Raw genomic sequence first — 60200 nt, 5'->3', positions numbered from 1 at the left:
GAGCCATGATGATATTTTAAATAATTAATAGTCTTGTTGTTCATTAAGTTTTCTTCTTTTCCTTCTCCTCTATTCTTTTTCCCCCCTTTTTTATTTTTTTAAATTTCTTTAAATACATCTTTATTGTTCAGATTATTCCAGTTGTTCCTCTTTTTCCCCCCCATAACTTCCCTCCACCCAGTTCCCACCCCACCCTCTGCCCTTACCCGCCCCCACTGTCCTCATCCATAGGGGTACAATTTTTGTCGCAGTCTCTTCCCCCACCCCCACACTTTCCCCCCCGCCCCCGAGAATTGTCAGTCCACTCCCTTTCTATGCCCCTGATTCTATTATATTCACCAGTTTACTCTGTTCATCAGATTTTTTATTCACTTGATTTTTAGATTCACTTGTTGATAGATATGTAATTGTTGTTCATAATTTTTATCTTTACCTTTTTTCTTCTTCTTCCTCTTCTTAAAGAATACCTTTCAGCATTTCATATAATACTGGTTTGGTGGTGATGAACTCCTTTAGCTTTGTCTTATCAGTGAAGCTCTTTATTTGACCTTCAATTCTGAATGACAGCTTTGCTGGATAAAGTAATCTTGGTTGTAGGTTCTTGGTATTCATCACTTTGAATATTTCTTGCCACTCCCTTCTGGCCTGCAAAGTTTCTGTTGAGAAATCAGCTGACAATCATATGGGTACTCCCTTGTAGGTAACTGACTGTTTTTCTCTTGTTGCTTTTAAGATTCTCTCTTTGTCTTTTGCTCTTGGCATTTTAATTATGATGTTTCTTGGTGTGGTCCTCTTTGGATTCCTTTTGTTTGGGGTTCTCTGTGCTTCCTGGACTTGTTAGTCTATTTCTTTCACCAGGTAGGGGAAGTTTTCTGTCATGATTTCTTCAAATAGGTTTTCAATATCTTGCTCTCTCTCTTCTTCTGGCACCCCTATAATTCGGATGTTGGTAAGCTTGAAGTTGTCCCAGAGGCTCCTTACACTATCTTGATATTTTTGGATTCTTTCTTCTTTTTGCTTTTCCGGTTGGGTATTTTTTGCTTCTTCATATTTCAAATCTTTGACTTGATTCTTGGGATCCTCTTGTCTGCTGTTGGATCTCTGTATATTATTCTTTATTTCAGTCAGTGTATGCTTAATTTCTAGTTGGTCCTTTTTCATATCCTCGAGGGTCTCACTAAATTTATCAGCGGTTTCTAGAAAATTCTTGAAAAACCTTAGAAGTGTGGTTTTGAACTCTATATCCAGTTGTTTGCTTTCCTCCATTTCTGTCATTTGTAATCTGTTTCTTTGTCTCTGCATTTTGGCTGCTTCCCTGTGTTGATAGAGTGGCTTTTTCTCCTCCATTCTTATATCCCCCGAATAAAAGGAAAAAACCCTCAACAAAAAATTAGTGGTAGATATCCTAATTATTACATTGATATTAGACTTTCATAAAACTAGTGACATATGATGAGACTTCAGGCCCTACAGCCCTGAGTATTACTAGTTTTCAACACAAAAGACTCATTATTGCCGCAGCCAGCTTCCACCTGAGTTCCTCAGCCTCAGGCCAGTGTGAAAACCCCTGGTCTACTCCTAGCTCTAATTAACTTTTCTGCAGCAGATTCATCACTGCTCACAAAGCTATTCTTTTAAGAATTCCATTAAAACCCCCAAAGCCCATGAATGGAGTGCTCTTTCCTATTGTTCCTCTCAGCACCAGGGAGGGCAGTCTGCTGGCAGGGGTCTTAGTAATAGATTTCTAGAAATCACATCAAATATAGCTTGACATCTATTATTCATCCCTGGAGTTGGCAATGGCCTGGATTCCTAGGGTGGGGAACCCTGCTACCCAGAGCATCACACCCTAGATCAGGGCCAACAGAGGACAGCCTCATCATTTCCCAAACCAAATGAAACTGAGTGCAAAAGTGGAACCTTGGCACGTGCCTAAACAATTTATTTAAAACTTTATTTAAAACAGGAGGTGAATTGACCCCTTTGAGCTATGGCCTAACTCCGCTTCTGTATTGACAGTTTGTGTACTCCGCTTCTGCAACTGAAGTGTCTCCCCATTCTTGACCCCCTGACCATTTCTCTACATAATTAGTAGATATGCCCCCTCTCACTCCTGTCCTAACTGCTCCCAATGTAGAGGGTACTGCAACCCTCAACAGTGACGGTAAGCATCCCGGGACTGAACCACAGAGCAGATTCACAGGGAGAAAGACACAGCCGTCTGACACTCGGACCCCCTGGGCAATGAGCCAGCAGTCAGATTCACCCGGAAGCGAACTCTTACGTTGGACACTGACTGACTTGTAGGTAGAGTGTTGTGTCTGGGCAGCTTCAGGCCTACTCGGGCAGAAGGGTTGTTGGAGTTAGTCTCAGGATAACACATTTATTATAAAAGAAATTAAAATGTTTGTCATACTAGTACATTTTGTAAGACTCAAATAGATTACCCTAAACATATATTTTACTTTTATTGTGGTTTTCTATCCTCATATTTAAAAAAAAATAATGTCATGGGAAGTAATCTATAGCATGGTGACTAAGAGAGTAAATCTTAAAAGTTTTCATTAAAAGAAAAAAAGGAATTTTAACTATGTATGAAGACAATGTTAACTAGACTTACAGTGTGATTACTTTGCAATATATCCAAATATTGAATCATTATGCTGCACACCTGATACTAATATAATGTTATGTATCAATTATACTGCAATAAAGATAATGTCAATTATTATTAAAGTTTGGTAAGTAATTCTACAGCTTGCTGATACATGAAAGAAAAATCACTGGACAACTTAAAGCCCTCATGCAGTAACTCTTTTAGTAAACCAGGTATTGAAAAAGAAACAACAGTCTCAAAGTGCAGTCACTTGCCCCAAGGACAACAAACCAAAACTTAATTGCAGTTTTAGCCCCTCCCCGGAGTGTGACCTTATATAAATCAGTCTGAAAATTCCTGATGAACACTAGTGAGGTAATTTTTTTCCTTCAAGAAATGTGCCCTGGCCTAAAATACCACCTCGCCTTTTTTTTTTCTAATTAGTTTCTTGTCCCACCCAGTTTCTGCCAATAAAAACCTTCCACTTTGTACAATTTCTTGGAGCACCTCTCTGTTTACTAGAGGAGATGCTGCCAAATTCATGAACTGTTCAATAAAGCCAACTAGGTCTTAACATTTATTTGGTTGACTTTTTGTCATTAACAGATTTGGTGTCAGTGGTGGGACCAAAGGAGACTTCTGACAGCTTTGGGGATGAAAAACACAGGCGTGGTGCCCAAGAACCTGTTGAGTTCTCTGTCTTTCTGTTTCTGAGGTCACAGTAAGGTGTCCTTAGTTCTGAACTCCACTGTGCATTGAGCTCCCAATCTAATTGGCATTTCGGTCCAGGGCTTAGCAGGCAGGTGGTTCCATCTGGAACACAAATCCGAAGCCCTGTGGTTCAGTCTGCAGTTTCTATTGACTTGGAATTCTGCCCAGATTTCCCATGGGGAACTTCTGGTAATAGCTGCAGTTCACCATGTGTTTGCAATCAGTACACAGCGCCCATTCTTTGGGGTCTGCTGGTTTCGTTCTTTACCGACTCACCAAGTTCCATGTAGGGCATCATTTGTGGTTACTGGTCAGAGCTGGAGTGCGTCCAACTTAAACACTGGACCAGATCTGAGTTTAAACTGGGTGGTACGAGTTTGAGCTGGCCAGGGTCAGGTGGGAGGCCTCAGGTGAATACATTTTGTATTAATAAAGGTTAGTTGTTAATGGGAATCTTGGAGGGAAAAAAAAAGTATAGGCATTTGAGAAACCAAAAGGCCTAGCAAAAAGAAATGGGACCCTTTATATCTAGAGTTGAGCAAGCCACCTTCCACACACCTGTTTATTTTATGTTTAAGAACAATCTAGTCTCAGAAGCTGCAGATATCTAGGTAGATGGCTAAATTTTACTAAAATTAACCTAGAATTACAATGGCCATTATGGGGAATGTTTTAAATAAATAAGATCATTTAAGAAGTACACTAAAAGCAAGGGCTTTTAAGTGGGACAAACAGAATGGGATTTTAATTGACATGCAGAATCTTCCAAAAGTCTCAAGATTCCAGAATAGCTTCATTAAAAGACTCATTACAAAAGGCTAATGAAAAGTGGAAGGCACAAAAAGCACCTAAAGATGATAGGATGAGAGTGACTCCACACTGCACTCCCATAGGGGCCCATCATCAGAATGATGGTTACTGGTCCAAAGACTGCGACACTGGAAAAGAGACTGTCCTCAAAGGTCCTATGCAAATTCTTTTTGCATGCCTTCATATCTACCTCCAAATGGGCCCCTCCCACAGTAATTCCCTTAAACAGATATGGGAAAACCATAATTAATATCAATGGGCCCTCAGAAACAGCAAGAAAGACAGAGAACCCACAGGGTTCATGGGCACGACATCTGTGTTTTTCATCCCCAACGATGTCAGCAGTCTTCTTTGGTCCCACCACTGACACCAAATCTGTTAATGATAACAATGTTAATGCCAAATTCTAGTTGATACTGGAGTTATACTTTCTACTTTAAGCCCCACCCTCACAGGATAAATACCTTGGAGTAAAGAAAAGGTTTCTGTCGTGGGAGTAACTAATAAAGTTCAGAGAGAATTTTATCTCAACCAGTACTAATGGCTCTAGGACCTTTTACTGAAAAACATCGTGAATTGCTACGTGATACAGCTCCAGTCTATTAGACAGAGATCTCCTTTCTCAATTAAAGGGCTACACTGTTTTGCCTCTAATGGAGATCTCACCTTAGTATTTCCTGACTAGCCTGAACTTGATCTTTTATATTCCTTACTGTATATCCTTTACATAGAAGAGGAAGAATTCCAACAGAAGTAGCCTACAGGTTTTAATCCAGGTGCCTGAAAACCTGTAGGCTACTTCTAATACTGACACTGGACGAGTAAAAAGTACAGAACCTATAAAGATTCCGATATAACTAAACCTCTCCCTAAATTACCTCAATACCCATCCACGCCTGAGGCCATGTGAGGCCTCACATCCATAATAGAAGACCTATTTGCCCAGTGCTAATCTCCTGTATTAGTACCTGCAACACACAGATGTTGCCAATTTGGAAATCTAGTGGATGAGGATGGTAATATGTCTAGGATTTGAGAGCTGTTAATAAAATGGTTGTTTCAAACCCAAACACTCTTTGTCACAAGTTCAACCAGAATCAAAATGGCTCACTGTTGTTGAAAACTTGGTCAGCCTTTTTCAGCATCCTCATAGACCCCAACAGCCAATATCTACTTGCTCCATGCCCTTACCCAAGCATGCCAGTGATCAAAAGGGGGAAATGTTAATATTTATACTAGTAGTTGGCATGCCTTTGGGGGGCTGTCCATGATTTGGGGGTGCTATGAAAACAAAGGGGTTTTCTTACATCCTCTGGGACCCTAACTAAAATGGACAATAGCTAAATAGTCTTCCTACTGCTCTTACCTTCCGAAATATCTATGCCGGGCTGGAGTCTCTTCTCCGCGTCCAGCACGGAGAGAAAGAGACATCTTTTAAGTTGGAGGCACTTCGGGGATTAGAGAAAAATGAAAAGACAGACACAAAAATAGAATAAAAGCTTGGGCTGGGTGTGGCATCTGCCCTCTGACTCGAGGGACAGACGCAGAGAGAGCGCCAGCACGGGAAGGAGTTTATTAAATACTCGAATAACAGGAAGTAACATCACATCTGGGTGGGCCTTGAGTTCCTGGCGACATCATGAGATCCATCCCCTTAACACTGGGCGAGAAAGTCAAACTGAGTGATGTCTCAATCTCTTGATTAGGTCCGTCCCCAGGGCGTGGCTCTGCCTTTGCTCTGAGTTTCAGCCAACATAATTAAACTGAGTGTTTTTGCCAGGGCCCTTAACAAATATCTGTCACCAAAACTGAGGCTTCCGCTTAAAGGCCTAAACCTGAGTATCAGGAAAACGCCTGAGTTGACTTTCACGCAAACGCAGCAGCATCGGGATCCGTAAAGATGGTGGCGCATGTGGATGAAGTCCATCTGCTTCGTCAGAAAACAGCCCCTCAGTGCCAGACTTTGCCTTCCTGATGTCCTTGCAACATGGCAACAGTCTGCCTCTGAGTCAGAAAAATTAAGATGAGCTGCAAATTAAATGAATAGCTGGAGCTATGGAAAACCCAATGCTGTAACTTGGTTCTTCTAGGGTCCCTGGAAAAACCCTAATTTCTGATTTTTTATTCCTTCACCCACCATAGTCCACTCAAGATGATTCAAATTATAAATGGACATAAAATTTATAACACAGTCTACCAGCAACATCTGACCTGCCAGCTCCATATCCTGGAAAAACTATTTTTGTCCCCAGGGGCCTCAAACTTCCTCTCTCTGGGCCCTTTTAACACCTGCAGCTGGACTTCAACTGCTACTTAGCAGGGTTATCAATTAAGTTCTTGTTGTATATATGTTTTCTGAATGGGTTGAAGCCTTCCCCTGCCGCAGGCTAACGCCCTCACAATGGCAAAGTAACTGTTAGAAAACATGCTTCCCACTTGGGGTGTCCCTCCACAATCTCCAGTGATCGAGGCCCCCACCTCACTGGGCAAATCATACTCAATAAAAACCTTGCAAACTTCTTAGAATTATCACTGTGCCCATCACCCTCAACCACCAGGCAAGGTCGACTGAAGGAATATGATCCTCAATCTTAAAATCTCTGAACTTGCTGAAACCACTGGGCTCCTGGCCCAAGGTGTTGCCTTTGGTCTTGCCAGCTGTTTGCAGCACCTCCTTTGGGAAACATAAACCACTCCATTGGCAGACCAAGGGCTGAAATAATCCTTCCTTTTCTTTTGGTAATAACTTCCCTGTCCCACCTGGTTTCTGCCCATAAAAACCTTCCACTTTGCACACCTTCTCAGAGCACCTCACTGTTTACTAGATGGGAGGCTGCCCAACTCATGAATTGTTCAATAAAGCCAATGAAATCTTAAGACTTACTTGGTGAAATTTTTGTTCGTTAACACAGGTGAAGTAAGGCTTACAGGTTCTTACAAGAATCTGTGACTCTTGATAAGGAAACATGTTCTCTGGCTTTCCCTATTGCAATTTTGGGCACAGAAATTACACACCTTGGTCATAAAAATGAAGGTAATCTAGAAGATGCAGAGTACACTTCTCTTCATTTTTTATAGATTATCATCTAGAATAAGACATTTAAAAATCTTTTTGAGAACTTTTTTGGCTTTTGGCTTAGAGGAGGCCAAGGTGCAACTTTCTTTGGTTGTTCAGAATCTGGGTTCATCCAACACCAGCCACCTCTACCCGCTGCCTCCACTATGCTGCGGAAGTTGGACTCCAAAGAGATCCAAATCGTACACCTGAGGTGCACCAGTGGGGAAGCTGGTGCCACATCTGCTCTGGTGCCCAAGATTGGCCCACTGGATCTGTCTCCAAAAAAGGGCTGGTGATGACATTGCCAAAGAAACCGGTGATTGGAAGGGTCTGAGGATTACGATGGAGCTGACCATTCAGAACAGACTGGCCTTCTCACTCTGCCCTGATCATCAAAGCCCTCAAAGAACTCCCAGAAGACAGAAAGAAGCAAAAACACATTTAGCACAGTGGGAATATCATTTTTATGAGATTGTCAACATTGCTCAACAGATAGGGCACCGATCTTTAGCTAGAGAACTCTCTGGAACTATAAAAGAGGTGCTGGGACTGCCCAATCTGTGGGCTGCAATGTTGATACCATCACTCCCATGACATCATAGATGACATCAACAGTGGTGCTGTGGAATGCCCGGCTAGTTAAGAACTACAACAAAAAATATTTCTTTTATTATCGTTTTTAACCCTCACTGGAGGATATATTTTTTGTTTGTTTGTTTGTTTGTTTTTTGCCTGGGACCTGTTTTTATTGATTCCTCGAAGAATGACCTAAACAGATTCAATTTCCTGAAGGTAAGACAGGGTTGGGACCTCAGTTTGGGCCCAGATTCCCTGCCACAAGGCTATTGCTTCATTACTCAGCAATGTTATCTACTTAAGTAGATATGAAACGATAGCTGGAAAGTTGTAGGACCAAGTTTATGTTTTTATTGACTTTAAACAGAGAGCAGAAGGGAGAGAGATGCGGGCGGGGGGAGGGGGGGGCCCACAGCAATGTAAGAGAGAAACATTGATTAGTGCCTCCCAGTGCCTCCCTTGCACACCCCAACCAGGGCTCAAACCTGCCACCTAGGTATGTGTCCAGACCAGGAATCAAACCTACAATCTTTTGGTGTATGGGACAATGCTCCAACCAAATGAGCCACCTAGTCAGGGAGAAAACCTCCCCAATACATTTTTTACTAACCTGGACTCATTGAGAACATCCATGGACCCCTGGGAGTTTGAGAACCTGCCATAGTTTGTTGCTGTGGAAACAACCAAGAGCTCCATCTGTCCCTCCTAGGATTTGGAGATTCCCATAAAATGCTAGATTGGCCTGCCAATGTTGATTGGATAGTTATGCTAACAAATGACCAGTTATAAACTTTCATTTAAAGGGTTTTCTTCTTTCAGGACATGTTTAACACTTTTAAAATTATATGAAACACTGTTCCTGCTTTCTGATAGTTAGAAATCCTCCTCTCATGACTTAAAAAACATTGTAATTATAATAGAAAAACTCAAACAGATAAAAGGATCAGTGTGAAAATAAATAAAATTTAATTAAAAAGTAATACTAAATTAATTAAAATCCCAGCAGTGTTTTAAAAATGGAAATTGATTATCTGATTTTAAATTTTATATGAGATGCAAAGGGCCAAGGAAAGCCAAGACATTGTTAAAGAAGAACTAAATTAGAGGATCTACTCCATGGATACAGAATTAATATGATGCTATGGAAATTAAGGCGATAATATTAAAACAAGAATAAAAACAGCTCATCTAGTGTGGCTCAGTGGTTGAGCATCGACCTATGAACCAGGAGGTCACAGTTTGATTACTGGTCAGGGCACATGCCCAGGTTGTGGGCTCAATCCCCAGCAGGGGGGGTGCAGGAGGCAGCTGATCCATGATTCTCTCTCATCATTAATGTTTCTATCTCTCTCTCCCTCCCCCTTCCTCTCTCTGAAATCAATAAAAATATATATATTTAAAAGAATAAAAAACAAGCCAAATGGAAAAGATCAGAGCCCCCCAGATGGCCAACACATATATGGACATGTGATCTATGACAAAGGAAGTACTGTAGATTAGTGATAAAAATACATTAAAACAAATGAATGATGCTACATCATTTAGATAGTCATGTGTAAACAAGCAGATCTTGAAACCTATCTTATACCATCCACAAAAATCAATCCCGGAAAGACTGTAGCTTTAAATATGACTGTTAAAAAATAAACTTTCAAAAGTTAGAGTATGACTTTGAGGAGGGAAAGATTTCTTATACAGATCACAAAAGCAGCATCGATACTGGGAGAGACTGATAAACTGGATGGCATTCAAATTAAGATTTGGTTTATGAAAGATATTCTTCAGAGAGTGAAGAGGCAGACCCCCTGAGCTGCTGTGGACTGATGTCCTCGCACACTGCCCCCGGGCACAGGGACACAGATGTCATTTGGAGTGGGACCTGAGCTTTTCCCAGCGTCGGACTTCTTGGGGACGCCACTGATGAATTCTGGGGGGTCCCTTGATTGAAAATTTCATGGTAGGTGTTTTGGGCATGAACTTTAGGTTGAGGTGCAACCCTTTTTGGCATAGACTTTCTTCTCGACTGTGACTGCACACTGCCTAGCACATAACAGTGCTCAACAAATAGCATTTTTTTCTCTTTTCCCTGCAGGAGAGTTACAAACATAGAACTATGGGGAAATTTTAGAAGAGCTGAGATGAATCAGGAATAGTCTGTGGATGAGGTGATTTGAGCCAAGAATTGAAGGACGGGTTCCTCATTCATTCACCAGATGCGGTAGTCCACCCAGTATGGTTACGGCACTGCTACAGAGTGAGACTGGGACCAAAACCAAACAGGGTTTGCAGACACAAGGGCCAGACAGATGTTCATCAAATAATCATGTAAGTAAGTATAAATTTACATGGAAAGTGACCTAAATGTCCAATGGGAATGTGGTGAAATAATTGTGTTCTTTCTCTTTTTTTTAATCCTCACTCGAGGCGTGAGGGTATTTTTTTCCATTGATTCTAGAGAGAGTGGAAGGGAGAGGAGAGGAGAGAGAGAGGGACATCGATGTGTGACAGACACACATTGATTGGTTGCCTTCTACACGCACCCTTACCCAAAATGGGACCTGCCACCCAGGTACATGCCCTTGACAGGCAATTGAACCCAAGACCCTCTGATGCATAGGCCAATGCTCTAACTACTGAGCAACACCAGCCAGGGCAAATATATGTGCTTTTGATTTACTATATTGTCCCAAAAAATTGTAAAATAATTGTACTAACACTGGGTATTTAAAAGGGGACTATAAAATTATAGAGTATAATCTATATTTTATAAAAACATACCCAGGCAGCATGGCTCAGTGGTTGGCATCAAACTATGAACCAAGAGGTCACGATTCGATTCCCAGTCAGGGAACATAGCCAGGTTGCAAGCTTGATCCCATTATGGGGTGTGCAGGAGGCAGCCGATCAATGATTCTCCCTCATCATTGATGTTTCTATCTCTTTCTCCCTTTTCCTTCCTCTCTGAAATCAATAAAAATATATTTTAAAAAATAAAAATAAATGCATGTTTGCCTATGCATTGGAAAGTTGGTTAAACATAATCTCCTTGGTGATGAGACTGTGAAGCATAGAATATGTTCTCATTAAATAGTACTGGTTTTGCCAGGCGGCAAATTGATTTGTTTTCCATTGTTGAATTTGCAGCTAGATCAGGGGTGGGCAAACTTTTTGACTCGAGGGCCACAATGGGTTCTTAAACTGGACCGGAGGGCCGGAACAAAAGCATGGATGGAGTGTTTGTGTGAACTAATAGAAATTCAAAGTAAACATCATTACATAAAAGGGTACGGTCTTTTTTTTTTTTAGTTTTATTCATTTCAAACGGGCCGGATCCGGCCTGCAGGCCGTAGTTTGCCCACGGCTGAGCTAGATGCTTTGCATACTTTAAATAAGGGACTTAGGTTTTACTGAATTCTTATTCAGTAGTTTCATTTTGGTTTTGATGGAGCAGAGAAGTAAGCTAAATGTCACCGAGGATTCTTCTTGCTGAGTGGTACCAGGGTGGTCCTGGTGACAGCCCTCATCCCGTGGAGCTCCTGGAGACGTGATTATGGCACTGAGTTCCTCTCAGTGCCGGCCCAAGCAGGATTCATCCTCCTCTATTGCTGCTTGTTTTTTGTCTGGTATTTCTGAAGACAAAAACTTGTGTCCAAATGGAAATTTTCAGAAATGCTTCCAGAGATAATGATGGGAGTTTGGTTTTCATGTCTGTATTCCTCTTCATCTGACTAAGCCCCTTTTATTAATCAAAATCTGGATTGTTCTAGAGTAGTTCTGTCTTTCACAATGATAGCTCCTGCTACCACCCCTATCACAAATCATTTTGTTTGAAAGGTTTTCCTCGGAAGATACTGAAAACAATAATTCTATTTTTCTGAATTTGTGTTTTTTTATACAGCTGGGTATTTTCAAGCTGAAAATAAGAAGTATTTATTGCAGAACTGAGGGATATTACATAAGAATAGAATAAAGCATATAATTTGTTATAAACTATGAAAATTCTAGTTTTTATTCTGATCTATGATATTTCCCCTCTTTCAAAAAAAAGGTTTTCTTTGTTTTATAATTTATTTTAAATACCCACTGAGTTATTTAAGCTGACATAGTTTTGGCCTGGCTGGGATTTGAGCATTGACCTTTGAACCAGGAGGTCACGGTTCGATTCCTGGTCAAGGCACATGCCCAGTTTGTGGGCTCGATCCCCAGTGGGGGGCTTGCAGGAGGCATCCTATCAATGGTCCTCTCTCATCATGGATGTTTCTATCTCTCCCCTTTCTCTCTGAAATCAATATATATATATATATATATATATATATATATATATATATATATAATCTTATCTAATAATAGCCAAACATGGTAATTGACCGTACCTTCGCTACACCTCCCTTTGGCTAATCAGCGTGATATGCAAATTAACCGCCAACAAAGATGGCGGTTAATTTGCATATACCAGCTGGGAGCAAAGCAAGCCAGGCGGCCGAAAACAAGCCGGGCGGCGGAGGCAGGAGTGAAGCCCGCCTCAGCGAGTTTCGCTCCCTTCTCTGCTTCGCTCCAGCCATAGGAAGCCCTATTCTTGCAGGAATCTTACTGCAACGGGCCTCTAGTATATATATATATATATGACTTATAAGCTGACAAATTTCTAATGGATAGGATAACGTTGCATCATACCATCTTGGACTTACCCTACTTTGCACAACAGAGGCAATAAGGCTTGGCCTTATGAATACAGGGTCATTTTTAATCATGACTTAAGAGATGCTAGAAAGACCTCTTACTGGTTTCTTAACAGCCAAAATCACACTTTAGAGATTTATGCTTTTAAGTCTTAAAGACTTTTCATCATGAATTTCTGTTATGTTATGAATATCTAGGATGAAAAGCAGCTGACATACATAATCTTAACCAGGGTTTCCTGCCAGCCACCTGGGAGCACAGAGCAGAATGGCCAGGTTGGTGAAAGTCTCATTACTGCGGGGCCTTAGGGAATAACTGGCAGGAAGCTGGTCTCACCAAGGACTTTCCCGGCTGAGCCTGGTTCTGCAGTGACAGCAGCTCCTATTGTACAGGGCTGTGAAATTATTCAGAAAAGGGTGAGGATAAAACATATACATTTTTTCTGCTTGAAACTGGTTGGCATTTACTTCTGAGACTTATATGACATTCTAGAAAGGGCAAAATTATAGGGTATAAAATGACCAGTGGTATTTGCAGGGTAGTTACCAAGGATGGGGTGGGGGAGGGAATTGGTTACAAAGCAGCAGCATGAAATAATTTTTGGAGTGTGAAACAGTTCCATGTGTTACTATGGAGATGGAGACCTAACTCTATTCAGTTGTCAAAACCACAAGGAGTAATTCTACTCTATGCAAATTTTTAAAAACTAACCAGGATGTTGGGGGGACTCAGATGGAATGCAGTTAGTAGCTAGTGAATATATGACCATATGGAAGGGGGTGCCGATGAAAGCTCCTGACCTTCGTAGCTTCGGAAAACAGTGTCATGACAGGATACTGTAAGACTAAAGAACTGTACACAGACACTGTCCTCTAGTTGGTACCTTTGTTTCTCACAAGGGCATGAGTTAGCAATTCTGAAACTACTTTACATGTTAGCAAATATACTGTAGACAATTGGAGCCCTGTTTTTTACTGTTGGGAAAGAAGTTACAAGCAAAGGGAGAATACTAGAATAAACTCTGTAGTATGAACCTGTGTCTATTTTAACATAGTTATCCAGATAGATAGATAGATAGATAGATAGATAGATAGATGAGTATACCTGAGTTTGTACTCATACATATATTTCCAAACTCTGTCTACTGAGAGGGCCTACTAGCAGTGACACCCCAGTAGCAGTGAGCACACCTTGCACCCAGATCTTAGTTCCTAAATATCATTATCCAATAAAAGGAACCAGGGTTTCTTGGAGAAATGATTAACTCTAGGGCTGGGGTGGAAAATGCAAGATTATCCTAGATCAGTGGTTCTCAACCTTCCTAATGCCGCGACCCTTTAATACAGTTCCTCATGTTGTGGTGACCCCCAACCATAAAATTATTTTCGTTGCTACTTCATAACTGTAATTTTGCTACTGTAAACAATATGTAATTATATATGTGTTTTCTGATGGTCTTAGGCAACCCCTGTGAAAGGGTCGTTCGACCCCCAAAGGGGTCGCAACCCACAGGTTGAGAACCACTGTCCTAGACTATCTTGTAGTACCCGGAAGTTAAAAAGTACTAAAAAAAAAAAAAAAAAAAGATGGAACTGTAAAAGGAGTCAACCTAATGGCCCAAGCTAGAATAATGTGAGCAGCAATATAAATAATGATAGCATTGGACTATTACCCAAATAATAAAATCATCACTAGAACACCACAATATTAATTACTGTAGACAAGATTCAGTCATGAATGCAAAAATTGTGAGTAAAACATAAAGGCGAAACAGTATATTTGCATCGCTTCAATATCTCCCTCCAAATATTTATTAATAACTTTTTTCTCATAATTTTTAAAGGACTTATGAGTATTTAAGACAAAATGACAACATCGTATTATGGGATTTATAACATGTATAGATATAAAATGTATAACAACAGTAGCACAAAGGATAGAAGGCGGGAAATGAAACTTCTCTGCAGCAAGGTTTTATATTTTACACTTATTAAAACAGTACACTATTAACTCTAAATAGATTGTGATATGTTAAAGGTGCTTATTTTAATCTCTGGAGCAACCACTGAAATAATGTGGAGGTGTCACTTAAATGTTAATAAAGAAATTAAATAGAATACAAAAAAAAGTATTTGTGCTCTGGCTGGTGGCTCAGTTGGTTGGAGTATCATCCTATACACCAAAAGATTTCTCGGGCATATACCTAGGTTGTAGTTTTGATCCCCAGTCAGGGAGGTAACAGATAGATGTTTCTCTCTCACATCAATGTTTCTCTCTCTCTCTCTCTCTCTCTCTCTCTCTCTCTCTCTCTCCCTCTCTCTCTGTGTCTCTCTCTCTGACTCAATAAAAACATATCATTGGGTGAGGATTTTTCAAAAAAAGTATATGTACAAAAAAGTTCACAGATCTTTTATAGTACCCCAAATCAGAAAATAACCCAAATGTTCATCAATAAAAAAATGGATGAACAAATTGTAGTTTGTTTACTTACTACAACAGAATAGAACTCAGTAATACCAAGGAACAAAGTACACACATCATAGATGAACGTTGGACAGACTGGAGTGAGCTGACATAATACATCATTGTATGATTACAGGCAAAAAAAAGCCTATGATGAAAGAACTCAGAACAGTGGTTGCCTATAGGGGAGGAAAAAATTGCCTGGGAAGGAACATGAGAGATTTTTCTGGGGATGATGGAAATACTCTGTTCTTAAAAGGGGTGAAGTCTATGCAGGTGTTTATATTTATCAAAACTCTACAGTTAATATCTGTGCCTTTCAATGTATGTACATCTTGCCACAAGAAAAAAAATCTGAGAAAAATAAAGTGAGGAGTGGGTCATAGGCTGAGCTCTAGATGAGACAAAAAAGGCAGATAATTAGTAGTTGTTGAAGTTGGGTCTATTATACCATTTTGTTATTTTGAATATGCTTAAATATTTTCGTAATAAAATGTTTTTATAAAAGACAAAATTGATTTACAGTGCTAGCCATTAAGATAGTGGTTACCTTTGGGAAGAGGGAGCCAGAAAGTGATTGTCAGGGGCCTGAGCAAAACTGGTTCTAGCTATTGGTTACACAAGTGTATTCACTCTGTAATAATTTATCAAGCTTTACATCAATGGCTTCTGCATATATTTCATTATGCATGTTATACATAAATACATAAATTTAAGTATTACTATTTACACGAATATCCCAACTCAATATCTCAGAATAACAGCTAGTTCGCCCAAAGCTTGTTTTGCTTGGAAGTGGAACATGTCACTCATGGCATCATCATAAACTTGGATTTTAATATTCCAAAGTATTTATTAATATCCTAACCCTTGGGTGACCCTTAGGATCTTTCCATTTTTGCCTCAATTTGGTAAATAGAATGGTTTTGACTTTTTAAAAATTAATTTTGAGAGAGAGAGAGAGAGAGAGAGAGAAAGAGAGAGAGAGAGGCATCGATGTGAGAGAGAAACATGTATTGGTTGTCTCCCTACGCGCCCCATGCCCTGACCACGTATGTGCCTGACTGGAATCAAACCTCAACCTTTTGGTGTATGGGATGATGCTCCAACCAACTGAGCCAGCTGGCCAATGCTGGTTTTGATTTTTTTAAAATATATTTTATTGATTTTTTTTTTTTTTACAGAGAGTAAGGGAGAGGGATAGAGAGTTAGAAACATCAATGAGAGAGAAACATTGATCAGCTGCCTTCTGCACACCTCCTACTGGGGATGTGCCCACAACCAAGGTACATGCCCTTGACCGGAATCGAACCTGGGACGCTTCAGTCCGCAGGCCAATGCTCTATCCACTGAGCCAAACCGGTCAGGGCAGTTTTGATTTTTAATAATGCTATTTTTTCCTCCAGAAAAGTCTCCCACACTGATGCTCACCAAGACCATAACACCTACTACAGTGCCTTTAGTGTAGTGTACACACAATATTGTGGAACTTAATTGAATCAGGACCAAAACAGGTAGTAGAGATTTGTTCATGCAAAAGATTGAAATTAGGGAATGCAGGTAAGACTGAAGGGTACAACTCAGCAGCAAATGTTTTTACATTTACCTGATAAACCCTTTGCAACTAGTTTGCCCAAAGCTGTTGGTTTAAAGCAGTGGTTCTCCTCCCGGCCGCACAGTAATCACCTGGAGAGCCACAAAAATACTGATGCCCGTCCCACTCCAGGGATTTGGATTTCATTGGTCTGTTGCAACTAGGGTTTGGGGAATTTTAAAAGCCCCCACCCCAGGTGATTCTAATGTGCAGCCAAGGGTGAGAACCACAGATTCAGGGCCAAAGATTCCTTAGCTGCAAGTGATGCCCATATGTGCTATGGTGTGTGTGGAGAGGGAGGAGAAAGAAGGGATAGAAAACAGCCATGCCCTATTAAAATCAAAGGACTACTTCAGGATTAGTTAGAATTTGGCTAAATTGCAGCAGGGGGGAATGTCTTCCAGCTGATCTATCTGTATGTCATTTGCTTTCATAATAAGAGGCTGTTTCAGGCACAGTTTGGTTTAGTCGGTGTTGAAAATCATAACTAGCCTGCAAATACCACAAAGGGATGAAAAGAATTTGCAAACTTATTGAGAGAATTATACATGCTTTCAAATTTCTCTTGTGATTAGAAAGAAAAACTATATTGCTGGGGTCTTGATTCCCTAAACTCAGTCCTCAGCCATTTCCCTAAATCATTCCAAGCCTTTCTAAGACACTCAGCAGCCCTGGCCAGTGTATCTCAGTTGGTTGGGCATCATCCTGTGCACGGTGGCCAGTTCGATTCCAGGTCAGGGCACAGGCCTGGGTTGCTAGCTCAGTCCCTGGTTGGGGATGTGCCAGAGGCAGCCAACTGATACTGCGTTCTCACATCAATGTTTCTCTCTCTCTTCTCCCTCTCCCTTCCTCTCTCTCTAAAAATAAATTTTTAGAAATTGGAAAGAAAAGACACTCCAGCAAACTTCTTGAGGGTATTATTCCCAGTGATGAAAAGTACTAGGTAGACTGCAATCTCAGAGGAACCCTGCTTTTCTTTCAGAAGGGTCTCTCTCCAGAACCTCGCATGGTTCGGAAGCGGTAGGAGGAGAGCGGTCTAGGAGGGATAGTGGGCTCTAAAGTCAGGCGGAGTTGACATGGAATCCCAGCCCAGGCACTTGGGGCTTTGGACAAGTTTCTTGACTTGCAACAGTTCTATAAACCTTGTCTGCAAGAAAAGGCATAATGACGGTGATTGCAAAGACATCAGTGATTCTTCATTCCTCCCTTTGCGATGTGAGTTCACAGCCATTCCCATCGAGGGGCAGAGCCTGGCACTCCATGCCTCGCATCAGGGCTGGCCTTACCTGTTTTGGCCAAATAGAATGCAGCGGATGTAATAGTGTGCCGGATTGCATGAACGAGGCTTAAAAGGTCTGCTTCGCTTTTTTTTTTTTTTTTTTAGAACCCAGCCATCTCCATGAGAACAAGCCTGTTAGCCTACTGGAGGATGAGGTACCACAGGGAGTAAAACCATAGTGCTGGTTGACAGCTAGCTTAACCCCCAGAAGCAAAGGCCCCTAGTCAACCAGCAGCTACCACATACATTCATGAAGGAGCCCAGCTGAGAGCAGAAGAAGGATCCAGCTGAGCCCAGCCAGCACTGCTGACCATTTCAGTCATGAGCTACATGAATACTGGGGTGGTTTGTTATGCAGGGATAGCTAATACAGAGACCCATTGCAGACAGAATGCCAGGTTTCAGGGATAATAATAATGTGACTTGGCAAACAGTAGGCATCCTATAGATGCTGATTTTCTTTTCCCCTTTTTAAGTTGGATCTCTTGAGTTTTACAGAAATACATGTAGACATGTATGCGTGTGATTGGTGCTTAAACTCACACAGTATCCCACACCACAAGCAAAACAGACAACCTCTTTAAAAAAGAAAAGAAAACAGACAACCTCTAGGGCCTAAGGTCTGATTGCAAAATAAGAAGTTGCCTTTAATCCATGCCCTTCCATCTGAACTCCGGAGGTCAAGGCTGTGGATAGATCTGAAGACATGCAGTTCCCTCCTCTTGGGGCCTCATCTTCCTTTCATTGCTGTCTGATCTCTGGAAAGGGGAATGGACCACGCCAAGAAGCAGTGGTGTACCTTTGGAAATTTCCTGCTTGCATCCCTCTGTTCCCTCTCAGGCTCCATCTCTCCCTGCCTTGGGTCTGAGGAGAGATGTTAACAGGAAGGGTGATCCCTAGCCCTGGCAGAGAAGGGCTCTGACTCCCCCTGACTAAAGAGGGGGAGTCAGAGCCCTTAGACCTGCACTGGCAGCTACAAACTTGAAGTATGACTGGTCAGAATTATGATGTACTAGGAGTATAAAATAGAGTGAATTTCAAGATTCTGTATATACACAGAAAGAAATACAAAATATTTCATTAAAATTTTATATTGATTACACATTAAAATAATATTTTGGATAGATTGGGTTAAATTATATTATAATCAATTTCACTGACTTCTATCTTTTTAATGTGGTTAATAGGAAATTAGAAACTACAGACATGGCTCACATTGTATTTCTATTGAACTGCTGTCTTAGAAGGTTGCCTCCCTTTTCTTTTCTTTTTTTTATATATTTTATTTTTTACAGAGAGGAAGGGAGAGGGATAGAGAGTTAGAAACATCGATGAGAGAGAAACATCGATCAGCTGCCTCCTGCACATCCCCCACTGGGGATGTGCCCGCAACCAAGGTACATGCCCTTGGCCGGAATCGAACCTGGGACCCTTCAGTCCGCAGGCCCACGCTCTATCCACTGAGCCAAACCAGGTAGGGCGTTGCCTCCCTTTTCAAACCTCAGGCTTCCTCCAGAAGACCAGACATCAGGAAGGTTATGAAGGCAGAAATTTTAGAATAATTTGTTATTTTATTGTTTCCATTTGTGAATAAAGGATTTAAGAAAGCCTTTTACCCCAACATAACCTTACATATAAGGTTTAATGTCAAAACAAGTGCACTGCATTCACTTGGAGCAGGGCTGCCGCAGTGCGAAGACACCGTCCTCAACCTCAAGACTTTACTGGTGAGAGAGCCTCTCAAGGTTGGCTGCAGGTCCCTGTATTTGCATCTTCTTCCATCCTCCCCTCCGGTGTGATGAAGGAACATGGCCAAAATTAACGTTTGAAGCCCCCAGAAGCCAAAGGATTTGTCTTTCTCTGCTTACCAACATTTTTAGTTTCTATTTTCAAAAATACCAGTTGCAGGCCACAGCTGGGGAAAAGAACACAATGAATTGAGTCTAGAGACACATTGCACCTAATTTCCACAGGCATGTGCTTTGCTAAAATGTGCATAACATCCAACAACCCTAGTAGGTTCTCAAGACTTAGCCACACCAAGCATGAGACTGTGACAGGCCCCTGTGCCGTCAGTGGCGTTGAAAGGGACTGTGCATGCTGAATCCAGGGCCCACAGGGCTGCGACGCTGTGAAGGGAGCCAAACTTCAGAGAAACACCAAATAATACTTTTTTAAAAAAATCCTCATCTAAGGATATTTTTTCCTTTGATTTTTTAGAAGAGTGGGAGAGAGAGAGAAGGAAACATCGATGTGAGAGAGACACATTGGTTGACTCCTGCATGCGCCCTGACTGGGTCCAGGGATCAAACCTGCAATGCAGATACATACCCTTGACCAGAAATAAAACCCACGACCCTTTAGGTCTGCAGGCTGACACTCCAACCACGGGCCAGGCCCAAATAATACTCTTTAGTCAAAGTGAGCATGATGGCCAAAGTTAGCTGACTCTTGGCAATTTCATTCTTTTTCTTTTCCAGTAAACATGTCCAGGGAGTGAAGCCCTGCAGCCATGGAGAAATGCTATGATGGCTGCTCAGGACTATGACTACAATCAAGAGCAATAAAGGAGATGAAATCCGCATTTTAATTGTAAACAAGTGTCACTGAAAAAGTTTCAGATCCACACATCTATGTGTGTATTAATCATCACAGTAATATGAAATGCAAGGAAATGATAGAGCATGTGTCACATGTTTCTTTTTCTCCCTCTCCCCCACCCTTTATAACCATTTGAAGTCCCTAAGTCCATGGATACTAGTTAAGAGAAAACAAAAAAAGCAAAAACTCCCACTGGGCCCTAGCTGGTTTGGCTCAGTGGATAGAGCGTCAGCCTGCGGACTGAAGGGTCCCAGGTTTGATTCTGGTCAAGGGCATAAGCCCAGGCTGCGGGCTCAATCCCCAGTAGGGGGCGTGCAAGAGGCAGCCAGTCAATGATTCTCATCATTGATGTTTCTATCTCTCCTTCTCCCTTCCTCTCTGAAATCAATTAAAAAATATTTTGAAAAACTCCCAATGGTATCAATGTGAACATTTAATATTGGAAAATTGGAGTTTTTTATTTTCTATTTTGTCTGTATTATTAATTTTAAAGACGGCAAAAAATAAAGAGTTCTACATTTCAGATATTGCATTTTTGTAAAAACTCTGAATGTAAAAAGCTTGAATGTAAAAATTTATTCCATTATTAACATAATTGCAATTCACCCATTCTATATGGAATACACTTTCAGGAACTGTGGGGAGGTGGAAAAGAGATAACAAGTATTGTTCTGATGAGATGTAAATCCCTTGAAGGCAGAACAGGGAGATAGTCTCTGGTGCTTCGTTAGCACCGTGTCTGGCATGTAGCAGGCACTTAATTAAGAGGTTGATGGTTGAATAAATGAATACTTCCAATGGGCATGAAGGCCAGATGCGGTAAGTCCCACTCCTGGCACTGGATGTCCATGCACACAATGATGCCCCTGTTCCCCACTCCTGCCTGAGAATTAGCCTTCTACCGCATCCCCTCCACACACACACACACACACACCTGCCCCAGGGCAATGACTCCAGCTGTTGGAGAATTTGAAACTTTATCTCACCCAATGTTCTTACCTCATCACCTTCTTTCTTCCCCTCAGAGTCTGCACCCCAGCTGTCCTTCCATTGCTTATTCTGTCACACTGCTCAAAGCTCTGTTCAGTATACTTTAGGCAGCTCTCCCCTTGCCCTTCTTTCCTCCCTACCACTACTCTATCTTACTTTCATGGATTTTTCACTCTTTTTCTTGTAAAATAACTTGTTTTGCACTCTCCACTTCATTCACATTCATTTGGGAATCAAAAATTCACCCCACAGCTTAGCATTCTACAATTATGGAAAAAATAAGTAACATTCTGAAATAAGAACCAGTGCCGTCCACCTCTAGAGATCTTTTTCTTTAATTAAAATTTTATGTTTAAATTACAGTTGATATTTATTATTATTTTGTATTAGTTTTAGAAATACAGCACAGTGGTTAGACCATCATGTACTTTATAAAGTGATCCCCCTGATATTTCCAGTATCCATCTGGCATCATACATAATAATTATTATACTAGAGGCCCGGTGCATGAAATTTATGCAAGGGGCTCAGCCCTGGAAGCCGTGGCGGCTTGCCTCGGCCCTGGCTTCATCTGGAAGGAAGGTCATCTGAAGGACGTCCAGAAGGACCTTCAGAAGGTCGTTCAGCTGTCCAGTCTAATTAGCATATTGTGCTTTTATTATTATAAATTATTAACTATATTCCCTATGCTGAACATATGGATGCATCCCTGTGACTATTTTGTAACTATCCAATTTGTATTTCCTAATTCCTTTCCCCTTTTCACCCATCCTCCTAATTCCCCTACCCCAATGTGGCAGCCATCAGTCTGTTCACTGAATCTTCAAGTTTATGTTATGAATTATTCATTTGTTTTGTTTAGATTCCACATATAAATGAAATCATATGGTATTTGTCTTTCTTTGGTATTTGTCTTTCTTTGTCTGATTTATTCCACTTAGCACAATATCCTCTAGCTCCATCCATGTTGTCACAAATGGTAAGATGTACCATATCTTCTTTAACCCATTCATCTATTAATGGACACTTAGTTTACTTCCACATCTTGGCTATCTATAATAATAAAAGCGTAATATGCCAATCAGACCAGACTGCCAAACGACCTTCCAGACATCATTTCGGACAACCTTATGGATGAAGCAGCTGCGGTGGGAGCTGAGGCAGAGGTGATTAGGGGTGATCAGGCAGGCAGGTGAGTGGTTAGGGGCGATCAGTCAGGCAAGCAGAGTGGTTAGGGGCAATCAGGCATGCAGGCGAGTGGTTAGAGGGAATCAGGCAGGCAGGCAGGTGAGCGGTTAGGAGCCAGAGGTCCTGGATTGTGAGAGGGTGCAGGCCAGGTTGAGGGGACCCTCCCCTGTGCACAAATTTCATGCACTGGGCCTCTAGTCCTATATAATAAAAGCATAATATGCAAAGTGTCTGCTCCACTGGCGCTGGACCAGTGGGCCATTCAACCAATCAAAGCGTGATATGCTAATAATATGCTAAGTGGTTGGTTTGCTGCTGAAGAGGAAGTAAAGATGGCAACAATCCGTGATTAAGAAAAGGTGCAAATAAATATAGGAGTGGCGGCAGCTCTAGACTGATTCTACTAGACCAGTTCTGGAGGGCTTCAGAAAATCCTGTTAAAAAGTTGAGTTCTGCCCTCATGCAGCTGAGACCAGGATCCCAAATAACTTTGAGTCTGAGTGAGAAAAACAAGCCCCTTCACACAGGCCCTGCTCCAGGCCCCCGTGTCCTATGCCTCGCCTCAGTGTCATCACCTCCTGGAGCCACAGTGAGCAGTTGGGTGGCCACATGCCCAGGACTGTGTATCTTGCAGGCTGGGCTGTCAGCCTCTGGATGCAGCACTTCCCAGCGCGCCCGCCATCCCTGTCATCCCCCAGGTGCACCAGACTCTGCGAAGGAGGGGCCAACCTAGTTCCCGCAGCCGCCTGGTGAAAGTGCGTGCCCAAGTTGTTGGTGTCCACTCTGCGGAGACCAAGGTGGAGGTGATAGGACTGGTGTCTGTGTGAAACATGGCGGGTGCACAAATCCGTGCACTGGGCCATTAGTTGTAAATAATGTGGTAATGAACATATGGATGCATATGTCTTTTTGAATTAGTGCTTTGGGTTTCTTCAGACCCAAAGAACTGGAATCTCTGGGTCATAAGGCAGTTCCATTTTAAATATTTTGAGAAACCTTCATACTATTTTTCCATTATGGTTGCATCAAACTGCATTCTTACCAATAGCGCATGATGGTTCCCTTTCCTCCACATCCTCACCAACACTTGTTTGTTGATTTATTGATGGTAGCCATTTCAACAGGTGTGGGGGGATATCTCATTGTAGTTTTATTTTTATTTTATTAGTTATTATTTTTTAAATTATTTTTAACTAGAGGCCCGATGCACGAAGATTCGTGCAAGAATAGGCCTTTCTTCCCCTGGCTGCCAGCACCGGCTTCCCTCCAGCACCCGGGACCTGGGCTGCTTCGCCACCGGGGGCGTGCTCTGAGCCATGCTGTGGCCACTTAGAGCACGCTCCCACCCCTGGGGTGTGTCCGCTGGGGCTGGGGGCGGCACGCAGTCCCCTCCTGCCCATCTGCACATGCAGCTCCTCCTGAGCGGTCATGATGCAGCCTCCTCCTGAGCCTGTCATGATGCCTGGCTAATTTGCATATTACCTGTTTATATATACAGATTTTTTTTGTGTGTGTGTGTGTGAGAGAGAGAGAGAGAGAGAGAGAGAGAGAGAGAGAGAGAGAATCATCCAGTGTAAGAGAGAAATATCCATCAGCTGCCTCTCACACATATCCCTGGGGATCGAAGCTACAACCTGGGTATGTGCCCTGACTGGGAATTGAATCCACAACCTTTTGGTGTACCAACAATGCTCCAACCAACTGAGTCACATCAGCTAGGGCTTTTTTTTTTTTTTTTAAATCCTCATCTGAGGATATGTTTTCATTGATTTTTAGAGAAAGAAAAAGTCCGAGAGAGAGAGTCAGAGAGAGAGAGAGAGAGAGAGAGAAAGAGAGAGAAACCAATGAGAGAGAGAAACATAGATGGGTTGCCTCCCCTATGCACCCAACTGGAGACTGAACCCAAAACCTAGGTATGTGCCCTGACTGGGAATTGAACCCACAACCTTTTTGGTGTATAGGATGACACTAACAAAACGAGCTACCCAATCAGGGCTCATTGTGGTTTTAATTTGCATTTCTCTGATGATTAATGACATTGAGGATCTTTTCATATCTTTTGGCCATCTGTATATCCTCTTTGGAGAAAGGTCTTCTGCCTGTTTGTTTTTTAAAATATGTTTTTATTTATTTCAGAGACAGGAAGGGAGAGGGAGAGAGAGATAAAAAAATCAATGATGAGAGAGAATCATTGATCCACAAGCTGCCTCCTGCATACCCGATACTGGGGAGGGAGCCTGCAACTCAGGCATATGTCCTGATGGGAATAGAACAGTTGTTCCTTGGTGGACGCTCAATCAATCAGCCACGCTGGCTGGGCTTAAGTACGTGTTTTTGTATGCTGATAGAAATGGCCCATGGAGGGAGGAGGAAATGAATGATATTGGCAAGGAGTCATTACAGGCATAGAACTCTGGGAAGGTAGGCTGCCTGGCTGGTGTGGCTCAGTGGTTGAGCATCGCCTATGAACCAAGAGGTCATGGTTCAATTCCAGGTCAGGCACATGCGGGCTTGATCCCCAGTAGGGAGGCGTGCAAGAGGCAGCCAATCAATGATTTTCTCTCTCTTTCGTTCTCTCCCTTCCTCTCTGAAATCAATAAAAATATACTTTTAAAAAAAATAACTCTGGGAAGGTAGACTGAAAGCACTCCTCAGCCCCAAATTGACTTGAAGCTACAGCTTGAATCTGTAAAATAAATGGGATTTTTGCTTTCTATTTCATACTACAGGCACACCCCACAAAACAAATCCTCAAGTAATGTTTCCCTGAAAAGACAGGTCTGAGTTTTGAATACCCAAACTGCATAACAGGTATTTACCTCTCAATCCTTTTTGTGTGTGTGCAGCTGATGTTTATAAGTATAAAATTTATACCGAGTCTTCAAAATTTAATAAAATATTTTAAACTAAATGGCTTGCTAGAAAAGCATCTTGCCTCCAAATACACTTGGTAGACCATCAGAATCACACTAGTCACTTGGCAAAGCTTTGGAATATCAACAAAATGTTACAGGTGGGAGGAAGAAATAGAATAGTGGGGACTAGCTATAATTATAAGAAATACTAATCACGCACTGTTAACTGTGTTTTGTTTTGATTAAAGAAAGCACATTCTGACCTGGCTGAGAGCTGTATGCCCTGGGACCTGGCAGTCAACCTTGAAATGCTGTGGTTCATTCTCCTAATCGAAGAACTGCCCATCATCATGGAAAGATTAATAACCTTGTTGCCTAAACAATGGAGTCCTGGAGGTGCTCGCCCTTTGTAACCCTAGTCTACATTGCCTGTAATTATACCCATTTTTATTCCTTTTGCCTACTTCCCCATGTAATCTTTGTCCTTCTACCCAATATAAGCAGCTGGCTTAGGGGGCAAGGAGGTAGGGAGACAGGACAGATTTTTGTGGATGACCTGCTGCTCTCCCATGCTGTCGGCAATATTGGAAAATAAAAACGCTCATGTACCATTCAACCCTGTCTCTGCTTAATTGGCTCAAGCAGTGACAGGCAGCCCAGATCCATTAGCTGTCCAGTTTCAAAAGGAGATGAACAAATATGATATTGCCTTCAGGAAGGCCACCACTGCTTAACTGTGAAGTGACCAAAAAGCAATGTTTTAAGCATTGTATATCTGAATATAATAGTTGTAAATTAGTCTAGGTGCCCTGTTGTGATTTAGGAAATTAGTGGAGTTTTTCTTTTTCTTTTTTGATTTTGAGAGTATGTTTATTAAATCTGGGGACAGTGAGACAAGGAAGGGCTTAAAATAGAAGAAGCAACAGGGGAGAGCTTGGTAGGGCTGCTGTGGCTCTCTAGAGACGTTATAATAAGAAGTGAGCCAAGGTGGGGCTGTTGCTGCCTCCAAAGCGGGCCTTGGGGATAGGTTCAGGGATTAGCCCAGGATGAGTTGCTGCTGCCCATCGCTCCGTTGGTTGCAAGTCTCGTGTGGACCCTTAGAACGTAGGGAGCAAAAGCATGCCCGAGAGAGGGGGAAGAAGGCATGGGGTGCTCCAGAGGGAGACTGCCTAGAGTTTTTCATTGACTCCCTATGTCTTATAATTTTTCCCATTTTAAATAATGAGAAATAGGTTTTCCTTAGCATTTTCTCAGAGTCAGTCTGACATTTTGGGCACAGGTTTGTAACATTAACCGCCAGGTGACTTTCTAGCTTTGTCTTGGTTTTAAATTTTTTATACTGCGGATGAAAAGGGGCCACATGCTAACCTGACTAGCTCAGGGAAGGTCTGCATGGCAACCTTGCAAACTCAGAGATCTAAAGCAAACCACAAAGGATGGTCTGAAATTAAAACCTTTTAACTAAAGCAATTTATGGTGGATAGTCATGTCCTAGGTCAGCATCTTCCCTGACAAAGGTCAATCTTTAATAAAGCTGAGCCTGTCTATTGTCTTTTTGCATCTATAAGAATATATCTTTACAATGTGAAAGTAATTTTCCTTTTTCCAGAGCCCTCAAAGCACAGGCATTGGTCTGTGGAGACCAGAAATCCCCTCATGGTTATTGAGTTAACTAGAGGCCTGGAGCACAAAATCATGCACAGGTACGGTCCCTAGGCCTAGCCTGCGATCAGGGCCATCTTCCCAGGCTGCCAGCAGCTGGCCCCACCCCCTGCTGCCACCCACCCAGGTTCCCCATTCCCCATCGGCGATGGGAGCCTTAAGGCTGGGGGAGGGACAGAGAGGTCAGCCATTCCGCCTGCTCACCAGCCCCATCCCCACCACCAGTCGCCCTCTGTGTGTGGGGCAACCGGTGGGGCAGGGTCCTTGGCCTGGCATCGCCCACATCCCCCACCACCCACCCTGGGTCCCCATTCACCATTGGCAATCTGAGCCTGCCGGCAGGGTAAAGAAACCAAAAGGTGGTCAGTGCACCTCATAGTGACTGGTCGAGAGGTCGTTCTGGTCGTTCTGCCATTATGGTCACTGGGCTTTTATTATATAGGGCTAGAGGCCTGGCACACGAAATTTGTGCACGGGTATGGTCCATAGGCCTGGACTGCAATCAAGGCCATTTTCCCTAGCTGCCCGAAGCTGGCCCCATGCCCACCACCACTCACCCCTGGTTCCCCGTTTGCCATCGGGTGATCGGTGCCTGACAGCCAGGGGAAGGGACCAAGAGGTCGGCTGTTCCTGCCTGCTCACCGGCCCCACCCCCGCCACGGGTGGCCATCAGGTGATCGGAGCCTGCCAGCCAGGAAAAGGAACCAAGAGGTGGTCAGTGCGCCTCATAGTGACTGGTCCAGTGGTTGTTCTGGTCATTCTGCCATTCAGGTCAATTTGCATATTACCCTTTTATTATATAGGATAGAGGCCTGGTGCACGGGTGGGGGCTGGCTGGCCTGCCCTGAAGAGGGCCCCAGATCAGGATGGGGTCCTCACTAGGGGCGAGACCGGCTGGGGCGAGGGGCCGTGGGCAGTTTGCAGGCCAGCCACGCCCCGGCTTTGTCAGGAAGGATGTCTGGAATGACATCCGAAAGACGTCTGGTCTATCCGGTCTAATTAGCATATTACCCTTTTATTAGTATAGAAGATTGTTGACTGTTAAGTATCCTGCACTCACCTATGTAAAATAGTGTGCCTATCATTTTATTCTTTATCCAGTCCCAGAGGTTCCCTGCTTAACTTTCTGCTGCCTCCCTAAGCTATCACCAATGGATTTCATGTAACCCATACATGTCTCCTCTTTTGATTGTAATGTATATAAGGTACAAAACTGCCATTCTCTGGAACATTATCTCAACTCATTGAGTTTTTGCTTCCCGACAATTGTCAACAGTTTGAATCAAATAAACTCACAAAAATTCTTCACAGGTTTGAATGTTTCTTATGTTGACAATACTAACCTTGTAAATTACTTAACTTTGGTTCTTCCAAATTTTATAGTAAAATTAATGATCCAGAAAGTTGTACCACGGGTATTCTGCTGTTTTGCATTCTCTCTGCACAGAATTGGGGCTGTGCATAATGCAATCTAAGAAGCATGTAGCTATGTAATAATTGGAGTTGATCAGAAAAGTTAAAAAGAAAAATGAATTATCACTGTAACTTCCAACAGCAACAAATTATTAGGAGGTTCCGAAGGATATTTTAAAGGGATCTTAAAAGTGGTCCCAAAGGCCTCTTATTGTAGGGCTGAAAATAGAAATTGTGTATTTCCTTCCTAAAGAAGCTTCCTTAATATTTTGGGAAGAACCAAGGGGGAAGGGTTGCGCTCAGAAGGAGGATCTATGGTAAGAGACAGCAGTTGGGAGAAATGGAGGGCACAGGGAGAAAGGTGGCTTTGAAAAGGCAAGTTCTAGGTTCCCAGGTACCAGGAATTTCCATTTTAGGCAGCGGATTTGCAGTGTCAGGTATCCGTTATTAAGCTTCTGCCTGGGTTCCAAAGAAGCCTAGATTGGTCCGCACCGCTAGCCCCAACCCTACCTGGGAGCCTGACTCCACAAGCGAGGCGGACGAGGAGGAGGGGGAGGGACGAGGAGAATGGGCGGGGCGAGGAGATGGGGCGGGGCGAGGAGATGGGGCGGGGCGAGGAGAAAGGGGTGGGATGAGTTAAGGGGCGGGCGAGGAGAATGGGCGGGGCGAGGAGGTGGGGCGGGCACGCCAACTTCTGGAAGGCGTGCGAAAGGGAGAGCATGGCTACCCTGCGCAGCCTGCGACAGGTACCCCGGCACTTGCTGGTCTGCGAGAAATCCAACTTCGGTGACGACAAGTCGCGCCACAGGCATCTTGTGGAGACGCACTATCACAATTACAGGGTGAGTCCGGCCGCCTGGGCCAGGGGGCCGGGGAGGCTTGGGAGATCCCGCGCTCTGGTGTGGTGGGTCCGCTCGCGGGGTGCTCTGGGAAGTGTAGTCTCTTAACCGCTTTGAGCCATTGGTTTGCGGATCTGTAGGACTACAATTCCCAGGATGCGCCGGGCGTGAGGCAATGTGCTCTTGGCCTGATCCAAACGCCACTGGCTGGTCCCTTCCGCGGCCCAGGTGCCTTGCATTCCGGGGAGGGACTCCCAGCCCGCAACTAGGGAGATAGGAGGGCGTGACAGCTGCGAAGCGCAGCCGCAGGGAACTTACTTTTGCCCCAGATTGAAGCCAGACTCTCGCCTCCCCATCACCTAATTCCTTCCCCACAGAGCATCGTGCGGAGTCCAGCCCCAGGAAACTACTTGCTTTTCTATCCTGCGCGTGGCAACTTTCTGCTTTGCCTGCCTGCTGCCCTCTGTGTCCTGCAGGCAAACTGTGCTATTTCTGCCGCTTTGGGGACACATTCCTGTGGTGGCCCTGCTAGCAAGCGCCCTTAAAAGTTGTGTGGGGTTGGTAACATGGGCTGCTGTTTCTTGAATGTCACCCCCACCCTGGCCGCTGTGCTAAGTGGTTAGATTCCTGCTCAAGGGCACGATCCCGTCCTGGCAACCTATCGAAGTGTCTCTCACATCGTTGTCTCTCTCTCTCTCTCCTGGTTCCCTCTCTCCCTTAATTCGCTCTAAAAATCAATGGAAAAAATATCCTCGAGTGAGTATTAACCAAAAATAAAAAAATAAAAGAATGTGCGTGCTTCACAGATGTGGGAAGTTGAGGCGTCGATGAGGTTAATCATGGGTTTATCCACGATTTGCTGAGTAGGGAGAACAACCCAAATTCCCGGTCAAGTTTGAGAAGGCCGCTTTTACCAGCCTATTGAAGGGGCTAGGCCTCCAGAAAATCAGCCTATGATGATGGTTTAAGCCTTCAGCACTGTAAGTGACCGACCTGGTCTTCTCTCAGGCTGGACGGTCCTGGTCCTTGGGAACAGCCTGGCGGCCAGGCCCTGGGAGAGCGGTTTTCAAGGTGTGGAGCCCGTGGGCAGCATGTACAACCCTTAGGTTTAGCCTCTCTGCTTTGGATGGGAAGCTCACCACTGCCAGCAGTCAGGGGTGTTCGCCTTAACCCACCAGGTCTGCTCTGTAGAATGTTTCTGTCTATAAAATAGAATGGTCCGGGAACACTTCTGCTTCCAGGTGCCCTCTGAATTATTGATTCTGAAGGGACACATTCCTTATGCCCTAAGGGACAGTTCCTTTGATTCAAGCCTGCTACTAGATAAACAAATCTAGATATTCAGTTGTCCTATATTTCCCTAAAATTTTGTTAGAGTGGTAACAGGAAAAAATATATTGCTTATTTATAAAAGATACAATATTAACAAGACCTTGCTACTAAAGCAAGGGTGGGGAACCTTTTTCTGCCAAGAGTCATTTGGATATGTCTAACATAATTTGCAGGCCATACAAAGTTATCAACTAAAAAGTAGCCTGCTGTATTTGGTCAAACATTTAATTAACTCACCCTTAATGCCTTGGCAGGGCCAGAACAAATGATTTCTCGGGCCTTATAGGCCCTCAGGGCAGAGGTTCCCCACCCCTGCATTAAAGTTTTTTTGCTCATTCTCTTTCTAGAACTGTATCTTCGAATACAGAAATGAAAAACTTGAATTGTCAGATTTTTTTCCGCCTGAGATTGTCAAGTTAATTTATAAGAGTTTTGGCCCAGCCGGTGTGACTCAATGGTTGAGCATTGACCTATGAACCAGAAGGTCACACTTCGATTCCTGGTCAGGGCACATGCCCTGGGTTGCGGGTTCAATCCCTGGTAGGGGGCGTGCAGGAGGCAGCCTATCAATGATTCTCTCATCATTGATGTTTCTATCTCTCTAACCTCCCCTTTCCACTCTGAAATCAATAAAAAAAATTTTTTTTTTAAGTTTTGTATTAATAACAGTCTTCATGATGTAGAAACTTGGGTGTTGATCTACATAATAATGAGACCTGTTTATATTTACACTTTCCAATAGGTTTCATTTCTGATTCCTGAGTGTGGGATACTATCAAAAGAACTGAAAAGCCTGGTCATGGAAACTGGATCCTATTACTTTGTGAAGAATTTACCTCTTCATGAGTTAATTACCCAAGAATTCATCAATACCTTTGTAAAGAAAGGTAAGAAAAACTGTAGTGTCTATGAGCATGGCAAGACGAGGAAGGACAGTTAGATCATATCACAATACAAGGACTGGTGTTTTCAGCACGGCCTATGGAGATGGTCTGTGATCCAGTGCATGCATCACTCTCCCCATCTCTCTGTACTCTCAACTTTCTCTCTCTCATGCTTTCGTTAGGTGCTGGTTTCTTATGACACTCGTCCACAAGTGTTGCATGGGGTTGTTGTAACAAAAGGATATCCCTAGTCTTAAAACAGAAATTAATGAAGAGGAAAGTCTTTTGATCCATGTTTTCAGATACCGTGCTGCTGGGTGTGTGGCTGCAAAGAACACTGCTCCCAGTAGTTCCCACAACAGCTGTCTCACAGGGTTGGCTTTCTGAGGCAACCACAGCAGCTGTTCTCAGAGCCGGGTACTTGTGGTTTGATGTCTTCTGTCTAGATTTTATGACTCTCACCCTCCTCTGCTCACCTCATTCCCATTCATATTGATTGGTTTATTCCTGTTCTTTTCTAGGATCCACTTGTTTGAAATTGTATTTCAGAAAGTGTTTAGGGATCCCTCCCTCATTCCATAAGTTACTACACTTAGAAGTAAGCCACGTACTTATCTTGTTGTAGGACTCTTGTGTGTCCTCTCAGTGGAGCTGTGAAGGATCTTAGTTACCTGGAACTCTGCTCCTTCTGATGTTGCTGGGGCTGCTTATGAAGCTGGACGACTTGTCTTTGGTTTCATCGACATTATTCCTTTATTCTGTTTTGAATCTTAATACTGCTTTGTTAATAGTGTGGACATAGCAATAGTAGGCACTGTTACACATCTTATCCAATTTAAATCCTTGCAACAACTCTATGAAATAGGCCTATGATTCCCATTTTACAGGTGAGGAAATTGAGCTGGGAGAGATTGAATTGCTTTCTTAACTTCATACAAGTTCCTGGCACATTTGAATCTCAGCCTGGAACCCTGCGTCGCGCGCGTGTGTACACTTACCTAATAGTCCACTTTGTGCCTCTCACGCCCCACGCTCAGTCCATCTTCTCCATAGCAGTCAGCTTGCACAAACAGGTCTTGGGCAGGGGATTAAACTAACTGTGCTTGGCCTTTCATGTCCCCCAGGTCAGCGCTGGCAGGTTTTAGGTGTATTGCGTGAGCTGGAGCAGTAATTTCAAAGATTTATTATCATGTAAAAAATAATCTGCTAACTTTTTGGAGCTGTGATTTTTTTTTCTTAATTTCTCTTCTGGGCTTTCTCTTACAGGTTCATGCTATGCACTATCATACAATACAAATATTGATGAAGATAATACTGTTGCCCTGCTGCCAAATGGTAACAACACTCATCTTTTCTTTTCTTTGTTAATTAAAAAGGAAATGCAAACTGTAAAAAAAGTCAAATCATCCAGATGTACAGAAAGTGAAAGTCACCGTTTCATCCCCCTTCTTCCAAACTCACTCCCCTTCTTAGAAGGAACTGTTGTTAACAGGTTGTGTTCATTCTTCTAGACATTTCCTATGAATTTATAAACACACATAAAGGTGCTTCTTTTTAACATAAATTACATTATAGTATTTTATTTCTCAATTTGCCTTTTTCCCAAGCTCTATATCATAGACATCTTTCCATACCAGTGCATATAGTTCTAACGCACTATTTTTAATGTCTCGAAGGTATCCCAAAAAAGAGGTATACAATGACTTGTTCATTCTTTCTTCAATAGAAATTTAGATAAATTTCTAGTTTCACTATTATAAATAATATCCTTGTATATGTAACATTTAAACAGTATCCTTGTATTATAAATAAGATGTCTGTATGTATAAATAATATCCTTGTATTATAAATAAAATCCTTGTATGCAATTTATCGCTCTGATATTACCTTGCTTTCTTTTAGTCATAAGTCATGTTTTGACATCACTTTTATGGGAATTATTTGATTTATAGGGAAATTAATTTTATCACTGGATAAAGACACTTATGAAGAAACTGGACTTCAAGGTCGTCCATCTCGTTATTCTGGTAGAAAAATAATGAAATTTAGTAAGTATTATGCTTGCTCCATCAATTTCTAGCAAGATAGTAATCTTTTCGTGGCAATTTAAATTTAAATGCTTGAATCACCTCTATTCTCTGTTCAGAAAAAGTATGGATTTTTCTTGTCTTTAAAGCTTCTGATTCAAAAGGCTCTCAGTTGGACCACAGGGAGGATAAGATAATGCTACTTCTCTTCAGCTGTAGGCTGCATCTTATAAAGATCATAGAATTAGAATGGTCCTTTAAGTATTTATGTTTTGGCTCAAAAATTTAAAATAATACACTCAAGGTAAGAGTCTACGAATTGTTCTTAATGAAGAACTTTCTTTGAGCCCTAGCCCGTGTGACTCAGTTGGTTGAGGTCACTGGTTCAATTCCCAGTCAGGGCACATGCCCAGGTTTCGGATGGGGCATGCAAGATGATGGGTCACTGATTCTCATTCATCGATGTTTCCTTCTCGCCCTCTTCCTCTCTCTCTAAAATCAATAAAAACATTTCAAAAGTACAAAAAAAGAATTTTCTTTGATTTGCCCAAGTCTTTGTGGTTACTGGTAGAAATGTACTTATGAGTGAAGAGTTGTTGTTCTGCTGGCAGTGTCCAGCTTGAGCCTCAGTAGCAAAAGTTGCTACATCCACAGGTAGGTTAGAGTTGACTCTGCCCTTGGCTTTGACCTAGGAAAAGTATGAATTAAAAACATCTGTTGCCCAGCTGTTTGGCTCAGTGGTTGAGTGTCACAGTCCAACTCCTGGTCAGGGCACATGCTCCCGTTGTGGGCTTGATCCCCAATGGGAGGTGTGCAGGAGGCAGCCAATCAGATTCTCTCTCCCTCTCCTTCCCTCTCTCTGAAATCAATAAAAACATTTTAAAAAATCTGTTATTATCTCTTAATGCTAAAAATGACCATTAAAGGCAGAGTTTTGATTTGGTAAAACAAAGAGAGGGCAAGAAGAACATAATAATTTTTATTACCCATATAGTTTCCTAAAACTCTGGATTTTTAATACAATACTTTTTCCACAGTGTAAGCTATTTACATATGAATGAAATATTTATTTCTCTTTCCATTTTTTAAGTTATTTCCATTGATTTGATGGACTTATCCTTTAAGCTGGATTCTAAGAAGTATGAAAGAATATCTTGGTCCTTCAAAGAAAAGAAGCCACTGAAATTTGATTTTCTTTTGGCTTGGCATCATACAGGTATGAAGAATCAACTGTGAAATAATACAGTGATTTTGAAATCTAATTGTAACTAAAGGGGAGTGATGAAGAATGGTGATTCATCACTGTGGTCAGGGATATTATGTACACGTACGTGTGAACATTATTGAGGAAGCTGCCTTGGCCCCTCTCACATCCACAGAAACTGTAGTTCAGGATAATCTATGTGTGGAGCCAGCTGCCTCCATCTCCTTGCTTATGTGTAGACCCAGAGATCTGTTTGTTTTATTTATTTTTATTTGTTTGTTTATTTTTATTTTTAGACCCAGAGATCTTGAGAGTGAAAGCTGAGCAGCTTACCTTTACCTGTTTCTCTCCTTCCTTTCTCCAGCTTATCTCAAACAGCTTAATGTTTTAGATGTAATGTTCTAAACTAATACCACTATAGTTATATACACAAACTGCCCTTCATCATTGCACAGTCATAGTCAGGCATGCCATTAGAGGTTGGATTAAATTTGTTGCAGTTTTTAATTGATTAGAACAATAAATTTAATTCAAAATTTGATGGTCACCAAGATGTTAATCTACTTACAATTGTTGTGCCTTCCTCCTTTTAGAAGTGTATTTTTTGGCACATCCCACGAATATAATGAATCAGAGCATCCCAATTCCGATGGTGTAGTACTCTCTTTTGGAAAATAGGGAAGCACATAGGCCCATTTTGGAAATATGTCCATCTCTCTGCCCCTCGTGGGAAGTGTCTGGCTGCTGGGTGTTTGTCTTGCATGAGTCCTGGGTCTGTAATACTTCAGTGCTCCTCCTCCTCCTTATGGTAGAGATACAAGAGGGCAGAGAGATGGACTGACATTTTAGTCACACGAGTCTTCATTGAGGACCATTTATGCATTAGGTTCTGGATGGCTCTGTGTCCTAAGATGCCCAATTATTTTAAGGGATTGTCTGGAACTATCTGCGACTTTATCCTACTTATAAGCTACGAAGTTAGCCTGCACAGTCTCATAGATGCTGGCAGGAGACATGAGTCAGAGACAAATGACTTAATGACTCACAGCAACATCAGTGCTCAGAGTATCAGCATTTGTACCGTCCACCGAACTCCAGATCCTCCAGGGAGATACACAGGGGGCCTGGCGGTGCTGGCCATACATGTTGCAGGAAGGGAGACTGGAGCTTATCTAACGAACTCAAATCTTTCATACTGGGCAGTAAGCCTGCTGACCTTTGCCCTGGAAGGGGGGAAGGAGATAATATTTTCATTAGACTGAATAGCAAACAAGCCTGCCATTTGCTCCAGAGGGGGGCACCATTTCTTCTTCCAAAGATGTTGGAAAATCCTTGAAGATACACTGGATTACTGGGTTCAGAGACGACCTTGAATGTGTTTCCATCATCATTCAGTTCCTCTTTCTTTTATAGAGTATGTGCAAATATGTTTCTTTTTCTGTAGAATTCATTCATTTTATTTGTACAAAAGTTATGCTTTTGGTCTTATTTAAGTTGAAATTTTCTTATTACAGAAAATGATGAAACTAGTATGGGTTGAATCTGAAAGTATATGTTTTTCTGGGAAAAGTGTGAAAGAAGATGAATGTTTATAGAACTTGGGCACATGCAGCTGAAAGCAACTTAAATTATTTTAATTTGAATAAAGCTTTGCACAACTTCCTTCCATTTTACTTAAACCTACCTGCTTCCCGTAACTCTCAGGTGGGAGGAGTAGTTTTAGGGATTCAGGGACCTGTTTACAATATTCAAAAGGCCTTATATGGTTTGTTTTAAGGTGTGGGAGACTCAGCGATGATGTCATACTTCTCCAGTTACGGAATTCAGGAGCATCAGCCAAAAGTCGCAGTGAGCACGATGACAGAGCTGCAGTGCCCAGTGCTGCAGAGCAGCGAGCTCCGGGGAAAGCCAGGGGCGGCCTGCAGCCCTGGCGAGCTCCTCGATTGGCTGGGCGCTGTCTTCAGTAATGCCAAACTGTGCGTAAGAGCGCTCCTGCGCCTCTAAGGGCTCTGGCTTCAACGGGGTCTTAATATTTTGAAAGTGAACATATGGTGGACATAAATGTGTCTTCTTTCTTTTTTGTGACAGAAATAATGAGCCTAATAATTTCATATCAACCTATTGCTGTCCTCAGCCAAGCACAGTGGTGGCCAAAGCTTGTTTGTGTACAATCACCGGCTTCCTACTTCCAGAGAAGATATGTCTCCTGTTGGAGCAGCTGTGGTATGAACGCTTTTTGCCTTTTTCATCTTGCTTGTCTGTGCCAACCTGACATTTTAGGAGCAGTGCTACTGTCCCAAATTTCATCGTCCTGTCATACACATTTCCCTTTTTTTCCTTGTTTGGGCTCACAGTGCAGCAACGTTATCATCTTAAATGACGTAATTATCCTTGGTGATGGGAAATTCTATTGCCACATACTTGTCCGTATGGAAAGACAAATAGCAGAGCTTCAGGATACTCCTTGAAGACAAACTGCTCATTTTTCTAGTTCTGCTGCCCTGGACCACTTTGTTGAAGTTATAATGTCATTAAGAAAATACCAATACCCTATGAAAGACATAATCTGTTTTAAATAATGGAGTTCTGCAAAATGTCTAATTTTTAAAGGGAGTACAAAAAAGGAGTTGACTATCTCTGAATCCAAATCCTATCTAAGATCAGTTCCAGCCCTAACATCGTATGAATCACTGGGCATCAGTAATATGCCAAGGACTGTATTAAGTAGTAGTAGTTTTTTCATTTTGGGAGGTATTATATAAATAAGCGCTACATTGTACCTAATATCAGGAAACTCAACCCCCATATTGAAAAGTCTACAAAGTAAGCATAATGTGTCAGTCTTCACTTTGAAAATGTCTAAGGTTGAAGTCTTGATGGTTTTCCTTTTTAAACTCAGCATTCTTTTTCACGTGTTAGTTTAGTACTTAGATTTTCTTCAATAGGAAGGCTTCAATTTTAGAATCCAATAAATTATTTTGCAGGATTTCAGGTAACAGAGACTGAAAACGGCACTATTATAGGGAGAGAAACTATTCTTATTCACTTTGGGGGTTTTTTGTCCTTTGAATCTTACATGATCTTCCACAATGGAGGTAGGAAAAGCTGAAGTTTGTTTTGTGCATTGTATATCGGTTAACCTTTATTGAATTCACAATATAGCATCAAGAATTTAATTTGCATCTCCTGATTTTTATAAATAAAAATTAAGGTCAAAGCTTCATTGGAACATCAGAAGTATCACTTACTCTGAATAAGAAAAAAAAAGTGAACATTCCTAATTCTTCCTGTTTGTTAAGAATTAATCTTTCTTTTTCAGTCGCTACTTTGACGAACCCAAGTTAGCTCCGTGGGTTACGTTGTCGGTTCAAGGCTTCGCAGACAGCCCTGTTTCATGGAGAGAAAATGAACATGGTTTTCAAAAAGGAGGAGAACATTTATACAACTTTGTGATTTTTAATAATCAGGACTATTGGCTTCAGATGGCTGTTGGGGCAAATGATGACTGTCCACCATGAAAATACAAAATTTATAATCATGTTTGTCTATGTTTATTTTTTTCAGATTTCTTAGTGGTAAAATGTCTGTGTGCTCACTCGAGCATATATGATGATGACATATCTTAGATAAGCATCTGTTAGCATCCCGCTCTGGGGGTGGGGCCCATCCTGTGACTGCAGCGGGGGTCAGTCATCCAGTGATTAGCTCAGTTCATTTCTCCCTGTAGTATAAGCTCAGGGGTACGAGCTCCTACAAGGGAGAGGGAGCCAGGGACCAGGGGTTCTGGGGGCATCGGGTAAGATGTGTGCTCTTACTCAGGTACATGATTGCAACTTTTTCACATAATAGTAAAAAGATATCCTCATACCAGAGCCAGTCCCTGCTTCAAGGGTTGTTCATACATTACCTCACTTAGTCCTCACATCAGTCCTACCAGGAAATGGGCACAGAGTGTAAATAAGCTACGGAGGTCACACTGCTTGTGAATCAGTCAGACTGATCTCATGCCTGCTGCTTCCGAGTGATGTGTTTGTTCCCTCTCTCCTGCCTCTGGATCAGGATGGCTATTTGAATACTGTATATTGTTAACATATTGAAAGAATTATTTTTTTCCAGCTGTATGACTGATAAAGACCAGCTGAAAACAACGAAAACTTCTGGAATACATATCAAAAACTATTATTTAAAGTGTATCACCGAGCTGCAAATAAACAATTCCCAGAGACTAAATAAAAAATATCTAATGAAAATAGAAACCCAAGGATATAATTCAGGTATTGATGCCACTTTTCACACTTAGGATATTTGCCAAATGTTAAGTGGAACTTTGCTTTTCACAGCCTGGGGTGGGGGCAGCGGCAGTAGAATAGCAGACAAAGCTGAGGGCCCGCCCAAGGTGGCAGTGTAATGGGAGCTCTCATAGAGTTGACACTCTAAAACAGGGGTGGGCAAACTTTTTGACTCGAGGGCCACAATGGGTTCTTAAACTGGACCGGAGGGCCGGAACAAAAGCATGGATGGAGTGTTTGTGTGAACTAATATAAATTCAAAGTAAACATCATTACATAAAAGGGTATGGTCTTTTTTTTTTTTAGTTTCATTCATTTCAAACGGCCGGATCCGGCCCGAGGGCCGTAGTTTTGCTCACGGCTGCTCTAAAAGGATAGCTTAGTGAGGATGAGCCATGAATGAACCTGTCTGCCTCCCCTTCTCCCCTCCCCTAGATAGCAAGGAAGATCATCCCTGAGAGCAGATACATGACCCTAAGCAGCCCTTAGCTGGTTTATTCACACAGCCTGGGTAGTCTAAAGACATCTCAGGCTAGAAATTTGTTTGTTTGTTTCTCAACTATTGAGTTCCCACCAACTGCACAATCTGCTCCTAACATTAAGCTCCTTCCTTTGCAATTCGGTCTTTCTTAAGTGGTCCAATAAATGCTTTCTTTTCTTTAAAAAATATTTTCATTGGTATTTAAAGAGAGAGAGAGAGAGAGGGAAAGAGGAAGAGAAACATCGAGTGAGAGCAAAACATCAATTGGTGCCTATTGCACGCCCACTACTGGGAATAGAACCCGCAACCTTTTGGTGCACAGGATAACACCCAACCACCTGAGCCAACCAGCTAGGCATGATGCTTTCTTCCATCATCTGGAAGCAGCCTTGTGGTGTCAGTGAATTTAAGATTAATCTCCATTAATCCAGTGTTTGGTCTGCACCTCAAGTTGGAAATTTAAATTGATGTCAGGTTTGAGTGCCTTCCAGGTGACTGGCAGAGGAACTCAGATAGTTACAAGGGTTTAAGTTCATGATCAAAAATCACAAACAGGTAAAATAGACAAACAGAAGTGATGGACAGAAGCAGGCCTACAAAGACTTAAAATACTAGGGTTACCAAACAATATAAAGTATGTTACATATTGTATATTTAAAGAAATAAGGGGGATCAAAGAGCATGAAGAAAAATAACCAAGCAGATTGGGAAAAGTATCAAATGGAATCTGGGAATGAAAAAGTGTAATAGAAAGTTTAATGGACTGGCTTAATAGTACACTAAACACTGAAAAGAAAGGAATAGATATGGGGAATAAGGATGTTTCAAACTTGCAAAAGCAGAAAGACTATCACCAGAAGACCAGGCATTATAAGAAAAGTTAGGATGTTCTTCAGACAGAAGAAAAATGGTATCACATGAAAATCTAGATCTACACAAAAGGATGAAGATCACTGGAAATAGTAACAATATGGGCAAATGTATGATTTATTATTATCCAAACCTTTTCAAGAGATCGTTGTTTAAGTAATCATAATATATTGTGGACTTTTATAATATACTAGTAGCCTGGTGCACGAAATTCATGCAAATTAAAAGGGAATTAATTGCCCTAACCAGTTTGGCTCAGTAGATAGAGCATCGGCCTGCGGATTCAAGGGTCCCAGGTTCGATTCCAGTCAAGGGCATGTACCTTGGTTGCAGGCACATCCCCAGTGGGGAGTGTGCAGGAGGCAGCTGATCGATGTTTCTAACTATCCCTCTCCCTTCCTCTCTGTAAAAAACCAATAAAATATATTTTTTTAAAAGGGAATTAATTAGCGGAGATATTTTAATATTACTATTTGCTCTTTCTCTATAATAGAAATGTGAGAGAGGAAAGGAAATTAGTAAAATGTATATGAAAATAATATATAAATTTATTAATAAACAGTAACAAGGATATAACAACAACAGAGGCATGATATAAAAATGACAAAAACATGATATGAAATCAACAAAAACATGATACAAAAACAACAGTGATGCAAACAATGACTGATAAAGTGATTAAACTTATTCTAATATCTCCCTGTATACCACATTAAGAGTGAAAACATTTTCAGAGTGCTTGACTAATTTCCCTTATGATGAAGTATTTAGAACTTTAACTGTAACGTCACATGCTCTTCAAACTCGAGAGAAAGCAACATATAACTGACCATGTGCGAAAACAGGTTCAGATAGGAATATGCCTACTTTGTCTAGAGTTTGTCCTTGTGATTTATTAATAGTCATCACAAATGCTGGCATCACTAGAAACCGTCGTCGAATCAATTTAAATGGGAGGCCAGTGTCAGATGGGAACAAATTAACTCTTGGAATCAGAACAGCCTCTCCCTCTGTAGATCCTGTTAATACTTCAGCTTTGATAATGTTAGATCGTAATCTTTTGATAATAAATCTGGTACCATTACAAAGACCCCGTTTACTCTTGAGATTTCTCAATAGCATGATGATTGCACCCACTTTCAATTTTAATTTATGACACGGCATTCCCGAAGGAGTAATACTATTAAGAATTTCTATGGGGAAAATATTCCCCTTCAGCATCATCTGTGGAATCAATGGAATCATCACTCAAATATGTGTGAAAATCTCCATCGAGTATATCCAAATTTTCTTCATTTAATTTTTGAACATGCTCATTTTTTGGACAAAGAATTGCACGTTTAGATATATTTTTAATATTATCTATAGCAGTGGTTCTCAACCTTGGCTGCATATTAGAATCACCTGGGAATCTTTTTAAAATCCTGATTCCTGAGCCTCATCCTCCAGAAATTGTTTCTTTGTTATGGTGTGGGGCCACAACATTAGTAACAAAGAAACAGAATTAAAACTTTATTGTGGGGAGCCGCTACAGTGTTTTGGACAGGTTCAAGCCTTGGACTGATGAGAGGGCACAGTCCTCTCATTGCCACATGCAAGTCCCAGCTTGGAGGGCAGGGCCCTCCCAGCACAATTATAGCCAACAGCTGTAGTTGTAAGCTTGAACCTATGGTCAGAACACGTGGCCCCATGTACCTGAGTGATGTAGGCTTGATAAGAGTTCAGGTGCATGTAGTTGAGTAGGATTGAAACCCAGGAGAATGTTTGTAAACATCTTGGTCATGCCCTTACTTTGCCTCATAGCATCTGCTATAAAATAAAGGCATGGCTGTGGGTGTGGTCCCTGTCTCTCAGAGAAGCAGCGTCCCACCGAGACCCGGCTTTCATTCTCTTGTCTGTCTTTTCTTTCTTTTTTTAAAAAATTCTTTATTAAGGTATTACAAATGTGTCCTTATCCCCCCCCCATTAAACCCCATCCTCCCCGCCCCCCCAACTCATGCTCTCATCCCCCTGTTGTCTGTGTCCATTGGTTTGGCTTATATGCATGCATACAAGTCCTTTGGTTGATTTCTTCCCCTTACCCCCTCCCTCCCCTACTTTCCCTCTGGGGATTGATAGTCTGACTGCTGTTTCTCTGTCTTTGGATCTGTCCCTGTTCATCAGTCTATGTTGTTCTCTATAATCCACAAATGAGTGAGATCCTGTGGTATTTATCTTTCTCTGACTGGCTTATTTCACTTAGCATAATGCTCTCCAGTTCCATCAGTTGCCCCCACTCAGGTTCACGCTGCGCCAAAGATCTGCCTCCATGCTCCCAGGGCGGGTTCCTGCCTCAAACTCCGCCCTTACAGGAAACAGCTCTGGGAAACAGCTTGGGGGAGGGTGCAGCCGTTGCCAAGACAACCCCTGCAGGACTGACTTCCTTCCGCTTGGTTGGTCTGGTCGTGATGAACACCACCCAGGGTTTTTATATAAGTAGATAATAAAGCCACCAACACAAAATAATTACAATTCTTAAATTGATGACAAAAAACCTGTAGGATTTGCAGCTGGTTGGAAAAATACAGGTAACTTTATGCTTCGAGTAGGTACTTTTGCCACCTGAGTGCGATTTGTGGACGCGACTAGCACTAACCACTGCACATGAGACTGCTGACTGACTGGCTCACTCAACTCGTGCATGAATCGTGAGCGCCTCCCCCAGCGCTGTGTATCCCTCGGTCCGTCTGCGCCGCGTCTCCCATCGCCCGACCAACCGACACCCCCCACTTCCGAACCACTTCTTCAAAATAGACTCGCCCAGGCCGAAAACCGACTTCTGCGCATGGGCCACGAAGTTTCACTCGCACTATATGTGCGCGCCCGCACGTGGTATTTTTTGGAGGAGCCACACTCAAGGGACCAAAGAGCCGCATGTGGCTTGCGAGCCCCGGTTTGCCGACCACTGTCCTAGCCACACCCAGAAGTAATGTTTAACCAAATATCTGGATACCCCACGATCCAGTCATGTTGTCACATACAATTCACCCATCACACTCCTCATGAGTTACTTTAGTCTGTAATGTTTATTGAGCATCTGGCTTATACTCAATAGTTATTAGTGGGGCTGTGAGAACAGAACAAATTGATGACACAACTTCTCCTTTTGAGGAAAAGACATTTCAGAAGGACCTTGACCCCCTTAGCTTTTGGCTCAAGCTGACACAGAGACTATTACGGGCTTGAAGGTGCTGGAGGAGATGGAGCCTCAGGGCAGCGAGGATCCTTTGCCTGAGGAGGAAGGCCACTGAGGAACTTTCTAGTCTTGGAGCTGCTGCTGTCTCTCAGCCCCTCTCCCTCAACCCCGGGGCTCCAACTCACCAGTTTGGGGAGCCATTGCTCAACAGAACACCAACTCTTTTTGGCTAGAAATTGACAAAAGCCATTTTCCTTTAATGAATAATGGAAAACGTTTCTTAAGAGGCTGCATTACAGCTCACCCTTGAGCAACATGGGTTTGAACTTTATGGGTTCATTTATATGCAGATTATTTTTCAATAAATATACTGGAAAATTTTTTGGAGATTTGCAACAATTTCAGAAAATGTGCAGATGAACCATGTAGCCTAGAAATATATTAAAAAATAAGAAAAAGTTAGTTATGTCATGAATGCATAAGTACTAGTTTTATTTTGCCACTTACTACCATAAAATACATACAAATCTGTCATATAATTTTTAACTTATCAAAACTTACGCACACAAACAGAATGCTCATGGTGTGATTCACAATCAAGAAAAATGTAAACAAAAGTAAAGATGCAATATTACATCATCACTGTGTAAAATTAACCGGGGTGCATGCTGTACTGCTGCAATAATTGTATAGCCTCCTGCTGCTGCTGCTGCTGCAGTGAGCTCAAGTGCTGTGAGTATCTGCTTAGCAGGCGTGTGATGCCCATCATCTCCACGTGAGCAGTTCATCTCTCCAGGACATGCTGTATTGCAGTAAAGTGATCTCTCGCGGTTCTTGTGTCTTTTCACCATATTCGATGCAATTCTGTGAACGTTGAATGACACCACGGGACCCATACAAAGTGTCACTAGTGATGCTGGAAGTGCTCCCAAGAAGCAGAGAGCCCGGCCAGCATGGCTCAGTGGTTGAGCATCGACCTATGAACCAGGAAGTCGGGGTTCGATTCCCGGGCAGGGCACATCCTGGGTTTCAGGCCAATTCCCAGTGTGGGGCGTGCAGGAGGCAGCTGATCAATGATTCTCTCTCAACATTGAGTTTCGATCTCTTTCTCCCTCTTCCTTCCTCTCTGAAATCAATAAAAATATATTTTAAAAAAAGAAGCAGGGAAAAGTCATGACATTATAAGAAAAGGTTGAATTGCTTGATATGTGCTGTAGATCAAGGTCTGCAGCTGCAATTGCCCACCATTTCAAGATAAATACATCCAGCATAGGAGGAACCACTGTTAAAAGACAAAAGGAAATTCATGCTGCTGTCACTGCAGCTACACCAGCAGGTGTGAAAACCTTACATATATATATATATATATATATATATATACACACACACACACACACACACACACACACACACATATATATATTCTATAACATCTATATATATTTAACATATATAAAAATATATTTTTAACAACTAGTCTTTTTAAGAAAAGTTTTCATTGTTTGATTTGAGAGAGGGCAGGGGAGAGAGAAACATTGATTTGTTATTCCACTTATTTATGCATTCATTTGTTCATTCTTGTATGTACTCTGACTGAGAATCAAACCCACAACCTTGGCATATTGGGATGATGCTCCAACCAACTGAGCTACCTGGTGAGGGCTTAAAATATTTTTTAATCTTGTATTGAAAATGCAGCTTTTATTGTATTGGGTGCAGGATTGCTGTAAGAAGGGCCCACCTATAGGCTCTAATATGATTCCAGAAACTGTGAAGCCATTATATGACAACCTGAAACAGAAAGAAGATGAAAGATCTAAAGCCAGAGAATTTAATGCCAGCAAAGGATCATTTTAGCAGGAGGTTTGACTTAAAGGTGTGAAGATAACAGGAGAAATAGCTTCTGCCGACCAAGAGGCAGGAGATAAGTTCCTAGATGCTGTTAAGAAAATCATTCAGTGGAAAGGATATCTACCTGAACATGTTCTTAATGTGGACAAAAGTGCCTTATTCTGGAAAAAGATGCCACAAAAGACATTTATTAGTAAGGAAGAGAAGCAAGCACCAGGACTTAAGGCAGGAAGAGATAGGCTAAGTCTACTGTTTTGTGCAAATGCAGTTGTGTTTATGATCAGGACCGGCCTTATCTATAAAATAGCTAACCCCTGAGCCTTGGAGGGAACAGATAAACACCAGCTGCTAGTCTTTTGGTTATAGTACAACAAGAAGGCCTGAAGAGCTAGAACTTTTTTTGGATCGGTTCCATCAATGTTTTGTCCCTAAAGTCAGGAAGTACTTTGCTAGTTGTTTTGATATTGAACAATGCCTCTGATCACCCAGGACCCCATAAGTTCAACACCAAAGGTGCAAAAGTGGTCTATTTGCCCCAAACACCACGTCTCTATTTCAGCCCTTAGATCTGGGGTCATAAGGACCTTTAAGACTTTACAGTACTCTGTGGAAAGGATTGTCAGTGCCATGAAAGAGAACCCCAATAGAGAGGACATTAAGTCTAGAAGGGTTACACCATTGAAGATGCCATCGTTGTTATAGAAAAATTTGTGTAAGCCATCAAGCCCAAAACAACAAATTCCTGCTGGAGAAAACTGCCAGATGTTGTGCATGACTTCACAGCATTTACAACAGAGATAATCAAGAAACTCATGAGAGATTGTGGATATGACTAAAAAAAGTGGGGAGGTGAAGGGTTTGCTTTTTACTTCTTTTATGACATGGACCCTTCTTGGATATGGGTACTGAAACCAAAGCAAATGGTGAAAGAAAGATTGGTACCATATAGAACACTTTTGGGGAAATAAAAAAGCAAAAAAGTCAGACAGAAATCACAATGTGTTTAGTTACACTGAGTGTGTATGCATCTCCTACTTCCCCTTCCCCTTCCTCCGCCCCTGCTGCCTCTGCACCCCGGAGACAGCAGGGCCAACCCCTCCTCCTCTTCCTCCTCCTCCTCCTCCTCCTCAACCTATGCACTATGAAGACAACTAGGATGAAGACCTTTATGATGATACATTTCCACTTAATGAATAGTAAACAACCATTGCTGTACAGTTAATACACTTTTGTTGTGTATGTGTGTCTTCACGTGAAAATGTAATAAGTGTACAGCAAGAACTGTCTGAGGCCCTTAGATCTGGGGTCAGTGGATAGAGCATCGGCCTGCGGACTCAAGGGTCCCAGGTTCGATTCCAGTCAAGGGCATGAATGAACCTTGGTTGTGGGCACATCCCCAGTAGAAAATGTGCTGGAGGCAGCTGATCGATGTTTCTCTCTCATCAATGTTTCTATCCCTCTCCCTTCCTCTCTGTAAAAAATTAATATATTTTTTTTAAAAAAAGAACTGTACACCGAAACCGGTTTGGCTCAGTGATAGAGCGTCAGCCTGCGACTGAAAGGTCCCGGGTTCGATTCTGTCAGGGCATGTACCTGGGTTGCGGGCACATCCCCAGTGGGAGATGTGCAGGAGGCAGCTGATCGATGTTTCTAACTCTCTATCTCTCTCCTTTCCTCTCTGTAAAAAATCAATAAAATATATTTAAAAAAAAAGAACTGTATGAGACGTTTTTGTGTCATCATCATCATCATCACCTAAGTATTTATTGTGTTTTCATCACATAGAGTATTCATCATGTAGAACATTGTGTGCAAGGCTTGTATAGAAGTGGATAGCCTATACTTACATAGGCATAAGGTGAGTGATATTTAATGTAAAATTAATATTATGTTGGTTTTCTTAGTGTTTTATAACTTTGCAATCAAAGAATTATATTACCATATAGAATGCTCTCCCTCCCTCACCTTTTCCCCCTTCTCATAATTGGTAAGCAGTTTTTTAAAAAATGTAACATTTCCAATACTGTATTATAAATATGACTGTAATACTATATGCCATAAAAATTTTTATAACAATTCATTTGTGCATAGGCTAGACTACCTGAAAGTAGATGCTGATTCTTCGTTATCCATGCGGAAGTTGTTATACCTACAATAAGTATGTATTTCTTTTTCACATGATCTTTTATTTTTGATGTCTAGTGTTAGTGATACACATAGCATCTTCTCAGTGTTTTGTATTATATAAGACAACATTGATGAAGGTACTGACAGACAGGATTTGTCTTGTAAACAGACAGTGTAAACTTACAGTATCTATAAATACAGTATAGTACTGTAAATGAATTTCCTCTTTGTTATGATTTTTAAAAAATATATTTTTATTGATTTCAGAAAGTAAGGGAGAGGGAGAGATAGAAACATCAATGATGAGAGAGCATCATTGATCAGCTGCCTCCTGCATGCCCCACACTGACGATAGAGCCCAAAACTTGGGCGCGTGCCCTGACTGGGTCAATGCTCAACCACTGAGCCATGCCAGCTGGGCTGTTATAATTTTCTTAATAACATTTCCTTTTCCCTAGCTTACTTTATTGTAAGAATACAGTATATAATACATATAACATACAAAATATGTCTTAATCATCTATTTGTGTTATTAGTAAGGCTTCCGGTGAACGGTAGGCTAATAGTAGTTAAGTTTGAGGGAGTCAAAAGTCACAGGTGATGTCTGACTGTAGAGGGGTTGGGGCCTCTAACAGCCCCACCCCGTGTTGCTCAGGAGTCAAGTGTACTTTGTAGAAATAATCCTTTCTGATCTGTAGCCCTGTCCCCTTTTATGGACTAGCAGTTCATGCATTGCTCTTAAAGAATGGGTGTCTTTATTCTGGGACAGGGAACACTCATGGAAAAAAATGGTTGGACTTGGGAGAGGACTGATTTTTTTCTTTCTCTTTTAATATTCATAATAGGGGGGATGAGAGTTGGAGGTGGCCACAGCCAGCTGTGTGTGAAGGAGCCACTGAAATCCCTCAGTCACTTGAGCAGGGTTAGTTGGAAAGCCCCAGGGAGAAAGGTGGGGCTGGGAGGAAATTCAGGATGGACCTCTGGTTATCACTGTCAGCATCTGTGAGCTCTTTCTGAGGAAAAAACAGGCCCAGAGAAAAGATATAATCTGCAGACTTTTTTTCTTACCCTCAACAAGTGAGGTAAGTTGGAACCCTCTCCCCCCCCCTTTTTTTTTTTTTAATATTTGAAGAGCTCACATCTGGCTCTTATTTCAAACAATTGGCAGCCTCGAGGCAGTGCATTCAGTAAAATCTTAGTGACTTTCTTGGCTTTCGGGCCACGCTGTCGGATGCATGCTCTGGGGGAGAGCATCGGCTAGGCTTGAGGATGTCGGGCGGCTCTCGGTCCAGCAGCAGCCAGAATGTGCAGTGTCTCTCTTAGGTCCCTAACAGGCCTCATCTCTTTGCTCCTGTGGGAAAGTCATGGGCATGAATTGCCTTCTGAACTTCCAAAGCTTGTCTCTGCTTCTCAACTAATAAACATTGCCCCTGTTTTATTTTTAATCTATTCTAAAGTTCTCAGAATATAAGTACCAGCCAGTATACTTGATTTTATAATAGGTGACATTTACTAAGCTCTTACTGTGTGTCCAGCCTAAATATTTTAGACACGTTCCATCAGTAAATGCCCACTAAAGACACTTGAAGCAGGTGTTACATTTTGCAGATAAGGTTAGAGAAATTACATAATCTTCCCAAGACTAAATAAACAGTGACACAAAAATTACAAATTATTCCCTTCCATAGCTGGAGATTTTAAACATAAAGGAACACTATCTCTGTTAAATTTCCTTATTCATGTTTGATTGTCAAAGTGAGATTGTGAAGATGAAAAGGAATTATTCCAGTTATCCATTGTTAGGTAACAAATCACTCCCTAAGTCTATGGCTTAACAATTTCTTATTTAAATAACAATTTATTATTTCTTATGACACTGCCAGTTGGCAAAAATAAACAAATAAGACTGCATCACACTAAAAAGTTTCTGCACAGTGAAGGAAACCATCAACAAAACAAAAGGACAACCTACAGAATGGAAGAAGATATTTGGCAATGATACATCTGATAAGGAGTTAATATCCAAAATATATTAGGAATTCATACAAATTAGCACCAAAAAAGAAAAACCACCAAAATTTTCAATTAAAAAACAGGCAGAGGACTTGAATACATATTTTCCAAAGAGGACATACAGATGGCCAGCAGACATATGAGGAGATGCTCAACATCACTAATCATAAAGGAAATGAAAATTAGAACCACAATGCAATAGCACATCACACATGTCAGAATGGCTATCATCAAAAATCAATAAAGAACAAGTGTTGGTGAGGATGTGTAGAAAAGAGAGTTCTTGTACACTGATGGTGGGATTGTAAATTGGTACAACCTCAATGGAAAACAGTATAAACTTTCCTCAAAAAATTAAAAATAGAGTTGGCATACAAATAAGCAATACCACTTCTGGGTATTTATCTGAAGAAAACAAAAACTAATTAGAAGAGATATGTGTACTCCTATGTTCATTGAAACATTATTTACAATAGCCAAGATATGGAAGGAACCAAAGTGTTCATCCATAGACAAAGAAGAAGTGGTACATATATACAATGGAATATGAATCAGCCATAAAAAAAGACCATAATCTTGCCATTTATGACAACATGGATGGTCCTAGAGCAGGGGTGGGCAACCCCTGGCACGCGTGCCAAACATGGCAGGCCAGTAACTTTTGCTGGCACGCGAAACCCTCTCTTATAATCTTCCATTTACAATTTTTTTCTTAATATCGACTTTTTTATTTTTCAGATAAATTCAGTGTATGTGCATCTCAGATAAATAAATAATTTTACATAACAAGTTATCTTAAAGACCATAGACATGGATTGATGAGAGAAGGGAAGAGCAATTTCTATGCCTCTGCCTTAACTCTCCCTGCCTTCCTAGATCCGACCAGTGTTTTGGTTTCATCCACATACGCTTATGAATCTTTGTTCTCAGTGATGAATTTTGTTAAGTCTCATAATAGGAGTAGCCTGACGGATGAAAGTAGTAGCTCGTGCATATCTCTGAAGGTCATGAAATATAAACCTGATGTAAAATCTGTCATCAGTGATGCAGCAGCAAAAGTCCCACTGATAATATCAAACAGAGTCATAAAGTTTTCTGTCGGACTATCAGTGTACATGTATACATTAAAAAATAAATGTATTTTCATCATCATATACTGTGTTTTTGTCGCTCAAATGAATTTTATTATTTCTTCAAGGTTCTTCACATACGTACACCTTAAGAGATATCAAGTAGGCATAACATGTTCTCAAAAAATTAGGGTTGGCACGCAGAAGAATTTTGAGTCAGAGATTTTGCTGGTTTTGGCACGCACTCACAAAAAGGTTGCCCACCCCTGCCCTAGTGTGTATTAGGCTAAGTAAAATAAGTTAGACAGAGAAAGGTAAATGTTGCATGATTTCATTTATATGTAAAATCTTTAAAAAGTAAATAAACAAAACAGAAATGGACCCATAGATACAGAGAATAAGCTGATGGTTGCCAAAGGGGAGGTGGTTGTGGGGAGTGAAAAAAGGAAATCATGACACAGGCACAACAGAGGGAAGTCCATGTGAAGACATAGGGAGAAGGTGGTCATCTACAAGTGAAAGAGAGGCCTCAGCAGAAACCAACCCTGCCAATACCTTGACCCTGGACTTCCAGTCTCCAGGACTTGAAGAGAATATATTTCTGTTGTCTCAGCACCCAGTCTGTGGTAATTGTTATGGCAGGTCCAGCAGACTAATACAGCGATGAAGGGCCCTTAGGCTCAGGGCCAGGACAGCTGTAGGGAGATCAGCCGAGTGGGGAGGATGCCCAGTGCTCACCATCTGAATGGTAGTTTTAGGAAGGAGACAGAGGTCATTTTCTAAATGTTCCTACCACATAGTGCATTCACTCTCAGTCAAAAGGCTGGGAGGTGATTTCAAAACCTCATCGCAGACCTGGTGGGCGGTAGATTTCTGAGGGGGCCAACTCTGGGAACGCAGTTCTGGGGACAGGAGATCTAAAGATAGAGCAGTAAGCAGCAGCCCTTCAGATTTACTTAAAAATAATTTTTAAATTGTGGCAAAGACACATAACATAAAATTTATCATCTTGACTATTTTTAATATATATATTTTAATATATTTTTATTGATTTCAGAGAGGAAGGGAGAGGGAGAGATGGAAACATCAATGATGAGAGAGAATCATTGATTGACTGCCTTCACCATGCCCACTACTGGGTACTGAGCCCGCAACCCGACATGTGCCCCCACAGGGAATAGAACCATGACCTCATGCTTGATGCTCAACCACTGAGCCAAACCCTGGGCTGCATTACTCTTTCGATTCTCCCAATGACCCATGACCCCATGAGGTAGGGACAGGAATCTTTTCCCTTTTCAGCAAGTCTATACATCAAGCATCTCTTTAGCTTTTATTCCCGTGGCAGGGGTCAGTGATGCTTTCTCACTGGGACGGGTGGCAGGTGCACATCAGTGCTGCGTTCGTGACTCTGGGACGTTGCTCTGAGAAGCCAGACTCAGTGTCCGACGTCTGTGCCAAGGCAGAACCTTGCCTATGGACGTGAGTTGAGAGTTAACATGCACACCACACATGATGCTCCTGTGGCAGAGGGTAAGGCGAGGGGACCCTGGCTTTGTGTATTCCTGGCGATACATGAAGCAGAGGATGAGGAGCCCTAGGAAAGCTCAACTCCCGCTGGACTGCACACTAGGTGGGAAGATAGAGGGAGAAAGGAGTGTGTTTAAGGTCAGAGCTCCTGGATTAGAGCCCCTCAAGGGGCCGGAGGCCGGGCTCAACTCCGGAGGGGTGCTCCAGGCCTCAGCCGGGCAAGAGAGGAGCAGCCGGGATGGCGGGAGGGAGAGGAGCACCTGGCTCCCTCCTGGATCCCTTCTGCTCTTTCTAAGTGTTGCAACTGGGCTTTGGCCATTAGGGTTCCTTGGATCCCCTGGGAGGGAAGTTACCAAATTCCCGCTCCTGTCTGGAAATGTCCTTCCAGCTGCCCCTTGTGTTCACGGTGTCAGCAATCACTGGCCAGGAGGGAGACTCGTGGCCCAGGCTCAGATCTCAGAACAAGTTGGGGAACAGAACCCGTTTCTCGAGGCTGCATATATACGGAGGAGGAGGAAGGGGAGCCATTTGAAATACCTGGGATTATCTGAGGGAAAATGTCTGTCTTCACCAAGTTGGATATTTCACATGACTTCGGGATGTTCAGAAACACCTTCTTGCTTTTTCACTTAACTCAGGAAGCTGAAAAGAGACAGAAGTGGGTGAATTTGTCTTATTTCATTTTTCCTAAAAGATAGCAGCCTGTTTCCTCTTGGCATAAACCCAAAGCCTCTGTGATTAAACAATAGACAACCACGTGGAGGCAAATGAAACATGTGGGCTTGTAGCCAAGAGGGTTAGCCAGGGGGACCGGCTCCCCTTCTCTAGTGACCTCCCGGCTTCCCAGGGCAGCCACCCTCCTGCCTCCGGCACAGTCAGGAAGAAAAAAAAAATGCATATTTAAAGAAGCCAGAATTTTATGTAAAAAAAAGTCTACAGGACCTCTGGAATGGTCCTGCCAGAGGGAACACATCCATTTAGATATTTGATTTGCATCCAAAATTCATTCCATCAAAGACCTGGCACCCAGAGCAGTCTGCTGGCCCATTTGAGCACTAGCGCAGACAGTTCTGGTGTGTGTGCCTGAAAAGCAGTCTCAGCTCCCGGGGACTCAGAGCCAAACGCCGTAACTGGCTCCCAGTATCAGGCATCAGATTTACCCCAGTCTCAGGCGAACGCCCAGTCGAGTGCAGTGGAACTGAAGCTGCCGCCATTGCCATCCGCTGCTTCATGCTGGCTTAGGGGCTGAACTTCCTCAGTCTCAGCCAAATAGGGCCTGAGGCTGAGAGGAATGGGCTGGGGTCCAGCCACTGGGCCCAGGCTTCCCATCGCTTTCTACTGCTTCCTTTAGATACTTGAGCAGCAGATTTTCTAGTGTTCCTGCCAAAACCCCAGACGGCCCATGAATAATCAGCAGCAATTTGCAAAGCCATTCCATTTGCAGCTGCTATTTTCATTCAGAATTTTCTGGAATTCCAGTGGCCAGTCAACATTAAGTTTGTTCTTTTCGTCTTCAGGCTTGCAAGGAACTTGGACCTCTGTGGGGAGGACGTGGGAGGGATCTGGGTCCACTTCCCCAGATTGGAAGGAGACCCCAGACACAAAGGGGCAGCAGGGGGAGCCATTCACAGCCTCTTGGAGGGAAGGGCCTATTGTGTATCTGAGAGCAGTGGAGTGCCCCAAATTGCAGCACCCACCACACTGCCTTAGTCACAAGATACCATTTGTGAAAAAGCAAAGCACGGAAGATGCAAATAATACTAACAAATCTCCTCTCTTCTCCCATTCCTGGCACTAAATAGGTGACCAATAAATGGCATTTGAATTGAATTATTTGTCGAGAAGAATGCTTCACAGACATTCAAACTTCTTTTCTTTTTATTATTATTTTTTATTTCAATAAAAATGATTTTAAATATAATAATGTTACATACAATAAACATTAATATTTCAAGATAAGCAATTTCAAGTATAATGTTACATGCAATAAAAATTAATATTTCAAGAAAAAAAGATTTTAAATATAATAATATTACCAAAACTGTACTAACATAGTACAATATCACAAAAGTTGTAAGAAATATTAAAAATCTGCAAATAACAGGATTACTTCTATTATATTCTAAAATATTCCCCCCCCCCCCCCAGGCTCTATTTTGGATCATCAGTTTATGTTGTTCATTATATTCCTCAAATGAGTGAGATCATGTGATTTTTATCTTTCTCTGACTGGCTTATTCGCTCAGCATAATGCTCTCCAGGTCCATCCATGCTGTTGCAAATGGCAAAAGTTCCTTCTTTTTTACAGCAGGGTAGTATTCCATTGTGTAGATGTACCACAGTTTTTTAATCCACTCATCTACTGATGGGCACTTAGGCTGTTTCCAAATCTTAACCATTGTAAATTGTGCTTCTATGAACATAGGGGTGCATTTGTTTATTTTCTCCTTAGTTTCCATTACCTTGAGAGCTGCATCGGTAAAGATATTGCTATGACATATGTCTGATATTTTGCTGCCTTTGGATTCTTCTAAGATTCTTATGGTATCCCATCTTACGTTTAAGTCCTGTATCCATTTTGAGTTTATTTTTGTGTATGGTGTAAATTGGTGGTCTAGTTTCATTTTTTTGCATGTATCTGTCCAAATTTCCCAACACCATTTATTGAAGAGACTATTGTCACTCCATTATATGTTCTTGCCTTCTTTGTCAAATATTAATTGAGCATAATGGCTTGGTTCTATTTCTGGGTACTCTGTTCTGTTCCTTTGGTCTATATGTCTGTTCTTGTGCCAGTCCCAGGCAGTTTTGAGAACAGTGGCTTTGAAATATAGCTAGGTATCTGGTATTGTGACCCCTCCAACTTTGTTCTTCTTTTTCAGGTTTGCTGCAACTATTGGGGATCTTTTTTTATTCCAGATGAATTTTTGGAGAGTTTGTTCTAGGTCTGTGAAATATTCCTTTGGTATCTTAATGGAGATTGCATTGAATCTATAGATTGCTTTAGGTAGTATGAACATTTTGATGATGTTGATTCTACCAATCCATGAACATGGTATGTTCTTCCATCTGTTTATGTCTTCCTCTATCTCTTTTGTCAACATCCTGTAGTTTTCCGAGTACAGATGTTTTACCTCCTTAGTTAAGTTTATTCCTAGATATTTTAATTTTTTTGGTGCAATGGTAAACAGGATTGTTTTTTTAGTTTCTCTTTCTGTGAGTTCATTATTGGTGTATAAAAAAGCCATAGATTTCTTGATGTTAGTTTTGTATCTTGCTACATTGCTAAATTCACTTATTAAGTCTAGTAGTTTTTTTTATAGAGTCTTTGGGTTTTTCTATGTACAATATCATGTTATCTGCAAATAATGACAGTTTTGCTTCTTCTTTTCCAGTTTGGATGCCTTTTATTTCTTCTTCTTGTCTGATTGCTATGGCTAGTACTTCCAGTACTACGTCAAACAGGAGTGGTGAAAGTGGGCATCCCTGTCTTGTTCCTGTTCTTAGGGGAAATGGTTTTAGTTTTTGCCCATTGAGTATGATGTTGACTGTAGGTTTGTCATATAAGGCTTTTATTATGTTGAGGTATGATCCCTCTATTTCCACTTTGCTGAGAGTTTTTATAAAAAATGGGTGTTGGATTTTGTCGAATGCTTTTTCTGCATCTATCAATATGATCATGTGTTTTTTCTTTCGATTTGTTTATGTGTGAATAAACATTTATTGATTTGTGAATATTGTACCAGTCTTGCATCCCTGGAATAAATACCACTTGATTGTGGTGTATGATCTTTTTAAAATATTGCTGGATGCGATTTGCTAATATTTTGTTGAGGATTTTAGCATCTATGTTCATCAGGGATATTGTTCTGTAATTCTTTTTCTTTGTAGTGTCTTTATCTGGTTTTGAAATTAGGATAATGCTGACCTCATAAAAAGAGTTTGGAAGTGTTCCTTCCTCTTGGATTTTCTGAAATAGTTTGAGGAGGATAAGTGTTTGTTCTTCTATGAATGTTTGGTAAAACTCCCCTGTGAAGCTATCCGGACCTGGGCTTTTGTTTGGTGGAAATTTTTTTATTACTGCTTCTATTTCATCAGTTGTTACTGGCCTATTCAGGTTTTTTTATTCTTCCCATTCAGTTTTGGGAGATTGTATATTTCTAAAAATTTATCTATTTCATCCATATTGCCCAGCTTGTTGGCATACAGTTGTTCATAGTATGTTCTTACAATCCTTTGTATTTCTATGGTGTCAGGGGTTACTCCTCCACTTTCGTTTCTGATTTTATATATTTGGGCCCTCTCTCTTTGTTTCTTGATGAGTCTGGCTAATGGTTTATCAATTTATTTATCCTTTCAAAGAACCAGCTCTTGGTTTCGTTGATTTTATGTATTTTTTTTTTAGTCTCTATGTTATTTATTTCTGTTCTAATCTTTATTATTTCCTTCCTTCTACTCACTATGGGCTTTTCTTGTTGTTCTCTTTCTAGTTCTTTAAGTTGTAAGGTTAAATAGTTTATTGTGTGTGTGTTTTTTTTTTTTTTTTGAGGTATGCTTGTAATGCTATGAACTTCCCTCTCAGGATCGCTTTTGCTGTGTCCCAGAGAATTTGGGTTGTTGTGTGTTCATTTTCATTTGTTTCCAGGAAATTTTTGATTCCTTTCTTGATCTGGTTGGTAACCTATCCATTGTTTAATAACATGCTATTTAGCCTCCATGTGTTTAAATGTTTCTAGGTGTTTTTACTGTAGTTGACTTCTAATTTCATTCCTCTGTCATCTGAGAAGATGCTTGATATAATTTCAATCTTCTTGAACTTGTAGAGACTTGTTTTGTGTCTTAACATGTGGTCTATCTTAGTGAATGACCCATGTGCACTTGAGAAGAATGTATATTCTGCTGCGTTGGGGTGAAATGTTCTATAAATGTCAATTAAATCCATCTGATCTAGTGGGTCCTTTAGAGTCTTTGTTTCCTTGCTAAGTTTTTGTCTGGAAGATCTATCCAGTGCAATCAGAAGGGTGTTTAAGTCCCCTACTATGTATTATTGTCAATCTCTCTGTTAAAGTCCTCTAGAAGTTTTTTTTATATTTAGGTGCTCCTATATTGGGTGTATATATGTCTACCAGGGTTCTATCCTCTTGTTGGGTCAATCCCTATAGTATTATGTAGTGGCCTTTGTTGTCTCTTGTGATGGCCTTCATTTTAAAGTCTATTTTGTCGGATATGAGTATTGCTACTTCAACTTTTTTTTTTCCATTTGCATGGAAATTTTTTTTCTATCCCTTCACTCTCATCCTGTGTGTGTCTTTTGTTCTGAGGTGGGTGTCTTGTAGACAGCATATAGTTGGGTCATGTTTTTGTATCCAATCTGCTACCCTACGCCTTTTGATTGGAACATTTAGTCCATTTACATTTAGGGTTATTACTGATAGGTACTTATTTATTGCCGTTATATTTCTGTATGGCTAGATTTCTCTCTCTCTTTCTTCTCATTACAGCAATCTCTTTAGGTTATTACTGATAGGTACTTATTTATTGCCATTATATTTCTGTATGGCTAGGTTTCTCTCTCTCTTTCTTCTCATTATTTGACTGTCTATTTTGAATGATAGCCTTGCTGGATATAGTAATCTTGGTCTCAAAACCTTGCTTTCCATTACCTTGAGAACTTCATGCCAATCCCTTCTCTCCTGTAGAGTTTCTGGTGAAAAATCAGGTGTCAGCCTTATGGGAACGCCTTTGTAGGTAACAGTTTTCTTTTCTCTTGCTGCCTTTAAGATTTTCTCTTTGTCTTTAATTTTTGACATTTTAATTATGATGTGTCTGGGTGTAGGCCTGTTTGGATTCTTCTTGTTTGGGGTTCTCTGTGTCTCCAGAACTTGTGTGACTTTTTCCTTTACCAGGTTAGGAAAGTTTTCTGACATTATTTCTTCAAAAACCTTCTCAATGCCTTTCTCTTTTTCTGCCTCTTCCAGCTACACCTGCTATTCTAATATTATTACATTTCTAATATTATTATGTTTCATATTGTCCCATGGCTCCCTTAAGCTGTCCTCCTGTTTTTTAATTGGTTTTTCTTTTTGGTTTTCTAATTGAGTGATATTTTCAACTCTGTCTTCTAATTCACTGATTCGATCCTCAGCTTCCCCTAATCTGCTGTGTATTCCTTCCAATGTGTTCTTTGTTTTATGTCATCCTTTATCTCAGATGTTTTTTTTTATAGTTACTATATCTCTTTTCATGCTGTTGAACATCTTTACCATCAATACACTGAACTCTGTTTCAAATAAATTTCTCAGCTCCATTTATCTCTTCTTCTGAAGAATTCTCTGGTTCATTCATTTGGGGGTTGTTTCTTTGTCTCCTCATTTTGGCTGTCTGTTTGGGTTTGAAACTATGTATTACCCCTCTATACCTCTCAATCTCTAGTGCAGGACAGTGTTAAAAGCTGTTTCTGACTAATTAGATCAGGCAGAGACTCAAAGCCTCCAGAGACCTCCTCTGCCTACAGACTGATAGGATTCTGACTTGAATTGCCTCACAGGCAATCATTCTCAGGTGTGGTAAGAGATTTTTTTTAACAGGGTGGGGCAGTTGCTACTGCCTGGAGGCTAATTGTTATTTTTAATCTCTTAAGTGGCCTCAGGGCAAGGTGTTTTCCAATAAGGTGTGTCAACTGTCTTCCCCCCAGAGAAGGTAGATGTCTATGTGGGAAAATGACCTCCTCTGGGTGAGGGAATGACTCAGCCCAGGAAACTTGGGGTGTCTGCCTTCTGAGCTCTATCCCTTGAGTCCTCAGTCCTGGCTTCTGCCCTTAAAGCTCCAGTCCACTTCACCCTCCCTCTGCCAGAGCACAAGGTGGATGGCTCCACAGGGAATTTTGTGTGTTGGACCTTTAAGAGGGTGCCTGAATATTCAGTTGTCACTCTCTGGCAGATAGCACCCCGCTGATTTTCATAGACAGATGTTATGTGGGTACCCTCCTCTGGTTTGGTGCTCTCTGCTGGAAGGCCCAGCTTGAGGATTAGATCCCAGAGTTCTCAGTGGCAACCCCCCACAGCTGAGATATCTTTCCAGGATTCAGTTGCTGTCTGTGGGCGCCCAGAGGGCCCTTTCACACCTCCGCCCCTCCTACCAGTCCAACTGCCTATTTACAGATGAATAGATAAAAAAGATAACAAACTCATAGAAACAGAGAACAGATTATGGTAACCAGAGGCAAGGGAAGGGGAGGAATGAATGAATGTGGTCAAAAAGTACAAACTGCTAGTTATAAAATAAGTAAGTTCTGGGGATGCTATGTACAGCATAGTGATTATATTAACAATACTGTATTGTATATTTGAAAGTCACTAAGAGTAGATCTTAAAGTTCTCATCACAAGAAAAATAATTTGTAACTCTGTGAGGTGATAGGTGTTAACTAAACTTATTATGATGGTCATTTTGCAATAGATATGTCAAATCATTATGTTGTACACCTTGTATTTTTTAAAAATATATTTTTATTGACTTCAGAGAGGAAGGAAGAGGAAGAGAGAGATGGAAACATCAATGATGAGAGAGAATCATGATTAGCTGCCTCCTGCATGCCCCCTACTGGGGATCGAGGCCGCAACTCTGGCATGTGCCCTTGCCCAGAATCAAACCTGGGACCCTTCAGTTCATAGGCTGACACCCTATCCACTGAGCCAAACCAGCCAGGGCTGTACACCTTGTATTTATTCAATATTACATGTCAATTGTATCTCAATAAAACTGGGGGAAAAAGAAATTCTTAATTTTATTATTATCCAATGTATTGATCTTTTCCTTTTGGGTTAGTCTTTTTTGTGTCCTGTTGAAGAAATCTTGACCTGTCTCTCAAGGAGCTTTTAAAATCTATAAATGTCTACTAAGCCCTACTTTTCTGATCCCTCTTTTGTGCCAGAAATGAACTAAGCACTTTCATGGATGTTAATGCCTATTTTGTGGGAAAACACTATCTTTATCATCATTTGCCTAAACTAGGACATGGTATGCATGATGGA

General features: G+C 41.6%; 1 protein-coding gene across 2 annotated transcripts; it reads left to right on the top strand.

Annotated features, from left to right (window-relative positions):
* Positions 1–29149: 29149 nt before the first annotated feature.
* Positions 29150–38305, top strand: RPP40 (ribonuclease P/MRP subunit p40). 2 transcript variants are annotated; one of them, XM_006099339.3, is made up of 8 exons: positions 29165–29318; positions 31390–31534; positions 32798–32866; positions 33484–33579; positions 34649–34774; positions 36540–36738; positions 36851–36985; positions 38082–38301. In XM_006099339.3, exons 1-8 carry the CDS (start codon positions 29196–29198, stop codon positions 38278–38280), a joined length of 1092 nt encoding a protein of 363 aa, XP_006099401.1. In that variant the 5' UTR covers positions 29165–29195; the 3' UTR covers positions 38281–38301. The 2 variants fall into 2 exon arrangements, with proteins under 2 accessions (XP_023618799.1, XP_006099401.1); XM_023763031.1 differs by lacking the exon at positions 34649–34774 and having other exon boundaries at positions 29150–29318; positions 38082–38305.
* Positions 38306–60200: the final 21895 nt, after the last annotated feature.

Source organism: Myotis lucifugus, unplaced genomic scaffold, assembly GCF_000147115.1.
Source record: "Myotis lucifugus unplaced genomic scaffold, Myoluc2.0 scaffold_272, whole genome shotgun sequence".
Taxonomy (NCBI): Eukaryota; Metazoa; Chordata; class Mammalia; order Chiroptera; family Vespertilionidae; genus Myotis; species Myotis lucifugus.
Note: the sequence above shows the minus strand (reverse complement) of the source record. Positions and strands in the feature narration are given on the sequence as shown.

Excerpts from the sequence above, each read along its gene's own strand:
- RPP40 (XM_006099339.3), top strand. The coding sequence starts at position 29,196 with ATGGCTACCCTGCGCAGCCTGCGACAGGTACCCCGGCACTTGCTGGTC. Across the intron at positions 31,535-32,797 it reads CAATACCTTTGTAAAGAAAG|GTTCATGCTATGCACTATCA; the intron begins GTAAGAAAAACT and ends TTTCTCTTACAG. Across the intron at positions 33,580-34,648 it reads TAGAAAAATAATGAAATTTA|TTATTTCCATTGATTTGATG; the intron begins GTAAGTATTATG and ends CCATTTTTTAAG.